This window comes from Carcharodon carcharias, chromosome 3 (assembly GCF_017639515.1).
Source record: "Carcharodon carcharias isolate sCarCar2 chromosome 3, sCarCar2.pri, whole genome shotgun sequence".
In the NCBI taxonomy this organism is placed as follows: domain Eukaryota; kingdom Metazoa; phylum Chordata; class Chondrichthyes; order Lamniformes; family Lamnidae; genus Carcharodon; species Carcharodon carcharias.
In genome coordinates, this window is record NC_054469.1 from 51,735,618 (window position 1) to 51,807,706 (window position 72,089).

Consider the following 72,089-nt stretch of genomic DNA (forward strand, 5'->3'; position numbering starts at 1 on the left):
TTTACATTGAATTAAATATTCAAACTTACACTTCCTGGTTCTGACTTATCTTCAATCTGGTTGAAGAGACCAACTATTACTTGCCATGTCCACAAAGGTCCCAGGTGTCCTGTATCTGACTCCAATACGTTGCTGCTCAAAAGTCCACAAAAGATCTGTGGGCAGCTGTGAGCGAATGAATAGTGAGCGCCATTCGTTTGTCACTGACAGTAAATCCCAGGCAAGTGAATCATCTGGGACCACCCCTGAGTACCCAATCTTCTTGTGCGAATTTACATAGAGAGCCAGCAAGCCATTCAAATATTCCAAAGGAGGTGGGTGATGGGGGTGGTGAAAGGGAATTTACAGCTAAATAGAATCTTGTTTTTGTCCAGAACGATGGAGGAAAGAGCAGGGAGTGGAACAATAACTCACTATCTAATGGCCCAGGTCTTCCAGCCAGCAGTGGCGAGGGTGCACCCACCGCTTACTGCAATTTAAACTGCCCATTTACCAATTATAGCGGGAGCCATTGCACCTTCCAGTACCAGCTCCAAAAAGGATGCAGTGACGAACAGAATCGGGAGGCAAAGTGGTGAGTGTAATTCCAGTGAAGCTAGGGCCCCATTTTTCTCATGAACTGAAAACATGCTGCTTCAATTCTGTCTTCAGTTCATTGATTTACATGGTTTTAAATGGAATTGTCACACTGACAATGGACAGTCTCCTCTCACCAGCAGTGATCACCACTCCCTCAGCCAAAAAAGCTTAATCGCCCCTCCCTCAACATCGGATAATACTCACCTCTCCCTCACCCCCTGATGGCACTCACCCCCCCTTAGTGTTCAACCCCCTCACAACCTCAACAGTGCTCAGCCCCCTCACCTCCCAACAGTGCTCACCACCCTCACCCAACAGTGCTCACACCCCACCCCTAAAATGCACAACGCCCCTCAGCGCCGACAGTGCTCACCACCCTCACCCCCAACATGCTCACCCCCACTGACAATGCTTACCACCCTCACCCCCCAACAATGCTCGCCACCCTCACCACCAACAATCCTCACTTCCCTCAACCCCTAACCCCTGAAAGTGGTCAGCACCCCTCATCATCGATAATGCTCAACCCCCTCACCCTCCAACAGTTTTCACTCCCCTCACCCTCCAACAGTGCTCCACCCCTGACGGTGCTTACCCCACTTACGCTCCAAAAGTGCTCCTCCCCTGAGAGTTCTCACTCCCCTCACCCTCCGACAGTGCTCCTCCCCTGACAGTGCTCACCCCCCTCACCCAACGATAGTGCTCTTCCCCTGACAGTGCTCACCCGCTCACCCTCCGACACTGCTCCTCCTGTGACAGTGCTCACCCCCTCACCTTCCGACAGTGCTCCTCCCCTGACAGTGCTCACCCCCATCACCCTCTGACAATGCTCCTCCCCTGACAGTGCTCACCCTCCTCACCCAATGACAGTGCTCTACCCCTGCCAATTCTCACTCCCCTCAACCTCCGACAGTGCTCCTCCCCTGACAGTACTCAACCCCTCACCCTCCGACGGTGCTCTTCCCCTGACAGTGCTCAACCCCCCTCACCCTCCGACTGTGCTCCTCCCAACAGTGCTCACACCCCTCACCCTCCAACAGTGCTCCTCCACTGACAGAGCTCACCACATTACACTCCGATAGTGCTCCTCCCCGACAGTGCTCGCCCCCCTCACCCAACAACAGTGCTCCTCCCTTGACAGTGCTCATCGCCCTCACCCTCCGACAGTGCTCCTCCACTGACAGTGCTCACACCCCTCAACCTCTGACAGTGCTCTTCTCCTGACAGTACTCAACCCCTCACCCTCCGACGGTGCTCCTCCCCTGACAGTGCTCACCACCTCACCCTCCGACAGTGCTCCTCCCCTGACAGTGCTCACCCCCCTCACCCAACGATAGTGCTCTTCCCCTGACAGTGCTCACCCCCACCACCCTCTGACAATGCTCCTCCCCTGACAGTGCTCACCCCCTCACCCTCCGACAGTGCTCCTCCCCTGACAGTGCTCACCCTCCTCACCCAATGACAGTGCTCTACCAATGCCAATTCTCACTCCCCTCAACCTCCGACAGTGCTCCTCCCCTGACAGTACTCAACCCCTCACCCTCCGACAGTGCTCTTCCCCTGACAGTGCTCACCCGCTCACCCGATGTCAGTGCTCCTCCCCTGACAGTGCTCAACCCCCCTCACCCTCCGACTGTGCTCCTCCCAACAGTGCTCACACCCCCCACCCTCCAACAGTGCTCCTCCACTGACAGAGCTCACCACATTACACTCCGATAGTGCTCCTCCGCGACAGTGCTCGCCCCCCTCACCCAACAACAGTGCTCCTCCCTTGACAGTGCTCATCGCCCTCACCCTCCGACAGTGCTCCTCCCCTGACAGTACTCAACCCCTCACCCTCCGACAGTGCTCTTCCCCTGACAGTGCTCACCCGCTCACCCGATGTCAGTGCTCCTCCCCTGACAGTGCTCAACCCCCCTCACCCTCCGACTGTGCTCCTCCCAACAGTGCTCACACCCCTCACCCTCCAACAGTGCTCCTCCACTGACAGAGCTCACCACATTACACTCCGATAGTGCTCCTCCCCGACAGTGCTCGCCCCCCTCACCCAACAACAGTGCTCCTCCCCTGACAGTACTCAACCCCTCACCCTCCGACGGTGCTCTTCCCCTGACAGTGCTCACCCGCTCACCCGATGTCAGTGCTCCTCCCCTGCCAGTTCTCACCCCCCTCACCCTCCGACAATGCTCTTCCCCTGACAGTTCTCACCTCCTCATCTACCGACAGTGCTCCTCCCGATAGTGCTCATACCCCTCAACCTCCGACAATACTCTTCTCCTGACAGTTCTCACTCCCCTGACCCACCAACAATGCTCCTACCCTGACAATGCTCACCCCCTCACCCTCCGACAGTGCTCCTCCCTTGACAGTGCTCACCGCCCTCACCCTCCGACAGTGCTCCTCCACTGACAGTGCTCACCGCCCTCACCCTCTGACAATGCTCCTCCCCTGACAGTGCTCACACCCCTCAACCTCTGACAGTGCTCTTCTCCTGACAGTGCTCACACCCCTCACCCTCCGACAGCGCTCTTCTCCTGACAGTACTCATGCCTCTCACCCTCCAACAGTGCTCCTCCACTGACAGTGCTCACCCGATCACACTCCGACAGTGCTGCTCCCCTGACAGTGCTCACTCGATCACACTCCGACAGTACTGCTCCCCTGCCAGTGCTCACCCCCCTCACCCTCCGACAGTGCTCCTCCACTGCCAGTGCTCACCCCCCTCACCCTCCGACAGTGCTCCTCCCCTGACAGTGCTCACCCGATCACACTCCAACAGTGCTGCTCCCGACGGTGCTCACACCCCTCACCCTCCAACAGTGCTATTCCCCTGACTGTGTTCACCACTCTCACCCTCCGACAGTGCTATTCCCCTGACTATGCTCACCCCCCTCACCCTCCGACAGTGCTATTCTGCTGACTGTGCTCACCCCCCTCACCCTCCGACAGTGCTCTTCCCCTGACAGTGCTCACCCGCTCACCCGACGACAGTGCTCCTCCCCTGACAGTGCTCAACCCCCCTCACCCTCCGACTGTGCTCCTCCCGACAGTGCTCACACCCCTCACCCTCCAACAGTGCTCCTCCACTGACAGAGCTCACCACATTACACTCCGATAGTGCTCCTCCCCTGACAGTGCTCGCCCCCCCCTCACCCAACGATAGTGCTTCTCCACTGACAGTGCTCACACCCCTCACCCTCCAACAGTGCTCCTCCACTGACAGAGCTCACCACATTACACTCCGACAGTGCTCTTCCCCTGACAGTGCTCACACCCCTCAACCTCCGACAGTGCCCCTCTCCTGAAAGTACTCACGCCTCTCACCCTCTGATAGTGCTCCTCCACTGACAGTGCTCACCCGATCACACTCTGACAGTGCTCCTCCCATGACAGTGCTCACACCCCTCACCCTCCAACAATGCTCTTGCCCTGACAGTGCCCACCCCCTCACCCACCGACAGTGCTCTTCCCCTGACAGTGCTCACACCCCTTAACCTCCGACACTGCTCCTCCCCTGACAATGCTCACCCCCCTCACCCTCCGACTGTGCTCCTCCCCTGACAATGCTCACCCCCCTCACACTCCGACAGTGCTCCTCCCCTGACAGTGCTCACCCCCCTCACACTCCGACAGTGCTGTGGTTGCCGTTATGCTTTGTTGCTCCATTGCAGATTTACTTTGAGTTACGCTGCTCAGCAGGCTTTAGATCTGCTGTCAAAAGCGCTAAGTAAATCCTTGCAGAAACCAGCATTAAGTACAGGGCAAACAGCCCAAATCTGGATGGTTCTGGCCATTTGATCCCACTGGCATAGGGAATCATGTAGCAATCTGAGCAGGCTAAAAACAGCAATTGGTAAACTTCCCTTGTAAGTACTGCTCAAGTGCACTCGCCGGGGCTTCCTTGGGGTCCTGAGGCCCATCAGCGACTTCAGTTGAGTTGTTTTCCATAACAGGAGATTCGGGCTAATGCTTTCAAGAGCTGGCACAGACATGATGAATTGAATGGCCTCCTTCCTTGCTGTTTAATTCCATGATTCTGCATAACTTCCCTTTCAGTGAATGGTGATCAGGAGTGGGAACGCTGGCCTAGAAATCCAAACAGATCCAAGAATGGGAATGCAGGGGACATGGCAGTGACTGCGCACACTTTCTAGTGTTGTCCCAAGCAGCATGGAACATGGCTCCCATTATCACTTACAAAACAAAAACAGAATTATCTGGAAAAACTCAGCAGATCTGGCAGCATCGGCGGAGAAGAAAAGAGTTGACGTTTCGAGTCCTCATGACCCTTCCACAGAACTTGAGTGAGTCCCCAAGCTGGGACTCACTCAAGTTCTGTCAAAGGATCATGAGGACTTGAAACGTCAACTCTTTTCTTCTCCGCCGATGCTGCCAGACCTGCTGAGTTTTTCCAGGTAATTCTGTTTTTGTTTTGGATTTCCAGCATCCGCAGTTTTTTTTGTTTTTATCTCATTATCACTTGTCAGGTGTGCTATTCATCGGCTGCATGTCTGTTTGGGAGTGTCTGATATTGGGCATTGATAATACCAGACAGCAGCACCTCTTGAAGTGGACATGCAGGCAACAGAAAAAGACTGGTAAGAAGAGGAATGCTGTAAGGCCTGCACATTGTACTGTCTGTTTCTCAGGTGCTGTTGTGGAGGCCCTGGTACTGGCAGTGGGCAGAAGGGGCAAAGTCCTTTTTCTCAGGAAACAGGAAGCCCTCCAGGCAACAACTCAGCCACATTGTCATGAACACTTTAATCACAGAAAATGGTTCATTGTCAAGGTCTAAGGACATTCTGGAAGAACTTGTGTTTTAAAAGACACTGTCCCTTAAAGGGTTAATGCAAGTGTCTGATTGCTATTTCTGGAAAAAAAATATCCTTTTACAAGAAAGGGTTATTAAGCAGTTGAAAAAAGAGGCTGAAAATCTCTTGACCCGAGTGGACTGTGTACAAAGGGGGTCACAAGGCTCTGAAAAAAATGCCTAGAAGACTGTACTCTAAAAAGTGGGTTTGGGTTTTGCTTTGTGAAGAGAAGGACCAACTGATTGAGAAGGAAGACAGCACCTTTTTTGCAGTCCAGAGCTTTGGGTGGCATCAGCAACAGTTTGCAGTTTATTAGTTTCCCCCACAGGGGCTGACAAACAGGAAGAAAGGGAATTGGGATTTGGCCACATTGCTGAGTTCCTGCATAGGTTGCTCACACATATAGCCCTGTGAGCTCTCCATTGTCCTTCCTCCTGGACAGGGCTCCCTGCTTCAATGAACACAGTGGCTTGCACTGGATGATGCTTTTAATATCGTAAAACATTCCAGGATACTTTACAGGAGCATTGTCAAACAAAATTTGACTTTAAGCCACATAAAGAGATATTAGCAAAGTTACCAATAACTCGGTCAAAGAGGTAAGTTTTCAAGATGGGAGTGAAGGCGGAATCAGAGCTAGGCAGGTGAAGAGGTTTAGCATGGGAATTATAGAACTTTGAACCTTGGCAGCTGAAGGCATGGCACCAATAGTGGAGAAATTAAAATCAGGGATACACAAGAAGCCTGAATTGAAGAAGAGCAGAAATCTTTGAGTGTTGTAGAGCTGGAGGAGATTATAGAGATAGGGAGAGGCGAGACCATGGAAGAAATGAAGAACAAGATTAATGTTTCAAAGTTGAGGTACTGCTAGGCAAGGAGCCAGTGTAGATCAGTGAGGACATGGACAATGGGTGGACAGGACTTGGGGCAAGTTAAGCAATGCCAGCTTCCTGTTATTGTGTGCACGCTTGGCCTGCAAGAAAGAAGGAGTGTGTCAGCTTAGAGTAGTGAGATGATTTCAGGATGTGTGTGTTAGGGTTGAGTTGTATTGTTGGTGTGTGCAAGATTGAAGCAGTGTGAGGAAGTGCAGGGAGAGACGTAGGGTGCTTCAGCAGGAGCAGAACGAGTTGGGGTGAAGTGTGTTGCAGGTACTAGAGGAGAGGGGTGGCAATAACGAGAGGGTTGTGTACTGTGGCTACGCAGTGTGGGATTAAGTAGAGAGGCATGAGTTAAGGAGCTTACCTAAGCCACCCTTGCGAGCTCCTTCAACTTTTTTCAGTATTTCAGGTATGCCCAGGGGCTAATACTTTTGACGCTCACCCACTCTGCCACATCTGTCTATTTGTTCCGGGCAAATTGACATGTCCCTGCCACCTGAAGAATACAAAATACCTGTCCCTCTGCCGGCCTCCACCCCAAATATCTCCAAAGCAGTATAAGAAAAATGAAGGGTTGCCATGCAGTTTATTCTCTGCGTGTCATTATCAACAACTTTCAGTGACAGTTGTCCGGAGCCAAAGTGCACTACCCCTTTAAGAAGTACGGGCTGCCTTTAAATGGCATCAGTAATGTGTGACGTTGATGGCCACCCCTCCCCCACCCCAAACCCAAACATTAGGCCAGCTGCCTATGAACAACGGGAATGTTGCCAGCTGACGCCTTAAGTTAATCAGGTGGACTAATTTGGGCCTTAGTTCTGTCCATGTGATTGGACTTCACGCTCCAAGCACAGAGTGTATTTTGCCCCTGAAAACTCGGGACGCTCTGCCCTGGCATGTCCTCGTAGTGTGTCACAGGAATCACAGTCCATTCCAAGCATTAGCCCATTTCTAACCCAATGCTTTTCCTTCTCCTGGCTCACCGGTTCCTTGTGGTGAAGCATCTTGGGAACATTTCCAACATTAAAGGCATGATTTAAATATAATTGTTTGTCCTCAAACTTTGAAGTAAGAAGATAAAATGAGCTGAGAAAATGATAATGATGGAAGGAGCCTTTGCTAAGGAAATAGTGTCAAGAAGAATGCTGATTTCAGTGCAGCTGTTTTAGCTGCTCCATGATTTGCGTGGAATACATTTCAAGGCCAAAAGCAAGATTAAGTCAACATGTGCAATGAATTCATTGTGTGGCTAAAAATCACACAGATAACAGATACAGCATTGCGCACAGAAAGGTACAGTCTGCATCTGTGAGTGAAAAAGTCTATATAATTTTAAGGTCAACCTCATGAGGGGAAATTGAAAAAAGAAGTTTTTCAATTAGAAGCTAAGGCATTGAGGATAAACTTTACCAAGGAAGGGTTTTTAACTTTAACTGTGTTTTGTTACCATTTGTGTGGCTCCAGCAGACTTAGCAAGCTGCAGAGAGCACCTCCTTAAGCCGAGGAGTTCTGCCATTATTTGCCCCGTCTCCCTGCTGAGTCTGGCAGCACAGTGGCCCTTGACTATTTTCTTTATTACACATGGAGTTTTACATTCCTAAAAGATGATTGATGTTACAATTTTTTAAAAGGGGAAAATGTCACAAACTGTTGCGATGCCAGCTGTGGAAATCTGATTCACAGAATCACTGAATCACAGAATTGTTACGGTGTAGAAGGAGGCCATTCAGCCCATCGGGTCTGCACCGGCTCTCTGAGCATTTTAACTTAATGCCAATCTCCTGCTTTTTCCCCGTAACACTGCAAGTTGTTTCTATTTAAATAATCATCCAATGCTCTCTTGGATGCCTCAATTAAACCTACCTCCACCACAATTCCAGGCAGTGCATTCCAAACCCTAACTACTCACTGTGTGAAAAAGTTTTTTTCTCACCTCATATTTGCTTCTTTTGCAAAACACTTTAAAACTGTGCCCTCTGATTCTTGATCAGTTTACGAGCGGGAACAGTTTCTACCTATCTACTCTGTCCAGGCTCCTCATGATTTTGAAAACCTCTATCAAATCTCCTCTTAGCCTTCCCCTCTCCAAGGAAAACAGTCCCAACTTCCCCAATCTTTCCTCATAACTGAAGTGTCTCATCCCTGGAACCATTCTCGTAAACCTCTTCTGCACTCTCTCCAATGCGTTAACATCCTATAGTGTGGCGGCCAGAACTGTACACAATACTCCAGATGAAGTTTAACCAGTGTCTTAAATAAGTTCTTCAAAACCTCCCTGTAAAACAAATTCCCTCGCAACCAATCCACATGAGTGCAGGTTTTTAAAAATTCATTCATTGATGGGTGTTGCTGCTAGGCCAGCATTTGTTGCCTATCCCTAATTGTCCTTGAAAAGGAGATGGTGAGCTGCCTTCTTGAATTGCTGCAGTCCATGTGGTGTAGATACACCCACAGTGCTATTAAGGAGGGAGTTCCAGGATTTTGATCCAGTGACAGTGAAGGAATGGCGATATATTTCCAAGTCAGGATGGTGTGCGTCTTGAAGGAGAACTTCCAGATGGTGGTGTTCCCAAGTATCTGCTGCCCTTGTCCTTCTAGATGGTAGTGGTTGTGGGTTTGGAAGGTGCTGTCTAAAGAGTCTTGGTGAGTTCCAGCAATGCACCTTGTAGATGGTACACACTGCTGCTACTGTGCGTCAGTGGTGGAGGGAGTGAATGTTTGTGGATGTGGTGCCAATCAAGTGGGCTGCTTCATCCTGGATGGTGTCAAACTCCTTGAGTGCTTTGGGAGCTGCACCCATCTAGGCACGTGGAGAGTATACAATCACACTCCTGACCTGTACCTTGGAGATTGTGGACAAGTTTTGGGGAGTCAGGAGATGAGGTACTCACTGCAGGATTCCTAGCCTCTGACCTGCTCTTGTAGCCACAGTGTTTCTATAGCTAGTCCAGTTCAGTTTCTGGTCAATGGTAACCCCCAGGATGTTGATAGTGGGGATTCAGTGATGATAATGCAATTGAACATCAAGAGAGAATGGTTGGATTATCTCTTGTTGGAGATGGTCATTGCCTGACACTTATGTAGTGCAAATGTTACTTGCCACTTGTCAGCCCAGCTCTGAATATTGCCCAGGTCTTGCTGCATTTGGACATGGGCTGCTTCAGTATCTGAGGAGTCGTGAATGGTGCTGAACATTGTGCAATCATCAGCGAACATCCCCACTCCTGACTTTATGATGGATGGAAGGTCCATGATGAAGCAGTTGAAGATGGTTCGGCCTAGGACACTAACCTGAGAAACTCCTGCAGTGATGTCCTGGAACTGAATTGATTGACCTCCAACAACCATAAGCATCATCCTTTGTGCTAGGTATGACTCCAACCAGCAGAGAGTTTTCCCCCTGATTCCCATTGACTCCAGTTTTGCTAGGGGTCCTTGATGCCACACTCTGTCAAATGTTGCCCTGATGTCAAGCGCAGTCACTCTCACCTCATCTCAGGAGTTTAGCTCTTTTGTCCATGTTTGTACCAAGGCTGTAATGAGGTCAGGAGCTGAGTGGCAAGTCAGTGAGCAAGTTATTGCTAAGCAAGTGCCGCTTGACACCACTGTTGCTGACCCCTTTCATTACTTTACTGATGATCGAGGGTAGACTGATGGGGTGGTAACTGGCCGGTTGGATTTGTCCTGCTTTTTCTGTGCAGGACATACCTGGGCAATTTTCCATATAGCCGGGTAGATACCAGTGTTGTAGCTATACTGGAATAGATTGGCTAGGGGCGCAGCAAATCCTGGAGCACAAGTCTTCAGTATTATTGCCGGAATATTGTCAGGGCCCATCGCCTTTGCAGTATCCAGTGCCTTCAACTATTTGCTGATACCACGTGGAGAGAATCGAATTGGCTGATGCTGGGGACCTCCGGAGGAGGCCGAGATGCATCATTCACTTGCCACTTCTGGCTGAAGATTGTTGCAAATACTTCAGCCTTATCTTTTGCACCAATGCGTTAGGTTCCCCCATCATTGACGATTGGAATATCTGTGGAGTCTACTCTTCCATTGAGCTGTTTAATTGTTCACCACCATTCCCAACTGGATGTGACAGGACTGCAGAGTTTCTGCTGACTCGGATTCTCCTTGGCACTGATTAATCCTGCCTGCTTTCTGCTATCCCCTCCCATGCCCCTGTACCAAATAATGAATGGCCTTCTTCCCCATGACTCCTTGCTGTGCAGATTCAAATGAGTAAAACCTACTTCTCTCCATTATGTTATGCTGGCCTCCCTAATGTTACTTCAGCTACTTAAATTTCTTCTGGTTATGGGGATAGTTCTAATCTAATCCACTTTGGCGGGAAACTAACAGGATTGGATCAGCCTCTTATTTTGTACCCTGTTCAATTTTGATTTCCATTCACTTTTGAAAGTACTCAGCCTCTTTCACATGCTTACCACATCCTTCTGATTTAAGAGCAAGCATGCTACCAATCAAGTAAATCTTTCAATGGTACTGCTTCCCAGGCTAGCGTGTCGTATAAAATTTCCAATCCAGGGGATTAATAGATTTTTGTGTTAATGACACTGCAGCATCCAGTATAAGTGAGAAATTGGGCTCAGCATCCATTTTCTATAAATTCATTCATGGGACATGGGCATTGCTGGCTAGGCCAGCATTTATTGCTAATGAAGAAGAATCATACGGACTTGAAACGTTAATTCTGTTTTTCTCTCCACAGATGTTGTTAGACCTGTTGAGTTTTTCCAGCATTTTCTGTTTTTGTCTATTGCTAATTGTCCTTTCTCAGAGGGCATTTTTTAAAAAGTCAACCACATCACTGTGGGTCTGGAGTCATAAGTCAGCCAGACAAGGTGAGGACATTTGTGAACAAGATGGATTTTTATGACAATTGGCAATGGTTGGCATCTTCAGACTTTTAATTCCAGATTTTTATTGGATTTTGATTTCAACATCTGCTGTGGTGGGATTTGAACCTGGGTCCCCAGAGCAATACCCTGGGCATCTGGAATACTTGTCCAGTGACAATACTGTGCTATGCCACCAGCCACCAGCCCCCTGGAACTCCAAAAAGGCACCACAGTGTGTACATATACACACTTGTGGGAGAATTGCACCAACCACCATAGATAATGAACAACAAAGAACAAAGAAAAGTACAGCACAGGAACAGGCCCTTCGGCCCTCCAAGCCTGCGGCGATCATATTGCCCGTCAACTAAAATGTTTTGCACTTCCGGGGTCCATATCCCTCTATTCCCATCCTATTCATGTATTTGTCAAGCTGCCTCTTAACCACTATCGTACCTGCTTCCACCACCTCCTCTGGCAGTGAATTCCAGACACTCACTACCCTCTGCATAAAAAACTTGCCCTGCACATCTCCTCTACAGTTTTCTCCTCTCACCTTAAATCTATGTCCCCTAGTAATTGACACTTCCACCCTGGGAAAAAGCTTCTGACTATCTACTCTGTCCCTGCCACTCATAATTTTGTAAATTCTATCAAGTCGCCCCTCAATCTCCGTCGGTCTAGTGAGAACAGTCCAAGTTTCACCAACCTCTCCTCATAGCTTATAACCTCCAGACCAGGCAGCATCCTGGTAAACCTCCTCTGCACCTTCTCCAACACCTCCATATCCTTCTGGTAATGTGGTGACCAGAACTGCACACAATTTGGCCTAACCAAAGTTCTATACAGCTGCAGTATGACTTCCTAGCTTTTATACTCAATACTCCTGCCAATGAGGGGAAGCATGTCATATGCCTTCCTGACTACCTTATCCACTTGCGTTGCCACTTTCAGTGACCTGTGGACCTGTACACCCAGATCCCTCTGCCCGTTGATGCACTTAAGGGCTCTGCCATTTACTGTATAATTCCTGCGTGTATTAGACCTTCCAAAATGCATTACCTCGCATTTGTCCGGATTAAACTCCATCTACCAGTTCTCCACCCAAGTCTCCAACTGAGCTATATCCCATTGTATCCTTTGACAATCCTCTTCACTATCTGCAACTCCTCCAACCTTAGTGTTGTCTGCAAACTTACTAATTAGCCCAGTTACATTTTCCTCCAGATCATTTATGTATACCACAAACAGCAAAGGTCCCAGCACTGATCCCTGTGGAGCTCCACTAGTCACAGCTCTCCATTCAGAAAAGCACCCTTCCTCTGCTACCCTCTGTCTTCTATGACCAAGCCAATTCTGTAACCATCTTGCCAGCTCACCTCTGATCCCATGTGACTTACCTTCTGTACCAGTCTGCCATGAGGGACTTTGTCAAAGGTCTTACTGAAATCCATGTAGATAACATCCACTGCCCTTCCATCGTCGATCATCTTTGTCACTTCCTCGAAAAACTCAATCAAGTCAGTGAGACACGACCTCCCCTTCACAAAACCATGCTGCATCTCACTAATACGCCCATTTGCTTCCAAATGGTAGTAAATCCTGTCACGGAGAATCTTCTCCAATAATTTCCTTACCACTGACGTAAGGTTCACCGGCCTGTAATTTCCTGGATTATCCCTGCTACCCTTCTTAAACAATGGAACAACATTGGCCATTCTCCAGTCCTCTGGGACCTCACCCGTAGCCAGTGAGGATACAAAGATTTCTGTCAAGGCTCCAGCAATCTCCTCCCTTGCCTCCCTCAGTACTCTGGGGTAGATCCCATCTGGCCCTGGGGACTTATCCACCTTAATATTCTTCAATTCGCCTAACACCTCCTCTTTTTTGATCTCAACATGATCCAGGCTATCTACACACTCTTCCCTAGACAAATCGACAGCTAAGCCCTTCTCTTTGGTGAATACTGATGAGAAGTACTCATTTAGTATCTCTTCCATTTCTTCTGGCTCCACGCACAGATTCCCACCACTGTCCCTGAGTGGGCCTACCCTTTCCCTGGCTACCCTCTTGTTTTTTACAAATGTATAAAAGGCCTTGGGATTTTCTTTAATCCTGGTTGCCAGTGACTTTTCATGACCCCTTTTAGCCCTCCTGACTCCTTGTTTAAGTTTCTTCCTACTTTCTTTATATTCTCCACGAGCTTCATCTGTTCCCAGCCTTCTAGCCCTTATGTATGCTTCCCTTTTTTTTTGGACTAATCTCACAATATCCTTCCTTATCCAAGGTTCCTGAAACTTGCCATATTATCCTTCATTCGAGCAGGAACATGCTGGTCCTGAATTCTTATCAACTGATGTTTGAAAGCCCTCCACATGTCAGTTGTTGATTTGCCCTCAAACATCCGCTTCCAGTCTAGATTCCTCAGTTCCTGCCTAACATTGTTATAATTAGCCTTCCCCCAATTAAGCACCTTAACCCGAGGACTCCTGTTATCCTTATCCACCAGTACCTTGAAACTTACTGAATTATGGTTACTTTTCCCGAAATGCTCTCCTACTGAAACTTCGACCACCTGGCCGGGTTCGTTCCCTAATACCAGGTCCAGTATTGCCCCTTCCCTAGTTGGACTATCTACATATTGTCTCAGGAAGCCCTCCTGGATGCACCTTACAAATTCTGCACCATCCAAACCCCTAGCACTAAGTGATTCCCAGTCAATATAGGGAAAGTTAAAATCACCCACCCGATTGCTTTTACATCTTTCCAAAATCTGCCTACATAACTGTTCCTCAATCTCCCGCCGGCAATTGGGAGGCCTATAGTAAACCCCCAACATTGTGACTGCACCCTTCCTATTCCGGAGCTCTACCCATATTGCCTCGCTGCATAGGTCCAACGAGGTGTCCTCCTGTCGTACAACTGTGATATTCCCCTTAACCAGCAGTGCAACTCCCCCACCTCTTCTACATCCCTCTCTATCCTGCCTGAAATATCTAAATCCTGGATGTTGTCAAACAATGTGAAACGCTGATTTGGCATCGGCAGTATCACTTTCTAGCTCAATGCTCCAGGTAACACCCTTTATTAACCTTACACAATGAGACTGCTTAACTTAGCACATATTCAGCAACAGCAAAGGTCCCTCCACCAGCCCCCACCCACGCTATTCCAAGAGATCATCAACTACTTACAGTTTGTTTGCTGGCTTGAGTTCTTCTGGCAGTTGCTACAATTCTACAAGTGTTTGATGCTTTCCATAGTTCTTTCAAGTTGTAGATGTTCACAGGGAGTGCTGTGGCAGGTCCTGAAAGACCTTTTGCCAACGTCAGGGCTTCTGTACAAATTAGTTGCTCCCAAGCATGAGTGCACTAGTAATCATTCCTCTTGGATACAGCACGATTGGGAGAATGAACAGAGACCGCACAGAGCAGAACAAACTGCTGAAGATGGAGGAGGAGGAGGAGGAAAATGGCTCTCAACAGGGGGTCATATCCATCAAAGGTATTCAGAAAGCAAATGGAGAGAAGTAATATAAAATAAAAGGTACTGGCCACAATTTTCAAATCTTCCTTAGACTCAGGGGTGACACCTGAGGATTAGAGAATTGCAAATGTTACATCCTTGTTCAAAAAAGGATGTAAAGATAAGTCCAACAACTACAGCCCAACCAGTTTAACCTTGGTGGTGGGGAAACTTCTAGAAACAAATTCAGAACAAAATTAATAATCACTTGGGCAAATGCAGGTTAATAAAGGAAAGCCAGGATGGATTTCTTTTTAATTCATTCATGGGATATGGGCTTTGCTGGCTGGGCCAACATTTATCACCCATAAGGTGATGGTGGTGAGCTGCCTTCTTGAACCATGTATGCTGTTGAATCCCCTCCACCATGGCACCCCCCTGTACCTTCCCACCATCACTCAGCTGTGGCCTGGGACTCAGCGACGATTCTTGATTGGTGTGGGTGTTGTACAGGCAGCAGCCACCGCCTCCCCGGTCATGCTACTGCTAAATAGAGCTGCCAGCTCTCAGCAGGCAGGACTTCCACCCCCAGGGTCCTGGATCCCTGGGAAAAGTCTCTCGCTGGCCTGTCAAAATGCAGCAGGCCTTTCCGGAAAGAAGCAATGCCGGGCTCTCACCTGCTCTCCAGCTGACCGGCAAGACCCCTATTGCCTCCATAAGCTGTTTTTCTCATGTCACAATTGCTTCTTTTGTCAATTACCTTAAATCTGTGCCCTCTTGTTCTCAATCCTTTCATGAGTGGGAACAATTTCTCCCTGTCTACTCTGTCCAGACCCCTCATGATTTTGAATGCCTCTATCAAATCTCCTCTCAACCTTCTTTTCTCCAAGGAAAACAGTCCAACTTCACCAATCTATCTACACAACTGAAGTTCCTTATCTCTTTCTTGTGAATCTTTTCTGCACCCTCTCTAATACTTTCACATTTTTCTTAAAGTGTGGCACCAAGAACTGAATGCAATACTCTAGCTGAGGCCGAACCAGTGTTTTATACAGGTATAACATAATTTGCTTGCTTTTGTACTCTATGACTCTCTTGATAAAGCCCAGGATGGCATCTGCTTTAGCAGCTTTTGCAATCTGTCCCGGCACCTTTGATGATTTATATAGATATACACCCAGGTTCCTCTGCTCCTGCACCACTTTGCAATCGTAGCCTTCATTTCATATTGTCTCTCTGCGCTCTTCCCACCAAAGTTAATCACTTCCACTTCTCTGTCTTAAATTTTATCTGCTATTTGTCCATCCATTACACCCACCTGTCTTTTGAAGTTCTACACTATTTTTAAAATTCATTGACAGGATGTGGGCGTCACTGGCTAGGGCAGCATTTATTGCCCATCCCTAGTTGCCCTTCAGAAGGAGATGGTGAGCTGCCTTCTTGAACCACTGCAGTCCATGTGGTGTAGGTGCATCCACAGTGCTGTTAGGAAGGGAGTTTCAGGATTTTGACCCAGCGACAGTGAAGGAACGGCGATATATTTCCAAGTCAGGATGATGAGTGACTTGGGAAGGGAACTTGCAGGTGGTGGTGTCCCCATGTGAATGCCCTTGTCCTTCTAGATGTTAGAGGTTACAGGTTTGGGATGTGCTGTCAAAGGAGAGACAAGTATCTATGAGGTACCTTCCTCACTGTTCCCAATACTTCCAACTTTTGTATCATCGTGAATTTTGATATTGTGTTCTGTACACCAAAGCCTAGCTTGTTAACAAATATCAAGAAAAGCATGGATCCCCACACCAACCCCTGGGGAACTCCACAATAAACCTTCCACCAGTTTGAAAAGCATCCATTAACCACTACTCTCTGGGCAGAATCTTCCCAGATTTGCACTAAGTGCTGTAGCGGGCGTGAAAAATGATGTTTTACTCGTCGGCCTCAATGGTAGGTTTTCACACCGTACCGTCTGCTTCCTGCCTCACTAATTATGCAGCCACAGGAAATACGCCATCTTGCTGGCGGGCAGCCTCTGAATGGCCCACCATGCCGTTACCTCACTGTTTCCTCACTCCAGGTGCCATATCTCAACTGTAGCCATGCACACACAGTTTTCAATGCTTGCAGCCCAGTGAAGACATGGTCCTGAAAACCAAGAAGAGTTCAGTGACCTGTCACTGGGATGCTTTTTGGAGGGCCACCATTATGTCCTCCACCCCCACCCTGGCCTCAGGAAGTCCAGCAATCTCACCATTCTGGCTTGGGAGGCGGTGGCAGTGGGGGTCAGTGCCAATGCTGCACGGAAGAGGTTGGCCATTCAGTGCAGAAGGGGGATGAATGATTTCATCCTTCCTGCAGGATATGGCAACCATCTCATCACTCTAAACTCACACGCTCAAGCCCATCACACATTCACTGGCATCTCACTCACTGCCAGCTCAAGGGACATCATCACTCCCTCCCCTCACACACTCTCACACCTCCATCTGGCCTCATCTCCTCTGGAAACTGCCTCCTCAGCCCTCACCATTTGGAGACCACTTGCACAGATCGACATGCGACCCCACACACACTTTGGGATACCCCCCTGCCCCAGTACAGCCCTTGCACTGCAGCCCCTTCCTTTGCCTGAGGGTACCTCTCTCCCTTCCCCAAGCAAGCCCTAACCCTGCAGCCATTGAGAAACCACCCCTGCGTTATGACTGATCTGGTAGGTAAAGACCTGCCCTTGAGCCCCCCTAAAAGTGATGTGGTTCTGTCTGCAAAGCCTGGCACTGAATACTGAGAGTGCTGCCCGAAGCAAGGTAGGCAAACAAACCTTGAAGTCCTGAGTGAAGTGCACCTCACCAGGTGCACATCGCTTATGTACATTTGTGAAACACGTTGGTGTGATTGCCCGGGTGTTCCAGCATGGGAGGATGTTTGCGGAGAGCAATGAGATGCTCAGTTATTGAAATGATGTTCCCAACGTAAGGTGGTGGGAAATGCGGCCCACCATTGGCAGACGGAGTGGAGAATCACCAACTGGTTTCACGATGGCGTATGGCTGCTTTTTGTCATTCTTGCCATATTGTCAGCTCACGCCTGCCATAAAACCTGACACCAATGGGACCAGACGATTCCACCCTCTGTTTCTTGTCACTCTGCCAATTTCATATCCAGACCCCTACCATCCCATTTATTCTGTGAGCTCTAAGTTTGCTCGCAAGTCTGTTATGTGGTACTTTATCAAATGCCTTTAGGAAGTCCATGCACACGACATCAATAGCATTACCCTCATCAGCCCTCTCTGCTACATCATCAAAAAATTCCAGCAAGTTAATTAAAAATGATTTGCCCTTAACATGTCCAAGTGCAGCAAGACCTGGACAATATCCATGCTTGGGCTGACAAGTGGCAAGTAATATTCACCCACACAAGTGTCAGGCAATGACCACCTCCAACAAGAGAGAATCCAACTATCACCCCTTATTGTTTAACAGCATTACCATCACTGAATCCCCCACTATCAACAACCTGGGGGTTACCATTGACCAGAAACTGAACTGGACTAGCTATAGAAATACTGTGGCTACAAGAGCTGGTCAGAGGCTAGGAATCATGCGGCGAGTAACTCTTATTCTGACTCCCCAAAGCCTGTCCACCATCTAGAAGACACAAATCAGGAGTGTGATGGAATACTTCCCGCTTGCCTGGATGATTGCAACTCCCACAACACTCAAGGAGCTTGACAGCATCCAGGACAAAGCAGCCCGCTTGATTGGCACCACATTCACAAACATTCACTGCCTCCACCACCGGCGCACAGTAGCAGCGGTGTGTACCATCTACAAGATGCCCTGCAGGAATTCACCAAGGCTCTTTCAACAGCACCTTCCAAACCCACGACCACTACAATCTAGAAGATCAAGGGAAGCAGATAGATGGGAAATCCACCACCTGGAAATTCCCCTCCAAGCCAGTCACCATCCTGACTTGGAAATGAATTGCCATTCTTTCACTGTCACTGGTTCAAAATACTGGAACTCCCTCCCTAACAGCACTGTGGGTGTACCTACACCACATGGACAGCAGCGGTTCAAGAAGGCAGCTCACCACCATCTTCTGCCAGTACGACACCTACACCAATCAAAAATTGTCACTGAGTCCCAGGCCACAGTTGAGTGATGGTGGGGGGTGTGGTGGGCTGTGCCACAGCAGAGGGGAGTCAACAGCATACGCAGGGCGGTGGCTCTCAGTGATCTGCCACCCCTTTCCAATGTTGGGTCCCTCAATCAGGCATTCAGTGCCTTTGAAGAAGGGAAATCCCCCCATCCTCTTCCCTCCCCCACCAACCCTCCCACCCCTCTCACCTCCGATCTGGCAAGCACCCCAGCAGGGGTTGCTTGTCATGGTCCCCACATGGCAAGCCCTTTCCCATCACTGGGTTAGTACCAACGGCGACAGAATGAGTGCCCTTAAGTGAGAATTAATTGCCCACTTAAGGGCCCCAATTGGTGGTGGGGCAGGAAGGCCATCCATGGGCCTTCCTGCTACAAACTTAACCAGGGTGGAGGCGTTACCCTCCAACCTGATTAAATGCCCCTGCCACCAAATTCACCATGGGGAAGGGCACAAGATTCTGCCTGTTAACTCTTCACGGATGCTGCCAGACCTGCTGAGTATTTCCAGCATTTTCTGTTTTTATGCCACATCATATGTGTTCATTCCAGCAGGGGTCACTCCAGGGGGTTCAGAAGCAGGGATCCTGGCTCACCCAGGAGCCCTGAGGCCAAATTTTGGGTCCCATACTGCTGCCCTGGTTGAAAACAGTGAACACAACACAGTTCAGATGTGAGACGAGGAATCTGATGTCTATGACCTTTTGATCTATGTGGTAAGGCCATGTTATGCCTTTACCAGCTGACCTACTCAGAGGCATCTGTATTCATGTTTTTAATCTTAAATTTGAATCGATTTTCTAAATTTCAATCTTTTCTCTTTTCCATAAAGTGCTGACTAATACTGAGGTACAGTTCAAACTCTCATTGTGCTGTTTTTACTGATGAACAGTGTGGAAGGAATAATTATGCCTTTTTCTTAATTCTTGTGTAAGATTGACTGCCTTTATAAGTTCACTATGCATTGCGTGGGTGTATGGATTTCTGAGCATGTGATTAACATATTTATTGTGACCTCTTGATGACCGTAAAGGACCATAAATTAGCCAACTAATTAAGTGATAAATTGCCTTCAGTTATTACCCAACTGCTAAGAGCACATTTTCCATATATTCAATTGTAGACAAAGGTAAATTAAGTTGCTTAAGATAAACTGTTTTAATGAAATGGGACATTGGGCGGAAACTTGTTGAGGTGTCAGAGGTCATGCCTGCTGGCTGGAGAGCCGGCGAGAAACAACGCTGCCTCTTTTCCAGAAGGCCCATCGGGGATTGGCAAGGCCAGTGACAGTCCTTCCTCTGGAATCAGGTCCCCAGGGGCAGAAGCAAGAGCTGCCAGCCAATCAGAGGCCAGCATCTCTTGCACTTAGCAGCGTCACAGAGGAAGCCGTGGCTGTTGCCGGAAGAACACACCAGGGAGCCCCAGGATCGCGGAGCGACTCAGGATGAAGATAAGTGATGTGAGTGGGGGGTGGGGGCGTGGGTTTCACAGGCGGGGGTTGAAGGGGGAGGGGTGCAGGGGATTCAGAAGCAAAAGCAGTGGAGTGGCTCTCAGCGAGACCACCCCCCCCCCCACTCCCTGATGTCCCATCTCTCAATAGGCACTGGAGTGTCTTTGACTGAGGGACCACCCCACCCTCCCAAGAGGTTACAAGCTGTCTGCAGGATAGCAGCATTTGTGTACGCCACATGGTAACAGTCCCACCTGCAACTGGCAACAGGATGAGGCCCTTAAGTGGTCGTTAACTTGCCATTTCAGAGCCTCATTTGGCAGCAGATTAGGAAGGTTGACCATGGGCCTTCCCACCCGGAACCCAATTCGGGCAGAGAGGGAAAGGCGGCTGGGTTAATTCCCACCCTTAATGGAACATTTCCTTTCCATGAGTTCAATGGAAAAATAATCGGACAGCTTCCGTAATAGATAGACAATCCGATCCATCCACCAATGAACTAAAAAATAACTCCCTCTGTCAAGGTTATGGACCAGAAAATTCCGACAATCCATTTTTGGTGTGCCTGCATTGAGCTGATCTTAGCTAAAATGTCAATATTGGCATTACAATTCTGAAGAGAAAATAATTTGTAGGGGTACAGGGAGAAGGTGGGGAAAGCAGGAGATGGGACTAAGTAAGTTGCTCTTGCAGAAAGCCAGCATGGATACAATGGGTTAAACAGCTGCCTTCTGTTCTACAACAACAACTTATATTTATTCAGCACCTTTAACATAATGAAACGTCCCAAGGCACTTCACAGGAGCATTGTAAATAAAGTATGACACTGCATCACATAATGAGATACTAGATCAGACAATCAAAAGCTTCATCAAAGAAGTAGATTTTAAGTGGCTTAAAGGAGACAAGTGAGAAATACAGAGAACTGTAGGGAGGGAAGTTCAGAGCTTTGGGCCGAGGCAGCACGGCCACAGACGGGTGGAGAAATTCAAATTAGGAACGCACAAGGGGCCAGAATTAGAGGAGCGCAGATATCTTGGGGGGATTGTGGGGTCGGAGGAGATTACAGAGATAGGGAGCGGCAAGGCCATGAAGGATTTTGAGAACAAGGATGGCTTGACCGGGAGCCAGTGTAGATCGGTGAGCACATAGGTGCTGCGAGTTAAGACACGGGTAGCAGAGTTTTGGATGTCCTCATTTATATGGAAGGTAGAAAGTGGGAGACCAGCCAAGAGTTCATTGGAATGGTCAAGGCTAGAGGTAGTGAAGGCACGGATGAAGGTTTCAGCAGCAGATGAGCTGAAACAGGGGTGAAGTCGAGCGGTGTTACAGAGATGGAAATAGGCAGTCTTAGAGATGGCACGAATATGAGGCTGGAGCTCATCTCAGGATCAAATCTCATACCAAGGTTGTGAACAGACTGGCTTAATCTCAGACTATCGCCAGGAAGAGGGATGGAGTCAGTAGGTTAGGAATGGAGTTTGGAGTGGGGACTGAAAACATTGGCTTCAGTCTTCCCAATATCTAATTGGAAGAAATTTCTGCTCATCCATTACTGGATGTTTGAAAAGTCTGATAATTTAACAGGATCTGAGGGAGGTGGTAGTGAGGTGGAGCTGGGTGTCATCAGTGTACATTCCTTCGCCAAGGGGCAGCATATAGATGAGAAATGGTTCTGTAATCATTCCATGATTCTATGATAATTGCGTTTCTGGATCAGCGGCTGAGGTTGAGATTCTGGCTTCCAATTACTGTGGCATGGCTCCTGCTTGAAGTGTCCACAGCACCAGTATCAGCACTGAACTCCCGGCAGTTGAGTTGCCTGCTGAAACTCCTTGGCAAGACGTATTGATAATGGACATTCCACAGAAGCATTCAAAGATGACTGAACAGTGTTTCCAGAACTATTCCCATCAAAAAACCTTTAGGAGGAAAGGAGTGGAAACCTCCTCCTCCTCCTTCAGGTACCATGCCCCAAGGGGGCATTGGTGTCCATGGACTTCAATTGGCTTGGTCCATGATTATGCTTGGCAAAGTGCTGCAGTGTTTTTTCATTGCCTCCTGCAGTATGGCTGACCAGGAAACTCTCCAGAGTGGAAAAAATCCTCTACAAAGTCATTACAATTAGCTACGTTGACTATTCAAGTCTATTATATTGGTCAAAATTCTTGTTGATCAATAGTCTAACATAGAAGTACTTATGTTTTCCCACCACTCTCTACATACAAATTCTTCGGCATACTTTTTCTTAATGGAGCCGTGGACCCGTTGAAAATAAAATATTTCTGACTCTCCAGCTGTTCTGAGTAAGCTTTAGGTTAAATTGTGTAATCTCCAGTTGTTCCTCAAATGAATGTGCTGTGAGAGACGAGTTAGGGGTTAAAACTTTCATTTTGATACTGAACATTGTTTTGTTCTCAGATTAAGCTGCAAAATATTATCCTATTTGCAGTGTTGCCATCATTCTCAGAGTATAAAATGTCACATAATTACCGAGAGCTCTGTGGGAAGACTGTGAGTTTGGAGAATTTTGATTGTATTGAAATGGGCCTGAGAGGACCAACAATTACTGCAGCTTAATGACTGTAAATGTTAACACTTCCTCAGGCTTCAGCTCTTTTATGAAAAAAAACCTCACTGCTTGTTTTTTACTTTTTTATCACAAAGCTGAAGACGATAACTCCCTCCAAATTCATTCTTAATCCCTTGGTACCAGACAGCTGCAACAGTGCAATAGGTTCAGGCGTTCAAGAGAGAACAAAGGGTTTGATGTGCACCATTGTGCACGAATCCAGCACCTATCTACTTCTTTTACATTTGCAACCTGCTGCCATGTGTTATTTATAACGTGGCAGGACAGAAAAAAAAACACTGATGCAACAGAATCTTTCTATTTCATTCATTGGGATAACTCGCAGCTGGAATGCAGAGCTGCTGAGACTCAATCATTTTGAAGTGGAGCTCACTTGGTTCAAGAATGTAACTTGTAACTCAATTCTGATGCACCTCACTCTGAGACACAGCATGAGGTGATTGAACAAGTTTGCAACCTGTTCTGATCCAAAATTTCACTCCTAAATTTTAGCTGATATTAGCAGAGATGGGGAACACATCTCTTGAGCTTTTGCAATATTAAGCAACCTACTGCATCTCCTTTCCCACATCAATTTCTCCACACCTCCTACCCTGAATGTTTTCATCTTTTCCAGGGCATGTCTCCATTGGCAACTTATTGTCCTTTGTCCATTTGCCGAGCTAGTCATCAGTTGTGTGGGAACTTCGACAGGGAGTCTTGGCAGGCTCTTCAACTGCAAGTGGCATCACAGCCAAGGCTGAAACTTGTCGACGCCCAATATCCATATATGGGCACAGCCAGAAGGGATTACTGCACAAGGAGTAAGAACCCAAGCCAATTTTCCCCTCTGTAATCAAAAATTTAATACAATTATCAAACAGAAGTTGTTGTTGATTTCCTGAACATATTATTAAAAGCTACCCTAAATCTCAAAGCAATAATAGGCATTCTCACAGGTGTGGAGCACTGGGGCTCACATTAGGCGTAAGCTAATGTCAGAGGCGAAAATAATCTAGGGTAAAAATGTTAGAAAAGAACCAAACATGTGACAGCCAGCAATGCCAAAAGTGCATTACAGCTTTATATGTACAGGAAGAATCAATATGCAGCATCTTATATATTCAACAGCTTCAACATAATTGAATCCCCCTCCATCAACATCCTGGGGATTACCACTGGCCAGAAACTTAACTGGACAAGTCATATAAATACTTTGGCTACAAGGCCAGGTCAGAGGCTGGGAATCCTGTGGCAAGTGACTCCCTAAGTCTGTCCACCATTACCATCCATAGTTCAGGAGGGTGATGGAATACTCTTCACTTGCTGAGATGAATGCAGCTCCAACAACATCCAAGACATCATTCAGGACAAAGCAGCTCACTCGACTGACATTCCACAAACATTCACTCCCCCCACAAATGGCGCACAGTAGCAACAGTGTGTATTGTCTAGAAGATGCACTGCTCACCAAGAATCCTTCAACAGCACCTTCCAAACCCATGGCTTCTAGCACCTAGAAGGATAAGGGAACAATACCACCTGCATGTTCCCCTTCAAGCAACTTATGATCCTGACCTGGAACTTTGGGCTGGATTTTTATTCTTGAGCCAGATTGTGGTGAAATTAAGGGTAGAAAGCAGGACAAGCAAGGTACAGATAGCCCTAGTCGGGGTGGGGTGGGGGTGAGGGATTGAAATGGGGTAAAGGTAGAGATAAAACAGTGGATGGAAATACATTTAAAAATAATGGAAATAGGTGGGAAAAGAAAAATCTATATAAATTATTGGAAAAAAGGGTGATCAGAAAGGGGGTGGGGATGGAGGAGAGAGTTCATGATCTAAAATTGTTGAACTCAATATTCAGTCCAGAAGGCTGTAAAATGCCTAGTTGGAAGATGAGGTGCTGTTCCTCCAGTTTGTGTTGAGCTTCACTGGAACAATGCAGCAGGCCAAGGACAGACATGTGGGCATGAGAGCAGGGTGGAGTGTTGAAATGGCAAGCGACAGGTCTGGGTCATGCTTGTGGACAGACTGAAGGTGTTCTGCAAAGTGGTCACCCAGTCTGCACTTGGTCTTTCCAATGTAGAGGAATCCACATTGGGAGCAGCGAATGCAATAGACTAAATTGAGGGAAGTGCAAGTGAAATGTTGCTTCACTTGAAAACAGTGTTTGGGCCCTTGATCAGTGAGGAGAGGGGAAGTAAAGGGGCAGGTGTTGCACCTTCGGCGGTTGCATGGGAAGGAGCCGTGGGAGGGGGTTGAGGTGTAGGGGGTGATGAAGGAGTGGACCAGGGTGTCCCAGAGGAAATGATCCCTGTGGAATGCCACCGGGGGTGGGGTGAAGGGGAGATGTGTTTGGTGGTGGCATCATGCTGGAGTTGGCGGAAATGGCAGAGGATGATCCTTTGAATGCGGAGGCTGGTGGGGTGATAAGTGAGGACAAGGGGGACCCTATCATGTTTCTGGGAGAGAGAGGAAGGCGTGAGGGCAGATGCCTGGGAGATGGGCCGGACACGGTTGAGGGCCCTGTCAACCACCGTGGGTGGAAAACCTCAGTTAAGGAAGAAGGAAGACATGTCAGAGGAACTGTTTTTGAAAGTGGCATCATCAGAACAGATGCGACAGAGGCGAAGGAACTGAGAGAATAGGATGGAGTCCTTACAGGAAGCGGAGTGTGAGGAGCTGTAGTCGAGGTAGCTGTGGGAGTCGGTGGGCTTGTAATGGGTATTGGTGGACAGTCTATCACCAGAAATTGATACAGAGAGGTCAAGGAAGGGAAGGAAAGTGTCAAAGATGGACCATGCAAAAATGATGGAGGGATGGAAATTGGAAGCAAAATTAATAAATTTTTCCAGGTTCAGGCGAAAGCGTGAAGCAGCACTGAAGTAATCATCGATGTACCGCAGAAAGAGTTGTTGGAGGGGGCCGGAGTAGGACTGGAACAAGGAATGTTCCACATACCCCATAAAGAGACAGGCATAACTGGGACCCATGTGGGTATCCATAGCCACATCTTTTACTTGGAGGAAGTGAGAGGAGTTTAAGGAGAAATTGTTCAGTGAGAGAACAAGTTCAGCCATGCAACTACAGAAGGTGCAACACTTGCCCCTGTACTTCCCCTCTCCTCACTGTCCAAGGACCCAAGCACTCCTTTCAAGTGAAACAGCATTTCACTTGCACTTCTCTCAATTTGCAGTCTAAGACCACCACATGGTGCTCTTTCTGCTTTCTACCCTTAATGTCACCTATTATCACATTCCATAGATTATATCACCACCTTCAACACCTCTTTGTCCTTTTGTCTATGACATCTTTTGGTTATCTCCACCTATCACTGGCCCTCTATCCAGCTCTACCTGTACCAACCCCCCTTAAACCAGCTTATATTTCACTTCTTTTCTATTTTTCCTTAGTTCTGTTGAAGAGTCATACGGACTTGAAACGTGAACTGTGTTCCTCTCCGCAGATGCTGTCAGATCTGCTGAGTTTTTCCAGGTATTTTTGTTTCTGATTTCTAGCATCCGTGGTTTTTTGCTTTTATCAAAGGGTTTTTATAACAATGGACAATGGTTTCATGGTCATCAGTAGACTTATAATTTTGGATTTTTATTGAATTCAAATTCTACCATCTGCCGTGGCAGGATTCAAACCCAGGTCCCCAGAGCACTCTCTGGATTATTAGTCCAGCGACAATATCTCTACGCCATTGCCTCCCCGCATTCTCCTAACCCACACTGCAAGCCTGCACTGTTGGCTTGAACCATAATGGATACTGGTCCAAACCTTAATAAAGACATTGCAAGGGGCTGTGAGCGCCTCCACCAGTGACTGCGCCATGGCCACCTTTCGCAAGGGGATTGTACAACTTGCCCAGTTGGCCAATTGCCCTGCTGTCCTCTAAAACGCACATTGATTTGCAGTCTGCACCTGAGGGCTCTGGAGCATTTGGTGGCACTTTTATGCTTTTGTGTTGCGTGAGTGGGCAGAATAGCTGCAGAGGCCCGACTCCAAGCATCTCAATGGATCTGCAGCTGAACGCTCTCAGCTATGGAAGAATGCTCACAAGTTTTTTCATGGCCGCTCCCCCCACCCTCCTGGCATATGCTTGAGTATTTCCTTCAGTCTGTCCTGCCTTTCCCCTGCGGACCTGACCTGCACTGGAGCCCTCGCCCTGTCACCGCGCTGAAAGCCAGCCGGGAAAATGCGACTTGCCTGTGCCCCCAGCGAATGCGCTGCACCTCTTCCTTGATGTCGTCTGGATGATATTCGTGAGTGCTGCACAAGGTTGTGTGCACTCACCCCCGAGTCCCCCTCGAAATTCAGGTCACCAGATGCACGCCTTTTAAATGCAGTCGTGAAGCACGGCATTCTGAAATCACACCAGCGTGGGCAGTAAATTCGATGTGGTGGTGGGGGGGGGCATGATTCCGGTGAGCCGGGCTTATAATTAGATGCAAATGTAATAAAATGATGTTCCCCATGTGTGGCAGTGGGAAACGCGGCCTGTCAACCTGACAATCACAAACTGGTTTCACAACGACCTAAAAGTGATATTTGGCCTTCTCGTCTTATTGGCTCCGCCCCCACCCCCGCCCACCATGACGCCTGACACCAACGGGGCTGGAAACTTCCAGCCTTTCTTTCTGATAAGGGAGCCTGTGCCAGGAAAAGCAGAGGGGTGAGAAAGAGAAAGGAAAATTATAGCAAGCCTCCGATTTATTTTTGTGAAAATTATTAGAATGTGTAAGAAAAGTGTTCATTTTATTGACTCTGTGTGGGCAATTCTTCAGAAATCGCTAGGATAATTTGGCTGGAGTGTTATTATGTGCTGCGTTTGAAATGAGATTAACAAGTTCAGGCAGGGTGCCCAAGGTGACATGAAACGGTAATCATTAAAAATAAAAGAAAGGCAGGGATGTTTTGATACAAATTGAGGAGAGGGCCTCAGAGTTTAGTAGCTTCCAGAACCTACTGGGAGACTCATTAATGCTTTTTTTCCATTCCTGTACAACAGGTCCAAGCAGTCACTGTAAATGGGGATAATTTGAGGGAAACTGCCCGGCCCTGTGTAATCTTCTTGCAAAACAAATGTCCAATTGTTCCAGGGAACTGGCGACACAACAAACCTCACACTGTCGATTTGCACCATAATTAGCAAGCAGTTACTGTCATGCATGTCAGATGTTGTTATACAATGAATTGCCTGGAACAACAGGATACACCGATTGAATGGCTCCGCTTTCATTGTCAGGGCAGGGTGGGGGGATTGCGTGGGCTAGAATGAAGCTGAAAGTCATGAGAGAGAGGCACTTTCCTGATTTAGCTGATAATTGTGCTTCTCAGATGGAAGCTGAGGTTACTTCAGACCAACTCTTCAGCACCTGACTGGTTAAGCATTCACAAGCTACAGAGAGAAGCAATCCCAGGGCCCTGATGTTCTTATCTGAAAGGCTACCTTGATGGCATATGCCAAACAGATGCAGTCATTGTCTCTTCGAGGCCTGTGTTCTTGGCAGGAGACATTTTTCCCATGGCCCGATAAATCATTTTAATGACAGAATATTGCAGGATCTTGAGACATTAAATCAATAAGTTCCATTCAGAAAGCCAGGAGAAAGGCAGCCGGGGAAGCAAGTCTCATGAGAACCTGGCTGATGGGAGATGGGTCTTTATGATTATTTTTAAACTACAGAAGAGCCTCTGATCTCCCCAGACCTCAAACGTCGATGATTTTAAAAGAGGAAATTTGAACTCATTCAGGTCGGACCCTATGTCAGTCTTGTGTGCACACGTCTGCTGTGCACTCTCTAATTTTCTCTATCAGAACATTCCAACTTGCTGAAGCAATGTGATCTTTACCTTATTTCTACTTGTAATTCAGATCTGACTTAGGTTCAGTTTAGAATTCCCTTTTTTGTATTAAAAAAGGAGAATCCGCCTTTTAAATGTAACACTTTCAAACTAAAATTAAAAACATATAAAAAGCACCTGCGCTGGCTAAGGCAGAGAATAGCTAACAGAGACAGATAGGAGAGGTCATATGTTCCATTCCTGGTCTGCAGAGTGAGGTTAGCTCAGCTGGGGTGACAATTGACCTCAGGATGGGTATAGAAGGGGAAATTTTCCAGGATTCCCACTATGATTTGCTACCCAGTTAGATTTTCCAAGACATGTGTTGGCATTGGGTGAGAACAGGATTAGGCTGACCTGTGAGGTTTCCTCTGGCTTCACACATAAAGAATTGACATTGGGCTATGCAGCCAGCACAGTGAAATCCCAGCAAAGGTGTTGGTGTTAGGGGTGGAAAAGTAACACAAGACCAGTTGAAGTGAACGCATAATTTTTCTGTTCTTATTTATTCCTACAAGTTTGGGAATCACCCGAGCAACAGATTAATTACAGTTTGCTTTTAATACTGAGAATTGCAATAGCATTTGCACACCAAATTTTATTAATGAGCATCTTTTTTAATTCTCCTCCCTCTTCCACTGACTGGGTCGACTCATGCCAGGATGTGGCTTCGTGGCCGTCAAGGACTTCCCGGCAGCTTGTCCAATTAGGCATTCTTCCACTATGAGTTTACGCAATAAAAACCTGTGAGCTGTTTGCCAAATGGGCATTTTTTTCTTCCTTCAAATTTCCCTTCAAATTTCCCTCCTCATCATTCTTCTGCTGACTGAGTTGTCTTATGCCAGGATGCGGCTTTGTGGGCACCAGCAACGTCCAAGCAACTTGTCCAAATAGGTATTCATCCTCTATTAGTTTGTGCAGTAAAAGTCCGTGGGCTGTTTGAGAGTGAGGGTCAGAATAGAGAGCCCCAGTTGAAGCATTGGTACCTTCACAACCAAGAAGGGCCAAATAGCCTTGTTTTGTGCCATGATCTCTATGAATCTACCCATGCCTTCAGCTAAGGTGACTACATTTAGATCTATTGTACATATCTTCTCCTGGTCAGTGTAATCATTTTTCTCCAAGCATTCTGAGTATCTTACTATTACTGTTGCTGCCTGCTTACTGCATGGATAATAACACATCTCAGGGACATTTAGCGGGAGACGTAGTGGGAGATGGTGGCCCAGTGGTAATTTCATTAAACTGGTAATGCCCCAGGAACATGGGTCCAAATCCCACTATGGCAGCTGGTGGCATTTAAGCTCAAATAATAAAATCTGGAATTGAAAGCTAGGGCAGAATTTTTCACTCAGAGCCCAACACGCTCGAGCATAAAATAATGCATGGCGATGTCAGGTGAGCTTCCCAATCGCGCATTTGCGCGATATTTCGACTGGCGGGTGTGAGTAGGTGCCAGAGAAGCATCTGCCATCAATTAAAGAGCTCACTTAAGGCCATTAAAAAGCCAATTTACACCGATTTTTTGTTGTCTGTGCGATTTTGTGCTCGTCGCACGAGCAAAACTGGCAGGCGGCCAGCCGACAATTTCAAAAACCTCATCCAAGGGCGGGGTAAAAGGGGTGAGCAGCATTACCAGTGTCAGTAATGGGGAGTTTGATACATAGTTTGCTGCTGGTTGCTCATTGATACTTGGCAGCTTCATCTCTGTTCAGGTCATCATTGTTAGCATTTCCAGGCGTCGTTTCAGGGCTCCTCGGTGTCTCCAAGGCCCGCGGAGGGTTCAGACTGTGTGGACCCTTCCAGGTATCAGACAGCCTTCCATTATCCTGGTAACTGAGGTTGTGGTCTCCGTGGTGGCATTTCCTCTGAGGAGGAAGAGAGGGGCAGAACAGAGAGGAGGCCAGGTGTCCCTATGCAGCTTCCAGGGGAGTGACCTGTGGGAGGAGAGGCACAGGCACAAGGGGGGCTGGGCCAGCAGGTAGTCCAAGGTGGAAGGGGCCACAGAAGACACCACTATCCTGCTGTCAGTGTATACACGTGGCGATGCAGCTACCACAATATATCTGAGGTGCAGTGCTGAAGGAGGTTCCACCCTCTCAAGGGAGACAGTGACCTCCATTTGTCAGATGATTGGGCCTGAGATCAGCCCCGACTGTGTGGGTGGACACCCCATGCCAGTGGCTCTGAAGGTCACAGTGGCCCTCAACTTCTATGCCTCCAGCACTTTCCTGGGCTCAGTGAGGGATCTGTGTGGAGTCTCCCAATCAGCTGTCCACAGTTCCGTCAAGCTGGTGACAGAAGCTCTGTTCAGGTGGGTACTGACATTTATTCCTTACCATACAGATGAGGCCAGTCAGACTGAGCGAGCCAGAGGCTTTGCAGTGATTGCTGGGTTCCACCGCATCCAGGATGCAATAGGCTGCACACATGTGGCCATCAAGGCACTAGCGGGTGAGCCCAATGCCTTCATCAACAGGAAGGGCTTCCACTCCAAGAACGTGCAGATAGCGTGTGATCACAGGATGCAGATTCTACAAGTCTGCGCAAGGTACCCTGGCAGCTTCCATGATGCTTACATCCTCAGACACTCCCAGGTGCCGAGGCTCTTCAGTGCTTCAGCCTGATTGGATGGATGGCTGCTGCGTGACAAGGGCTATCCATTGAAAAGGTGGCCCATGATGCCTCTCCACCATCCAAGAACAGAGGCAGGAAAGCATTAAAATAGGAGTCATGCCTCCACAAGGGAGGTGGTAGAGAGGACCATAGGTCTTCTCAAGGTCTGCTTCCGATTCTTGGACTATTCGGGGGGTACACTACAATAGCCTCCAGAACAAGTGCCACTAATAATGGTTGCATGCTGTGCTCTCCACAATCTGGCACTGGCAAGGGGGGCCCACTGGAGGAAGAGGATCTTGATGCAACTGCACAGGCCACAGATGACGAGTCCAGCAGTGAGTCAGAAGAGGACCATGGAGAGGAAAACGCTGAGGGTGTAGATGTAGACCTCTGTATCCTTCAGGGAGGCAGGGACACCAGGGATGCCTTGATCCAGCGCTCCTTCAGATAGGTTACCAAAGATCAGCTTCATCCTCATGCTGGGGCAGTCACCTCCATCCCAGATGTCTGAAATGGCCCTTCCATTTGCACCCAAAGTCCATTCAATGCCTGTGCAATAAAGTATCCAGCCACTCATGTCCGGCATCACATACTGGCGTACCCTGCACCAGAAAGAGAAAAGGTGAAACATGCTCAGGACATTAGAACCAAAGCAAAATTTAATGCAATCGTCACATTGAAATCATAATGACATTACCATTACTGGTGTTGATCTCCACACCAGCAGACGTATAAACCAAACATAAATGAACAGAAAATTACCTGTGACTTGTTCCTCTTGTGCTCATTGTGCCTTAAACTTACATTTGCGGGTGTTATGTTTTGGTGGCCCCCCCCCCCAACCTCACTGGCACCAGCATTGGAGACAGCCTGTGACTCTGCTGTCCTGTTGGCCTTGATGACCTTGGCAATCGTCCTGTGGCTCGTGGAGCCTGTGCTGGCCCCACCTGGGAGGGAGTAGCCAGTGCCAGTGCTGGCATATCCCCAGTGGCTGCAGTCTCATCAGGTGCCATAGACGGGCGGAGGGGCTGCTGCCATCATCCAGAGTGCACTGAGAGGAGCCTGCAGAGATGACAAGCAGGTTGTGCGTCAACGTGAGGTCCCTTTTGATCTCCCTGCTTACCATTGATGGGTGGGCACCTGGCTGGGATACTGGATGCCTCGTCCATCTCCCACACTGGCATTGACCACATAAGGCCATTGCCTGTGTGAGGGCTTGCAGGTCCGAGCGCATCCCCAGGAAACCCTGATTTTGTTCCAGGAGCAGCCTCTCCATGAGATTCGCCACCCTCTCAGTGGAGGAGGTAGTGCCCTCGGCCATGAGGGTCAACGCAGTACACATGAATTCCTCCACAACGGAGACCATGGCACACTTACCCTCATGGATCTCTGTCAGATCCTCCGACACATCCCGCTGGACACCCAGCATGTGCCGCCTAATGGACGACTCCAGAGGTTCAATATCTGCCTTCAACTGAGCATCGTCCTGGTCGCCAGTAGTCCTCCGACTGCCAGCACCCTGGGAGCTCTCTGCACCTCAAGTGAGTGTGAAGTGCCCTCACCAATGTGCTGCTGATCTAATGCCTGCCGAGGTGCTGGTATCTGCACTGGTGCCTGCTTCAGAGAGCAGGTGAGATGCAGGTGCAAGTGAAGCCTGGTGGTCCTCCGACGTCAGGGGTGGCCCTTCGAGGTCCAGAGATTGAGTGCGTGCTGGTGAATCTAAGGGAGAAGAAGGACATGTCATTAGTTTAAGTCACCACACTGTCACTGTGTATGCCAGGCACCCTGGTGAGACAATGGAGATCTGCATCTTGGTGCCATCGTCTTTCAATGATCAATGTGGATTCTAGGTTTGAGGCTCCCATCAGTGAAGAGACTAGAAAGGATGTACGATCGGAACTCTCACCTCTGTGCACTTCACTCTTACCTTTGTATAGCACCCCCGCCTCTCCACGCCCGGTTGCACGGGGACCGTGACAACTCTCAAGCTCTAGGGCGTCCTGCTCGAACCTGCTGAGCAGCAGCCGGTTGGGCGGCCTCCGCTTATATGTGCCCTCTGATTGGTTATGGCTCATCTTCTTCTGAAAGGACAGAGGAGCATTGATTAGTCCACTCTCTACCTGTAGCGCCATTACAGCCTGGCCAACCCCAGCTGAGGAACACCTCGCAGGGCACACTCGAGTCACGGCCCTCGAGCCACAAAGCACTCAGGCCAAGCAGCCAGGGCTCATACCCCCTTGGCCAGCTCCGGCGTCCCTGACAGTTCTCACTCATACTCTAGCGCCCCTGAGGTCCATGGTGGGGGGGGGACAGCCACACCTTAATGCCTCTGCCCATTGATCCATGCCAACACGGTACTCACCCTTCCTGAGTGCAGCAGGTCATTGAACCACTTCCGGCACTGCACCCATGTGCACCACATCATGGCTGCTCACCAGCACTGCCACCGCTTCCCATGCCCTCTTTGTGAGGTGTGGGGGCCTCCTCCTCCCATCTCTGGGGACAAGGATGCCCATCTCCTCCAGCAGGACAGCAAGGTACTCATCAGAAAAGCTGGAGGGGCTGAGTGCCCACCTGACCTGCCTTCCCGCCTGGCACCTCCTGCCGCACTCAACTCCATCAAGACAGTGCAGAACAGACATTGTTCCATGGCAGCCTCTCTGGGGTTGCCTGGGCTGCTTTTAAACCAGGCACAACAGGCACCCACCACCACTCAGCCCTTCCTGGCCAGCGAAGAGTTGCGTTTCACGCTGGATGGGTTTTAACTGGTCCGCCAGTGTGAAAATCCTGGTCAGGGGCCAATCGCAAGTGGCGAGCCGTTTCCCACTGGCTGCGCCCATCCACCGACCTCAAAATTCTGCCCCTAGACTCAGCATTGTTAACCTGACACCATTGTTGATTGCTGTAAAAACCGATCTGGTTCACTAATGCCCTTTAAGGAAGGAAATCTGCTGTCCTTACCTAGTCTGGCCTACATGTGACTCCAGACCCACAGCAATGTGGTTGACTTTTAATGCCCTCTGAAATAGCCCAGCATACCATTCAGCTCAAGGGCAATTATTGATGGGCAACTAATGCTGGCCTTGCCAGCAATGCCCACATCCCATCAAAGAATAAAAAAAAGTAACAAGTGCATCCTCTTGTGATCTAGCCTGGACATGCTTTCGTCTCTTCATAGTGGAAGCAGGGCCTTTTAATATTTTTAAGGCAGAGCCACATCAATTACAAGGTTGGCGAAAGGGATGAAAGATTATCGGGGGTTGGCGGGAGGTTACAATCAGATCAAGCATGACCTTATTGAATGGTGGAGTAGGCTTGGAGGGTCAAGTGGCCTACTCCTGCTCCCATGATCACCTGTTCGTGTGTAATAAGGTAAACGTACAGGACAACAGGTTAGTTAGTTCAAACAGTGCAGCTTAACTTCATATGTAATGATACAAAGTGAAGAAGACTCCACAGGTGGAATTTTACAGTCCCATTCAAAAATACATTGACATCATCAGGATCGTAAAATCCTGCCATTGTAAAATTCCGCCCCATGTTTCCTCATGTTGGTGGGTTGCCTTAGTAGACTACGAACAAGGTGCCTTCTACCCGTTCCTTTAGCAATTCTGACTTCCTAAGTCCTGCTAAATCTCTGCTTAAAAAAATACGTGCACAGTATCTTTTTATGTCATATTTTTCAAAACCAGGCACCAAAGGTTTTCCAACACAATGGTGCGTTTTCCAATTATCTAGACAACTAATGAATCCCTTATTTTCATCTCTGGAGAAAACAACTCCCGTAAAGATGTCCACCACTTTTTGGCTAGGTAACCTTTTATAAAATTCGTGAGAATTGAAAAACTAACATTAAAAGCAGCTATTTTTTTAACTCCTGGTTAGGATTGTAGGAGAACTGAGGCAAATGGCAAACCATTGAGACTTCTGTAGCATGAGGGCAAGGGAATTTTAACTCTCAGGCCTCATCGTCATCGGCCCTATCAGCTTCCCACCCAAACCTGGTGAGATGCAGTGGCTGCCCAGTGAGCAGGAAAAGTGTGTTGGGTGGCAGCCAGTCACTGTGAGACATTCAAAGGAACAGACCCGGGCACCTAGATAAACATTTGGCAGGAGGGATTGGAAGAGCCTCACAGTCAGGGAATGTGGGAGGGCAGCCTGGGGGAGGGGAGGCCCAAGGCTTCTTTGTGGGCCCCAGAGGGGCACTCCTCCATGTCCTGGTCCTTATGAACTAAACAAAAACAAAATACATTTACCTCTTTGGGTCCCTTCAGTCCACAACTCCTCTTGTGGTGTCCTAGTCTGACATCCAGTTAGAATTGTAGTCCAGCCGCAGTGATGTGATCCAAGTCCGACATGATATATTTAAAGAAGGCCTTCAGTGACTTCCTCTGAGCAGGCTATTATCACAATCTGCAGGAAGACAGCTGGATTAGTGTAGGGGAGTAGCACAGAGTTAAAACCAGCCCCAGTGGAAAATTGGTCACAAAATCCTGAAATGTGGCAGTTAGTATAGCTGGGGAATTGGCCTTCAACACTGGCCAATTCCAGTACCCCAACCAGGAAGCCACAATTTTATTAGGCTGCAAAAATTTTTCCCTCCCACTTTCCAGCACTTTTCCTAACCGCTTTTCATGAAAACAGCTGAAATCAGTTAATTATGTAAATGCAGTGTATTGAAAATGGTGCACTGTGCTTTGTGCATTTTGTCCATTTAAGACTACCATATCTATCTACCAATAGAGGGAGCCTAGAAGGAGAATAAAGGAATCCATGTTGAAGTGTGTGCAGCAGTTCTGGTTATGAATGCTTCTTACTGAATCTTACTGTTTTTTTCCCAAGAACTTCAAGTAAATTAGAAGGCTTATATTAATTGACTGGTTCATTTTCACATTGCACATTGCATTCCCCCTTTTTGCCAACCATTGTCCACAGCCATGATGTTGATGATTAAGTTTGAAACCACTGTGAATTCAGGAGTGTAAAATGCAAAAGTAGTTGTTTGGTGAAAATCATGATTTTTTTTTTCTACTTGGATAAGCCCAGGAGTGCTGCATTCTGTTTTACTGAGCTTTCTTTCAAAATTCAGCAATGATGGACATAATGGATGATATGTCTCTTCCTTATCAGCATATGGGTTATGTCCCCATATCCCATCCTAATCAAAGCTTTAGAGTTGCCCCTGATATCACCTAACTTGTGCTTGTGTCTCAAAGCTAAAAGGAATAAAAGAGGATTCAAGGTAATTCAGGAAGTAGTGATTCAATATCATCGAACTGGCATTGCATAAAGACTGTAAGAAAAAAGGAATGGTAGAGAAGTTAGGAATAAGGCTGAAGGTGTAATTGTAATAGCTAGCGGTGCTGGTTAAACTTGTGAGAAATACAATGAAGAGTTATTCCACTAATGGTCATGGAGGAGATTGAGGACAATAATGATTCTACATTGCACTGAGAGTGTACTGGAAACTGTGGGCTTTGAGGGTTTCTGATCGAATGTGGCATGGAATCATCAGCAAATCAGTGGATAGGGTTTTTTTAATGAGTAGAAGAGGTCGATGATATCCATGATAAAAATGAGTGATCAGAGCCCTAGGAAACCATTAAGTTAATAGAACAGAAGGGTCAGAAGAAAAACGATCAGCTATGACTGAGAATTTGCACTGACTTGCTCCCACTCTGTAATTTTGCCAGAAATCGATTGGAAACCCACTTACACACACAAATGGGTTTATGCTACACACCTGACAAAATTTCAGTGGCAACGTTGAAGAAATTCCCAGCTTGTGACATAGGTTAAAGTGATACGAAAGGAAATTGAATATGCATGAGCTTAGCTTTGATGACTATATGATGGTAACTTGCTTAGAATTGCATGCTGCCAAGGACTTGGAGCTATCCAAGGGAAGAACAAACCATACAATGAGCGCTCCAATCCATCAGTGCCTATCATAGTAAGTGGAAGCTGGATAAAATGATTGATATAGCTCCTGTTTGAAACAGCATTGTTCAGAATCAAAACCAGCTTTAAAGCAGATATTGCCAGTGTTAACCTTGTGTAGTAGTGTATATATTTGGTAGGGAAATGGTTAATGAGCACTTAGAGTAGCTTGCCTACTCCAGGTACACTGCACAATCTGCAGTTGAGCTGGTTGTGTGTTACCACGTAACTCAGTAGCCTTTCCCCAACCAGCTGCCATGTAATGGGAAAAGGAAATTGAAGTTCAATAAGTTAATTCCGATCTGAGGAATTTACGCTCAGAGTGTAAATGTAATGAAGTATCTAGACAGTCAAATGACGCACAAGTCTCTGTACATTAGAAACAGAGCAGCAAGTGCCCTATGACATTCATATAAACCATACCATATGTAAACTTGGAAATAAAATAATATTACTTGAAAAACCCGGAAGTTCTAATGCCTACATTAGTTGAGCTGTCTGTCAGCTAGTGCTGAGATTTTTAAAGCTTTATGAATTCTCATCAATCTGTTTTCAAACAGGACTCTATCAAAGTATGGTTTTTTACTTGGCCTTTAAACCACATTTGTTCCACAATTTAAGCTGTTAATGCTATTATTATTTGTGTGCACAGATGTCCAACATGGGACAAGATAATGGTGCCAAAAATTGGCATGTTGCTCTGCATCAATGAGAACTTGAATCTGAAATTAGATTGGGCCAAATTCAGGTGCTAGAGTTTGAATGAATCTGAAAGGACCCAGTTCAGGTCATTTTATGTTATAAATTGATTTCAGTGAAATCACTTTCTGTATCACAGGTTACACAACTTCCATTATTAACTTAGGCTGGGAATTTCCTCACAACTCCTCCCACTCCACTGCTGCAGCTTCACTGGAAGTGCAATGGAATCCTTGTTCCACAATTCCAAAAAAGGTATGACAGCACAGTGGAAACTGCTCCAAGGAAATTCCTGGCAATGTTTTTCCAAGGTGCACAAACTGAGAGAAAGGTCTGTACTTTTGAAAGCCTTTCATTACCGTTGGAAATGTGAGTGAGTATATAAGTGATATTTCACGATAACTTCCTGATAGCAAATAAAACTTTCACTCACAGAAACCTATAGTATTATCCAGATTACAATGGAAAAAAAGGAGAGTACAGTAAAATACAGTGCTTTCCATGTCCACCATTACAGTCAATGAAATACTTTTGAAACAGTCACTGTTGTAATGTATGAGATGCTGCAGCAATTTGCACACAAGCACAAACAGCATTGTAATAATGACCAGATAATCTTTTTTGTGATGTTGATTGAGGGATAAAAAGGAAAATCGTAACTAAAGTGAGTGTTGGTCCTCTTGGGATTGAGTCTGGGAAGTTAATAATGGAAAATAAAGAAATGGTGGATGAATTGAACAGATATTTTGCATCTGTCTTCACAGTAGAGGATCCAAATAACATCCCAGAAATAATTGTGCATCAAGAGGTGAAAGCAAGGGAGGTACTTAAAACAACCACAATCACCAGGGAAAGAGTACTGTTGTGGGCAGGAGTGGGGATTAATTTAAACAGCACTAATTTCTCCTCTCCCCATCTGCCTATAAACAGAAAGGTATTTTGATTTGCTTCCCCTTTTTTAAGTGTTGGCATATTTCTCAACGCCTCAGTTTTGGTGTGATACAATTTTCTGTTAATAACCCCACAGCAAACTCAAGATAGGATAAACTTAAAGGGTTATTTTATTGGCACACACTCAAAATGTAGGAGGAGGGTCACACTGTTGCCTCCTTTGCATTTATACAGTAAAAGAGGGATAGAGAAAAGAAAGATTTACAGTGCAGAGACCACAGAGAAAAGAAATATTGTTTCACGCGGGATCAAAGTCCAGAATTAAAGTCCAATGAGGTATTCCTTCATGGTGGCTGGTGGGTTGAAAACCGATGCTGGTTAATTCACTTTTCCGGTGCTGTTGATTTTGCACGATGAGATAGGCACGCAGAGATTAATCATTCTATAAGGCAATGGGATAGACATTCCAGTGGAAGCAGTGTAGGTGGGGCTATATGTCAAACCTGGGCCAGAGCTGCTATTTGGATGGTAAAACGGCAGACTGCTTTTGCAGTTCCAAAAGGGAATATTACTGGTTCTACAAGCTAGAGGTGCATGTCATATGACTCACACTTCTTTACAGTGTCTTTGACAAAAGGTGTGTATCCCTCATTTGGGTCGCCAAGATTGCTAAATATCTCCATCATTAAGAATTAAAAGAAAGGTTGTGGGCTCTTTACCCTAGAAGGTAAGTAGACTCTGGTTGGCCGGCCTGGGTTATGAAATGCAGATGGCCTTTGTCTAGCTCTCTTCAGGGATAACGAGGTGTAGGTTTTTGCTGATACTGCCAGGTAGATCCTTTTGTCCTGGATCACAGACAGACATAGATTCAGATTTTTAGATAGCAATGAGCAGATCTCATTATATAAAATATTATATATTTTATTTAAAAATTATACAGGTGAGGTCTTAGTCTTCTCACAGAACCAAGAAAATTATAAGAAGTAAAAGCTGACAAGTTCCCAGGTCCTGATGGACTTCATCCGAGGGTCTTAAAAGAACTGGCCGTTGAAACAGTAGGTGCATTGGTTTTCATTTTCCAGAGTTCCCTAGATTCTGGAAAAGTCCCATCAGATTGGAAAATAGTGAATGTGAGACTCCCCTATTCAAGAAAGGAAGGAAACAGAAATCAAGAAACTACAGGGCAGTTAAAACCTGTCAAAGGGAAAATGCTAGAATCTATTACTAAGGAGATTATAGCGAGGCACTTAGAAAATCTCAGCACAATCAGGCAGAGTCAACTTGGTTTTGTAAAAGGGAAATCGCCTTTGACTAACTTATTAGAGTTCTTTGAAGAAGTAACATGGATAAAGGGGAACCTGTGGATGTGATGTACTTAGATTTTGAGGCAGAACTCTGAGGTACAGAGGTTTCTGGGTGTCCTGGTACATGAATCATGAAGTGTCACATTAAAGATTACTATCCAAAATAAGAGCCCATGGTATTGGGGATACCATATTAGCATGAAAAGAGGATTGATTAGTTAACAGGAAGCAGAGATTAGACATAAATGGGTCATTTTTGTGTTGGCAAGATGTAACGAGTGGAGTGCCACAGGGATCAGTGCTGAGGCCTCAACGAATTACAACCTATATCAATGGCTTGGGATGATGGAACCAAATGTATGGTTGCTAAGTTTGCTGATTACAGAAAGATAGGCAGAAAAGTAAGTTGTGGAAAAATCTGCAAAGGGACATAAATAGGTTAAGTGGGTGGGCATAAATTTGGCAGATGGGATATAAATTGGAAAAATGTGAAATTATCCACTTCGGCAGATAGAATAGAAAGCAGCATATTATTTAACTGAAGAGAGATTGCAGAACTCTGAGGTACAGGGGAATATGGGTGTCCTGGTACATGAATCACAAATAATTGGTTTGCAGGTACAGGGAGATAAGGCAATTGGAATGCTGTTGTTTATTGCAAGGGGAATGAAATATAAAAGTAGGGATATTTTGCCACAGTTGTACAGAGCATTGGTGAGACCACATCTAGAGTATTGTGTACAGTTTTGGTCTCCCTATTTAAGAAAGGGCATAATTGCATTAGAAGCAGCTCAGAGAAGGTTCGCTTGACTGATTCCTTGGATGAGGAAAGGTTGGACCGGTTGGGCCTGCATCCATTGGAGTTTAGAAGATTGAGAAGTGATCACATTGAAACATATAAGATCCTGAGGGGGCTTGGCAGGGTGGGTGTTGAAAGGATGTTTCCCCTAGTGGGAGGGGCTGGAACTAGGAGACATAGTTTAAAAATAAAATGTTTCCCAGTTAAGATGGAAATGAGAATTTTTTTCTCTCAGAGAGTTGTGAGTCTGTGGAACTCTTTTCTCTGTAGAGCGATGGAGGCATTGTATATTTTTAAGGTAGAGGTAGATAGATTCTTGACTAACAAGGAAGTCAAAGGATAATGGGGGTTGACTGGAAAGTGGAATTGTGGTCACAAACAGATCAGTTATAATCTTATTGAATGGCACAGCAGGCTTGAGGGGTTGAATGGCCTACTCCTACTCCTAATTTGCTTTTCCATATAAATACTGGCCAGGACACCAGGGATAACTCCCCTTCCCCTTTTTTGAAATACTATCATGGGATCTTTGACATCCACCAAAGCAGGTACATCTGTTTAATGTCTCACCTGAAGAACAGCACCTCCAACAGTACAGTACTCCTTCAGTACTGCATGGATTGGCAGCCTTTATTGGGACTTGAACCCAGAGCTGAGACTCAGAAGGGTAGGACAACTAACTAAGCTATAACTGACATTCAAAGCAATCATAAAGTGAAGGAGCGGTACAACACAGAAACAGGTCATTTGGCCCATCAACATATTAACACTATCATGTTATTACAATGTTACTTCTGGAAACAAAGCATAGAGGGTGTTGCTTCTTGTAGACAGCAGAGAATGGGGATAGACAGCTACAGTGCTGATAGAGAATGGAATGCTCTGTGTGTTATTCAAACTCACTTATTCATTACACCACATGTCTGAATCTGATTAAAGAAACCCACAAAACCCTAGTACTGATTATCACAGAAAGAAAAACAGTCTCGACTATTGAATCAGCACTTTGCATTCAATCCTTAATCCTTTTTCATTTTCAACATTCTTGGGCGGAACAGTTCCAATTTGTACTAAATGTGGTAGCGGGCGGGAAAAAGAACATTTTACCTGTCGGCCGCAATGGTGGCTTTACATGCCGTATCATCCCAAACCCACCTCATTAATCATGCATTTCTGGGAAACACACCGGGCGGAATTGTCCCAGATTTGCACTAAATGCAGCAGTGAGCGGGTGAAATGACATTTGATCCATCGGCTGCAATGATGGCTTTTCACACCGTATTGTCCCAAACCCACTGTATTGGTTATGCATTCCCAGGAAAAATGCCGCTTTGATGGCTGGCGGGCTGGCTCTCATTTGCCCACCATGCCATCAACTCACTGCTGCATCAAGCAGGGCGCCATATTTAAACTCCAGTCATGGGTATACACCTCAGTGCTTCCAGCCCACAACTACTGCAGGGAAGATGTCCACAAAAGGCAAAAAGACTCCAGCCCTTGGGTCCAATGACGCGTCACTGGAATGCCTTTTGGACACCAGGGAGGCCCACCGTGATGTCCCCTACCCTGCTCTGGCCACAGGATGGGCAGCGGCATGACCAACCAGGTTTGTGGGGACAGTGGCCGTAGTGATCAGTGCCAATGCTGCACAGAAGAGGTTGGCCATCCAATGAAGATAGAGGACAAATGACCTCATCCGTGCAGCCAGGGTAAGGCAACCATCTCATGACTCTAAACTCACACACTCAAGCCCATCACACATTCACTGGCATCTCACTCACTGCCAGCTCAAGGGAAATCACCACTCATAATCTCTCGCACACACCTTCACATGCCCATCTGGCCTCATCTCCTCTGGAGTCTATCTCCTCAGCCCTCAGCCTCTTAAGGCCACTTGCACAGATCAACATGTGCCCCCACACACACACTGGGATAGCCCCCTGCCCCAGTAATGCCCTTGTCCTGCAGCCTCTTCCCTTGCCTGAGGCCGTTTCTCACCCTTCCCCAAGCAGGCCCTAGCCCTGGAGTCCTTGAAAAGCCACTCCCACCTTACAGCTGGTCTCGCTAAGTAGAGACCTATCTGTGAGCCCCCTTAAAAGTGATGTGGTGCTGTCTGTGAAGCCTGGTGCTGATGACCACAAGTGCTGCCCGAAGCAAGGTAGGCAAACAAACCTTGTAGCCCAGAGTGAAGTGCAGCTCTCCAGATGCATATCGCTTATGTTCAGTGTGAAACACATCGACGTGCAACCACGCTGACATGCTCATATGATCCAGTGTTGTGGGGGGGGGGAGGGTTGATTCCAGCAATCTGGGATTATAATGATATGCAGGTGTATTACAATGAAGTTCCCGATGTGCGGCAGCAAGAAATGCAGCCCGCCACTGACGGGCAGAGCAGACAATTGCAAACTGGTTTAACAATGTCTTGAAACCGATTTTTGGCCTCCCTGCCATATTGCCCACTCATGGCCACTATAATGCACGATACCAGCGGGCACAGAAAATTCTACCCTTGGCTTCATTATCTTCACTGATGTTGATTGGAACAGCCACATCCCATCCATTGCTAGAGGTTGCTTCAGGAAGCCTGCTTTCATCATCTTTTTTCCCCCTCAGCAATCCTTAAGTGCCAATAAACCAACCATCTGTCCAAAGCTTGAACTTTACTCCCAGGTGCCGTGAAGACAAGGGAAAGCTTAGAATACACCAGCTGATTTCTCTAGAGCTCCCTGGCCTCAGCAACGGTACCTCTCCCTATCACAGCCTTTCTTACTCATCCCACTTATACATGAAAATGGTCAATACTCTCTGAACATTTTCTTCTTGTTCTTACTAAATGGAAATCCTTTCTCTCTCTCTCTTTGGCACAGTTAGCAGTGAGGGACCCAGGGAACTGGTGAGCAAATTCCAATGAAACTGAATGAGGGCAACATGACAGTATATATAGGGTGGTTATACAGGTGTAACTTTTGCTGAACTTGGGTACATGGCTGGTATTCCTCTGTCTAACACCCTGGGTAACATCTTGACAATGTGCTATAGTGTAAAACAAGTAACAGCAAGTCAGAAACCTGGTTCATATCTCTCCCAATTTTTATTTCCATTTGAGTCCATGGAAAAAAAATCCAAAGAGACATAAAACAAGCAGCCAATATGCTATCACCAGTTTTACACAAGTGCATAAAGTCAAGATCTAATCTCCTATATGCAGCTGTGATGTTCAGTTGAGCAGAAAGGAGTCCCCTTAAACTATGTCTCCGCCCTCTTTGCACTTAAATACGTAATTCCTGGAGCTTGCTTTGACGTGGAGCAGAGGATAGCAGCATTTATATTACATAATGATGATATTATTCACCAAGAATCACTGGCAACACCAGCATTTATTGCTCATCCCTAATTGCCCTTGAGAAGGTGGCGGTGAGCTGCCTCTTGAACCGCTGCAGTCCATGCAGTGTAAGTATACCCACAGTGCTGTTCGGAAGGGAGTCCCGGGATTTTGACCCAGCGACAGTGAAGGAACGGTGATATATTTCCAAGTCAGGATGGTGACTGGCTTGGAGGGGAATTTCCAGGTGGTGGTGTTCCCATCTATCTGCTGCCATTGTTCTTCTAGGTTATTAAAGATTGCAGGTTTGGAAGGTGCTGTGAAGGAGCCTTGGTGAGTTGCTGCAATGCATCTTGTAGATGGTACACACCACTGCCACTGTGTGTCCGTTGTAGAAGGAGTTAATGCTTAGAGTGGCAGATGATCAAGTTGGACTTCTTTGGTCTGGATGATAGCAAGCTTCTTGAGTGATTTTGATGCTTCACTCTTCTAAGCAAGTGGAGGATATTCCATCACACTCCTGACTTGTGCCTTGTAGATGGTGGACGTCCTTTCTAGCGTCAGAGATTAATTATCTGCCACAGAACTTCCAGCCTCCAACCTGCTCTTGGAGCCCTAGTATTTACCTAGCTAGTCCAGTTACATTTCTGGTCAATGGTAACCCGCAGGTGTTAATAGTGGGGGATTCAACAATGGTAGTGCCATTGAATGTCATGGTTAGAGGATATGGTTAGGTTGTCTCTTGTTGGAGATGGTCATTGCTTGGCATTTGTGTGGCATGAATGCTACTTGCCACTTATCAGCCCAAGTCTAAATGTTATCCATGTCTTGCTACTTATGGGCAGGGACTGCCTCAGTATGTGAGGAGTTGCAAATAATAAGAACACTATGCAATCATCTGCAAACATCCCCACTCCTGACCTTACAATGGCGGGAAAGTCATTAATGAAGCAGCTGAAGATGGTTGGGCCTAAAACACTACCCTGAGGAACTCCTGCAGTGATGCCCTCAGGCTGAGATGATTGGCCTGCAACAACTACAAGCATCTTGCTTTGTACTAGGTATGGCTCCATCCAGTGGAGAGCTTTCCCTCTGATTCACAATGACTTCAATTTTGCCAGAGTTCCTTGATACCATACTCAGTCAAACGCTGCTTTGATGCCATGGGTAGTCATTCTCACCTCACCTCACCTCTTGAGTTCAGTTCTTTTGTCCATGGTTGGACCAAGCTGTAATGAGGCCAGGAACTGAGTGGCCCTGGCAGAACCAAAACGGAGTGGCAGCGAATAGGTTATTACTGAGTAAGTGCTGCTTGAAAGCACTGTCAACAACAGCTGCCATCATTTTGATGATGATAAAGAATAGGCTGATGAGGTGATAATTGGCTGGATTGGATTTGTCCTGCTTTTTTGTGGCCGGATACGCGGCAACTTTGTAAATTGCTGGGTAGATGCCAGTGTTGTAGCTGAGGGAGCAACATTAAAATATCAGTTCCATCAATTTCATGGACTTTGAACCAGTGGATTCCCAAACAGAAAGAAAATAGATTTCAGGCATTGTGTGCCTGCCCCATCTGATTGGAGGATATGAAAAGATCCTGCTAGCAATCGACTGCCACCTCCATACAAGTCAGATTCATAAGGGAATAAAGACCTAAGAAATAGGAACTCATGTGACCTCTTGAGCCCAGTCCACCATTCAATAATGATCTCCTACTTCAATTCCACTTTCTCAGCCTATCCCCACATCCCCTGTCTCTCTTCAAAAATTCCTTCAAAATTCTTTCCAGCTCAGTCTTGAATATGTAGCTCGCTAAGTCAGAGAATTCCAAAGAATTTAAAGATTCACAGCCCTTTGTATTTTTCTGCACCAGCAAAGTGAAGCGACTGGGTTGAGACAGTCTGGCTGTTGTTTTTGAAGACAACCAGAAAGACCCAAAGATAATGGCCGGGATTTCCCGGCCCCGTTGCTGGCGGGACCTTCCGCGGGTGAGGTGGTGCCCCAGCCAGGAATCCATTGACTTGCGGTGGAAAATCCCGCCCAATGACATTTCTTTTATTCATCCATGGGATGCGGGCATCACTGGCAAGGCCAGCATTTTTCCCCATCTCTAAATTCCTGTGAAACGTGAGCCACCTTCTCAAATCTCTATGTAGGTGCAACCACAACACTTAGTTGACTTTTCTGGGATGTGAGACAACTATTTTTTTGTGGCAGGAGATAGCGGGGTAACTTTCCACACTGCCGGGTAGATGCCAATGTTGTCGCTGAGGGAGCGACACCAAAATATCTGTTGCAGCAATTTCACAGACTTTGAATTGGTAGATTCCCAAACAGAAGATTCCTCTAAGAAAATAGAATTCAGGTGTTGTCCCATCTGATTGGAGGATATGCATGTTAGCCTATTTCAGAGAGCATTTTAGAGACAACTACATTGTTGTGGATCTCGATTCACATGTAGGACAAACTGACTAAAAACAACAGATTTCCTCCCCTGAAGGACATTAGTGAGCCAGATGGATTTTAGTACAGCAGCGGTAGCTAGCAGAGTTTCATTTCTAGTCTGGGTGCCCATCCATCCCCAGGGACATTGTCATGCATTCATCATAGATGAATGCCAGAGCATCCAGGATAGTTGCACCCAGGAACATACCTGGGTTCAACATGTGCTCCATTTGGGTGTAATGAGGCAATGCACCTCCTGGCTCACACCGGAACAGGGAGCTGGGGGAGGGGTCTGGAAGAGGAAAGCCAGCACCCCGCTGTCTGCATGTCAGATGAATAGCTGGTAAAAAGTGCAATCTACAGTCAGCTGGGACAAAAAGAAAAGACAGCAGGGAAGGCTTGAAGAAATGTTTCAAGGATAACCTGATGTAAGTACTAAAGGAATGTGACATTCATCTAGAAACTTGGAAAAGCTTAACAAAGATTGCACAGTCTGGAAATCTGCTGTGAAGCGTGACTCTGCACATTTCAAAGTCAACAGTGCGTTAACAACAGAAAAAGCATTGCCACAGAAAAGTCAACCCAAAATAGTGAGCAAATGGACAACAATGTTCCTATGTCCAGGACGAAGACCAGGGGGACGATGGTTGCTTACGACCATTCATTGACTAATTTCATGCACATATAGAAACCAGTCTTGCCCCCAACCTCTTGCATAGGAGAAGCAAGAAACCAAAGATCTGAAGCAAATTCAGGCACAGTCTTTTAAAAAATACATTCATCTCCAAACCCACATTGGCAATTTGGGCAACCTAAGCATATCACAGATTCCGATGCTACTTCTCAGGATCATTTCTTTCATGCCATCCATCACAATGACCATCTCATTTTTCAGCAATTCATCCAATTCATGAGGGAATTAAAGGAATCAGTCTCCAATCCTTCTTTACAGAGTCCTGCTCCAAAACTTAAAGATCATGTGAAAAAAGTAAAACTCATGCACATCCAGACTCACTCTTGGGTTCCTCAGCCTGTAGAGGTAGCCTCAAGTATGACTCAACCTCATTACCTCAAAGCACACTACCTACTTGCATGACGTGCTTGCCTCTAATAATCTTAATTACCTTGATCATATCCTCTCAAAATCTTTATCTTTCTGGTGAGTACAAGTCAATTCTATCTTCATTGCTGAATTATCTCAGAACAGGGATCTTCCTTCTCTGTATCTTCTTCCGTCAAATATCATTTCGGAGATTGAATGGGAAGGGGGCTGCAGGGGAAATCAAAACTGCACACGGTACTTCAAATGAGGTAGTGGCAAAACCTTGTATAAACCTATGGATATAGAAGACATGGTGCTGTCAATGTACATTGCAGCCTGTCCTATGAAGCCACTTACACAAACACAACTGACTGACCGTTTTCCATGTTTTGTATCGTGGCAGGGGAGAGTGGGGGCTGGGGTTGGGGGGGGCGGTTCATTATGGGGGCGGGAGGGCACCTTCATTCAAAGTCACTTTGTATTATACCAAAATCAATAGCGTAGCATTTAACTTTCACTGCAGTTAATCATAATGTTTCTTATTTAGGTAATTATCACATGTTTAAAATAAATTCACATTACACCAGTTACTGGCCTTGATTAACTCATGCAGAAGGCCATGAATACTACAAGCATAAATGAATTATAAGTTATTTTTCCAGAGTTAAACAAAACCAGTAAAACACAACCACTGATTGAATGGCTCAAGAGGGGGAAATCAGCCAGGCTCCTGCTCCTGATTGCTAGAAAGGTACATTTCACTACGTTAAAGGGAGATGCTGGTGTAGTGGTAGTGCCACTGGGCTAGCAATTGAGAAGCCTAGGCTACCGCTTTGGGAGGTGAGTGTTGGGGGGTGGGGGTGGGAGAGAGGCAGGTGGGTGGCCAGGTTCAAATCCAACCATGGCAGTTGCAGAATTTGAATTTCATTAATAAATCTGTAATATATAGCTATTCTCAGTAATAGCTTGACAGCCATCATTGATTGTCGTAAAAACCCATCTGGTTCACTAATGTGCTGTCCTTACCCAGTCTGGCCTACATGTGACTCCAGACCCAAAGTGTGGTTGACTCTTAACTGCCTTCTGAAATGGCCTAGCAACCGATCCAAAAACAAAAATAGCTGGAAAAACTCAGCAGGTCTGACAGCATCTGTGGAGAGGAATACAGTTAATGTTTCGAGTCCGAATGATTCTTCATCAGAACTGAGGGAATATAGAAATGAGGTGAAATATAAGCTGGTGGGGGGGGGTGGGACAGGTAAAGCTGGATAGAGGGCCAGTGATAGGTGGAGACAAAGGGGAGATTGCTAAAGATGTCATAGAAAAAAGAGCAAAGGGGTGTCAACCGCCATCAACACCCCTTTGCTCTTTTGTCTATGACATCTTTGGCAATTTCCCCTTTGTCTCCACCTATCAGTGGCCCTCTATCCAGCTTTACCTGTCCCACCCCCCTCTACCAGCTTGTATTTCACCTCATTTCTATATTTCTTAGTTCTGATGAAGGGTCATACGGACTCGAAATGTTAACTGTATTCCTCTCCGCAGATGCTGTCAGACCTGCTGAGTTTTTCCAGGTATTTTTGTTTTTGTTCAGATTTCCAGCATCCGCAATATTTTGCTTTTATCTTAGCAACCGAGCCAGTCAGTTCAAGGGCAATTAGGGACAGGCAACAAATACTGGCCTTGTCAGCGACGCCCACATCCCATGAAAGGGTAAAGGGAAAAAAGGCGCCTTATAATTGAAAGTTGTTATTGCTATGTTGTAGAAAGTGCAGAATGGCTGAACTGTGATCTTTTCCTATATAAAAGCCAACTTGCAACTCTGCATCTACCCTCGCACACAAGGGTGGCAATGTGGTCGAGGTACCAGAAAGAAGTCAGATGTGATGGTGCAGTATCCCTGTAAGAAGCAGTGGCTTCTGGAGCAGAGGGCAGGCAGTTTGGGGGAAAAAGAGAAATCTCCTTATGTTTGCTGTTGCAGCTGCTGGGAGTGAACACAAATAATTACTTCCCATGAACGAGACAGAGGAATGAACTTGTTCTGTTGCAGTTCTTTTTGTTTTGCTTTAAATCTTTGCTTGTAAAACAGAGGCTTTCATGAGGAAGAAAGTTAAACTTTGTCAAAGTGCCATGAAGCTGCTAAAAGGCCGGTGGAGATTTGTATCAGTTCTTTCTCAGATTTAAAAGAAGCGAATCGCCTTGTAGATGTAGCCTGTGTTTTCTTTGGACTTTACAGCTCAGTTTTCCAGCCATCATAAACATACGTCACAAAGCCACAGCTATCAGAAACACAGGTACCTCCTTTTTTTTTGCTCACAAAAATGTTCTCACAGACTTAGAGCTGACTTCTTTAAAGATCCTTTCAAGTTGCCTCAGTGAGGACTTTTCTGAAGGTTGACTTTTTACCAAGCAGGAAGTCCTATGTTTGATCCCTTGTCTGGAGCTGCTTTTGTAAGATCCTTTGCTGGCAGCGCCAGTTCCCAAGACACAGGTCTTGCACACTCAGCTATAACCAGAAGGTAGATTCTCTTATGCCAATCATTGGGAAGATCCTGTTTTTACGAAGACTCCCTGGTGGCTGACCTTGACGAATTCAGCAGGTCTATCCTTGAGTCGCCACCAGCTGAATAAAGCTAGCATGTTAGCACTGGTGTCAGCATTGGTCTGACACAGTATAAAAACAACTTCTGCTCAATGAGCTGATCTCGGTCAGGGCAATAATCCAACAGTTGGCCTTTGCGTGCTCAGGTCTCCAGGCCTGTAGTCTGTGGGTTCCTGTTTCTGAATGCTACGTAAAACCAGCCTGGAAAATCTGATCAACAGCTTCAACAAATGGTTAACACCGATCCTGGTATAGATGACAGCACTTAGCTGTAAAATTTCAGGGAGAGCACAAATTTGTCATACTTTAATCTGCAGCATTAACTTTACAGTCAATGGCAGGAATGCATAGGTTGTTAAATCTTGACTTTGCCTGATGGTTTAAAACAAGAAATGGAAAAAATTGGTGAGAGATGTACATTGGATGGCCAATCCATTTTACACTGTCACTAAAAATCGAAATGAGCCCCAATCATGTTAACGACAGGGTGAAAAATCTAGTGTACGAAATGCAGTTTTCTGGATTGTTGAATTTAAAAATGATTGAAGGGGATGTGTGCACTGAAGGCGCAATAGAGACATTAACCTATCCTTTCCCCTCTTAAATACTGATCAACCTATTGCACATGCTAAACATTTTCTGTTTTTCAAACCCTAAAACACATGACTCCAAGTTACTGTTACTAATAATGGAGGGTGAATGCCTAATGCATTCGCATGACATTCCTCTGTCCATGATCTATTCTTTTTATTTGTTCTTGGGGTGGGGAAGGGCTGCATTTTTGCCCATCCCAATTTGCCCTTCTTGAACCCGTTAATTAAGGAGGCATGCACCCATTAAGATGGAAGACAAAGGGATTACATTCAAACATGATTGTACAAACACAATTGCCCACTATTGACACCCACAGTATAGTTTCTAGCCTGTGCAGCTCTTTAAACTTTGAAAAAAGTCTGTTTTCTTATACTGAAAATAAATTACACCAAAAAGTCAGGTCCACAAAAAGATGACTTACTGCAGCATTCATGGGACCTGAATTGTGTATCTCAGGTGTTCCTGACAGACAGCCTTCAGCCTGAAGTTTGCAATCTATTATAGTCTTAACAGTTATTTTCGTTCTTCATATTTTGCTGTGGATGATGATGGCTCTAATATGAACAGTATTCTCTATCTCCACAGTAACAGAGGGACTTCCAGAAAAATAATATAAATTAAGTGAAATCTATTTTCAAAGTCACAGGATGTAACTGAGGATCACATCTCATCCACAAAGGAGGCCAATAGCCTGCGACACAAATCACAGTAGATAAAAACCTAAATATAATCTAAATGGCACCATTTTCAGTGAGAGGGAGGGGTGGGAGCGGGTTGCCAAAGCAGAGAGAGATAGGTGGTGGTTCACATTCACCAATCCTTGAAGATGACAGGGCAAGTTGATAAGGCGGTTAAAAATGTTTGGCTTTGTAAATGAAACAGTTTTTAAAATTCGTTCATGGGATGTGGGTGTCGCTGGCTAGGCCAGCATTTATTGTCCATCCCTAATTGCCCTTGTTCAGAGGGCATTTAAGAGTCAACCACATTGCTGTAGGTCTGGAGTCACATGTAGACCAGACCAGGTAAGGACAGCAGATTTCCCTCCCTAAAGGATATGAATACAAAAACAAGGAAGCCATGCTAAATCACTGGTTAGGCCCCAGCTGGAGTATTATATACAATTCTGGGCACTACACTTCAGGAAGAGTGTCAAGATTTCAGGGTGCAGGGGAAGTTTGCCAGGATGATACCAGGGATGAAGAGAGATCAGAGAAGCTGTGGTTTTTCTCCTGAGAGCAGAGAGATTAAGGGGAGACCTAAAGGTATACAAAATGAGGGCTTTGGATAGAGTAAGTAGGGAGAAATTCTTTCCTCTGACAATCGGGTTGGTAACCCGCAGTCATAGATAATAAAATAATTGGCAAAAGAACTAAGGGGGCAATGAAGAGAAATGCTTTTCACCCAATGTTTAAAGATTTGGAACACACCATCTGAAAGAGTGATGGAAGCAGATTCCATAGGAATTTTCAAAAGGTAATTGCAGTGAACAGGATTATGGGGAAAATGCTGGAGTGGAGGGATAAACTGAACAGCTCTTTCAAGGAAGGCACAATGGATGGAATATCCTCCTCTGTGCTGTAATATTTGATCATATACGTGAATTTCAGATGTGGCAATTTTAACCCTAGGCAGGAATGGAGAAGGAGAACAATCAAAATGGAGCGGCTTCATCTCCTGCTCTGCTCCTATCGATTTCTGATCCTAACACTGTTAACTTTGGTAGCAATGGCACACATCAAACTCTGGGAGTTAAAATACCCCAGGCCACAAATTTCAGCCAGCGAGTGGGTTTTGCTTTCCCACACACATGAAAACTGCTCTGGATTAAAATCAATCCCTCAGTGTCAAGATTAGATAAAACTGACTAAATGCAGTTTGTGTGGATGAAAGTCATGCCCAGCTATTTTGCTCTGTCATGCTGATTGGTTCTGATGGCCTCCAATCCAGCCCTTCAATTGATCTGATTGATTCTAACAGCCATGAGTTCCCACACCCCACACAAAACCAATCTGATTGTCAAATGAAACAACCAATCTGCAGGAAAATGGTGCACAGCAGCCTGAAGTCAAAGTTCATCTAGTGAAAAATGATTTAAAAACAAGCTACCTTTTAGCCAAACAGGCTAAAGCAGGAAGCTAGATATGTCTGAATGTAATGCTACAACTGGCTTCATAATACCAAGTAGGGAAAGGAAAAACCAGTCAGATTTTAAGCACCATCCAGCAAAGCCTAATCAGAGGGCAGTTGTGTAGATGCTGGCCTCTTCTGTGGCACTTACTGTGATTGAATAGTCTACTAACCATCAAACAAGATACCACTTGCATAGGGGATCAAAGGGTGGTTGGAAAAATATTCTACAATGGGTCACAAATAGAGGAGGGAAGTTAAGGAGGGAGGAAATCAAATGTGGCCGAAACATTTTAGCAGCATAAAACAGACACCACTAAGTTCTTTTAATGAAGAGCACATTAGTAATTGTGTTCAGCTATAAAGAGTTTTCATTTATTCTGCCCCAAGATTCTGGGGTCTAATCTAATGAGAACATTGTGACCTGATCTGAATCAGGAGATACTAACGTGGGCCCCATGTCAAGAACAAGTTAAATCAATTTCAGTTTATTGTTGCTCACTCTGCTTCTGCATTTGCTGGCCACCATTTCTGGCTTAGTTCCGAATTCATGCCTGTGTCTTCAGCCCTAGATTGACCTCTCACAACTCCATTAGCCTGTAAGCTGTCAGAAGGTCGAATGAAAGGTCAGTTTTCCCAAACCAGTTATTTTGCAACAAACGCTAACCTACTAATGAAGTCACTCAAATAACACAAGTAGCTTTATTATCAAAGCAGTAAAAACACAACTTACAATGAGTAGAAAATATTCCAAATATTTCACTTCTATTCACTTTGTTTTTGTTTTCATTCCACTTATCTCTATTCCTTTCTTTATTTTAATATTACTTTTACTTTTCCTGTCTGATGTGAACTAACCTATTCCTAAAAACAAAAAACTGCGGATGCTGGAAATCCAAAACAAAAACAGAATTACCTGGAAAAACTCAGCAGGTCTGGCAGCATCGGCGGAGAAGAAAAGAGTTGACGTTTCGAGTCCTTATGACTCTTCAACAGAACAGAACCTATTCCTAAAGCTTTTTTCCCCTCTTTAAAAAAGTCTTGATGCCTTTCTATTTATTTGTTTTATTCTCATGCCAGGGTCTGGCTTTTCTTTTCAGAAGTGGAATGGTATTGAATAATTGTTCAGTTATTGCTGAAAGTAATCCTCTTCAAAGTCTTAATTTCCAGAAATATGGGGTCGGATTTTCCAATCCAGAAGTGGGGCCGCATTGTTCTGCTTGTCCTGGGCTTAAAAGGGCGGGCAGGATCCAGTTCCAGGATTACCACCCCCAATACTGGCACCAGCAATTTGCATCCACATTGGAAAGGGGGCGGGTCGCAAGCCTGTACCCAGTAATTGTCCCGACATTGCAAACTTAATTGTGGAAGTGGACATTTCAGATCTTCCACAATTTTCAAGGAATTGAATTGTTTTGGAAGGTGACATGGTTTGCACCAGCTTAGAGCTGTCGCGATCCAAGAGGAAACCATAGTTTGGAGTTGGGAACCATTTGAAAGGGTGGTTCAAAAGGTGCTGCCAACTTAACATGTCATAATGAAATAATGTACATAAGTCACATATGTGTTTAATACAGATAATAGAGCTTTGTTTTGAAAAGTGAACAATGAAATGAACATTGTGAAAGTGAAGAAGTCTTCAGATGCCTTAGACTGCATTATCCATTGGATAAAGTGTTATTCTGCATTGCACAATAATGAAATTCAATCTGATTGTGTGAATTATCCCCTTTGCTTTTATGTTTTCCTTGAAGTTCTACTCAGCCATCTGCTTAGCTGTTTCAAAGTTTTGACAGATGGCTGACTTTTCAGTATATTTGTAGTTCAGCTAAATAATCTGTTTGACCTTTTCAAAGCTTTGACAGATGGCTGAGTTTCTGGCTGTCTTCAGAGGTTTTAATGCGTTCAGCTCAGAAAGTTGTGTTGATACAGTTGTTCAATGAAATCTCATTATAAATGTTTGGCTGAGTTCTAAGCCTACAAATGGCTTCAGCTCAGCACTGGTTGTTGACACAGCTCTCAAGGAAAGCGTGAGCTTGGTTACCTTGACAGGTTTCTGAGCTGTTAAGAGGATTGTGGTTTTTAAGTGGATTTCTAAGTACTGTTTGTTTATTTTAATAGACTTATGAGCTTCTCAAGATTTCCCAGCTCCTCAAGATTTCCCAATGTCATTACAAAGTTCATGAGTTTTGTTCATAGTAGATAGTGGGTGAGTGGGTTTGTGAGTTATGGAGGGGTGAGTGGTGGTGAGGGAGTAGGAGGTAAGGGTTAGAAGACCTCACAATCATCTCCAGAACTAAGCCAATGTCTCAGCAAATGGAAACAGGCCTGCTGTGAGAGGTGGCGGGACTGATTCCAGCCTGTCCCTGACTTCCTACCAAGAAGATAGCATTGGTTGCTACTGCTGGTCAGGATGCGGATTCACAAAGTTAAGAAATCCCCCAACTCCTGATTTGCCCACACATGTGCTATGCCAGCAATGGGTAGGGGAAGAATATAAACGGATTTTCCGCCAGAGTATGTGAAGCCGATATAGTGCCCAGTCCATTCTATGTGTGATCAGTTAACTCAACGTAGATCAAGGACTGAAAATTGGAGCTTCCTGGTGTCTCTGTTGGAGTACCACACCACAATGTCCATATATACACAGAGGTATCATGAAATGCATTGCGTGTGTTGGGAAACCATAAAGAGAAAACAATGCAGCATTAAAATGTCAAATGAGGCTAAGTAAAATGGCAACTGAACGTGTAGGTTCCCCAATCCATTTTGCCTGCTCTCAACAGTGAGTTCCCAATCTTATTCACTACCAAGAAGCCACTAATGGAAGGTCAGATGCTCTCTCAGAGGTATGAAAAACAGGACCTTTCCTTGGAAACTAAGGGCAGAATTTCACCCTTGCCCGGTGGGCTCGGCAGAAGCGCGTGGGAGCGGTCAGTTCTCCACCATCTCCTGCAATTGAGGCCGGAAGGCAATTTCATGCTGGCAGGTCAATCAAGGCCCACCCAGCGTGAAAGGCAAGCTGCAATGTTCAGTGCTGCCTTTGTGGGCCACGGAGGTGTGGGGGGCAGTGCAAGTGGGGCAAGCACGAACTTTGCGCATGCGCGCGAGTGAGCGCTTGAAAATTTCCCTGAGGTATGGAGCTGCTTCGGGGAGATGAAGAGTTTAAAAAAAATAAAGAAATTAAAAATGTTATAAAACATGTCCCCTCATGTGACTCTGTCACATGAGCAGGGACATGTTATTAATTACATTTTAAATTTTTTATTTTATTTTCATTTGCCTTAGGAAACCTCGTTCTGCCCGTAGATGAGGTTTCCTAAAAAGTACACAGGCCACTTGGCCTTTTCGCCTGCCCACCAACCATAAGGTTGGACGGGCAGTGAAAACTTCTATTTATTTGATCCTTTAATGGCTTTAAGAGGCCTTTTAATTGTCGGTGGGTGCGGTGCTGACTCCAGCACGTGCACACCAAATGAAATATCGCGTGACTGCGCATTGACATTGGGACGCTCGCCCAACATCAACATGTGTCACTTTACCCTCTAGCAGGTCGGGCACACGCCCACCTGCCGAGCTAAAAATTTTGCCCTTAATTTTGGCTCAAGAGCAGCACTGTCAGATGATTATACTTTGCATGGCCTTTTGCAGAATGCAAGTGGTGCTTAATATATGGAGCTACAATGAGATTCTAAAAGACTGATATAAAATAGAACTTTTGTTGCTGGGCCAAAGTCCTGGAATTCTCTATTTAACACCATCATGGGAGAACCATTAGCAAAACAATCTCAGTGGTTCCAGGAGAAGGCCGGCTAACTCATTCTCAGGGCAACTAGTCCCGGGCAATAAATGGCAGTGCTTTAATATCCTCTGATCAGATTAAAAAGATAAAAATTAACATCTCCCCAGTTGAAAAAGGCAGCACCAAGTGTACCAGCAAGCCATATAGACTAGAAGGTTTGATTAAAAGAGTGGACCCAATTGGTTAATCTCAACAGAGCTGCAACAATTGGCCTTAAGGGGTTAGATGAAGAGGAGTAGCAGGAGGCTCATGTGCAACATGAACCAGTTGGGCAGAATGGCTCATTTCTGTGCTGTACATTCTATGTTGCAATTGAATCATCATTTTCTGGTCATCCTTGTTTTCAAATTCCTCCATGGCCTTTCCCCTCCCTATCTCTGTAATTATCTCCAGCTCCACAATCCTCCAAAATATTTCTCTCCCTACCTGCCTCTGTACCTTGCTTTCCTCCCTTTAAGACACTCCTTAAAATCTACCTCTTTGCCCAAGCTCTTGGTCATCCGACCTAATGTCTCTTTAAGTGATTCGGTCTCATACTTTGTCTTATATTGCTCCTGTGAAGTGCTTGGAGTATATTATTCTGTTAAAAGTGCAACATAAATATAAGAAGTTGCTGGTTTTGAGACCAAAATGGCCTATTTTTGACCTTTTGTGATTGAATAGTCTGCTGACTGCCATTGTTAAGACTCACATGAGAAGAATGAGCACTTACCTAAGGTAACAGAGGACTGCAGGTGTCTAGAAGGCTGGACTTCAGCACGAGTTAGCACTTTCAAGAGAGGAAGAGAGGGTATTGACGAGAGGAAAATCAAGTAGGGTGCTTGCTAACAAATATTGCCATAGTGCTGGCATTGTAGAGTTTCACAGATGCGACTTTCAAAGTAATGTTTTAACCTATTGTGGCTGAATTGGGTTAGGCTCAATGGGTTTCAGCCACTACCCAGCTGCAGGATTTAATCAAAGACTTCCATCCATCTGTCTTATCCAATGGGACCTGTGGAGAGTCACATGACAAAAGAAATATTAAATGAGAATCTAGCGAAGAGCTTGTTGTCCAATAGGATTGGGACTGTGTTTGGGGTGAGATTGCATGCAGGTGGGAAGGGTTGATGAAAACAAAAGGAAGTGTTCCCTGGATATTTTTTTTAAATATACATAATGTCATGGAAAATGTTTTCTGTTTTATGGATTTGCTAATGGCTAAATTGTAGATAACCTCTGATACAGTAACTACATGAGAAAAGGCTTATTCACTGGCTCATGAACAGATATTTCCTATATAACATATGCCTATTAACTATGTATTCTTTTCCACAGTGATTGGTGTATTTAGAAAATGCCCATTCCACATCAAGGATTAAACTGAGTAAAATGAGAACTGTGTTCTTCAAATTGGTTGAATTGCATTGACTTACCTAGAAAGTGTAGCACTGAAATGGCCCATTTGACCCAAAAGGCTTATGCTGGTGTTTATGTTGCACACAAACCTCCTGCTGCCTCCCTTCATCTAATCCTGACCCAAATTTTCACCACGATGAAGAGGCTCTCCATCATGGCAAAAATGGCTGAAGTGGCCAAAAATTGAAATTCCTGCCCCTGACCATGGCAATTCCCATTGTTGCAGGGGCAGGAATGGGGGTGGGGTGCATTTTAAGGATGCAGCTAGCCATTTAAATCATCAGCTTCCTCCACTGATGTGGGTGGCTGGTAGCCTTGGGTATGAAATCCGAAGTGTGCAGACTTGACCTGGTATGAGCAGGTCTGAACTTTGTTGGTTCATTTGGATAGCCAGGGTACCCCTTTGGAAAGGTAAGGTGCCCCTTTGGTTCTGGTCCCGGGACACCTTTGGGTATGTCAGGTGCCCTTTGGGGGAGATAAGATGCCTTTTGGAATTGTTAAAAGTAAGCATAAATGTGTTTAAAAAGCACATGAACTCATTACTGTCAAGCTCATTGGAACTGTCTACAGGCCTGTCAAAATTAACTGTCAAAACTGTCGGAAGCAAAAGACCTTTCAAAGGGGACCTGTCAAAAATGCCAAGAGGAGATGTCACAGGAACCAGTCAAAAGCACCTGCCAAAGGGAACTGTCAAGCTGTCAAGACATTTAAAAGTCCTGCCCTTTAAATCTTTTTGGGGGGCGGGGTGGAAAGCCTGAAGTGTTTAAAAAAAATGATTGCTTGCTAGTTCACCCTGTCTGTTGACATAAGCCCGAGGGTTTCCATAACTGAATTACTGTGGCATGACTGATTTCACAGTCAACCATTATTACAGTAGGGTGCTGGCTATTTCAGTTTGATTGACAGCTACAAGTGGTTATAGACTCTTTGAAGTGGTACTACCAATTTCAATGCATGTTGTTACAAGGAATTGCGCACTTGAATTAAATGTTTGTTGTTATAAGCTTTATTTAGTTAAATTGATGTAAAAGTAGTAAAAGTGTTTTTATGAATGAGTGTTTTTTCAATGTAGTGAACTCTGTAATAAACACTTAGAACTTTATTTTATCTCATCTCTGTGTGGGTCCTGAGGTCTGCACATGGTGGATGTTGGGTGAGTTGGCATGGTGGGGGTAAGGGCAAAAGGTGGTGGGTTGGGCATGGGCTGGCATGATTTGGCATGAAGTTGGAATAGAAACTATAAAAGGTCATGTGAGTGGCAGAGGGGCATAATTTTGCATGGAGGCCAAGAGAGGTTATGGGGGTGGGTGCAGGTGCATTGGTTGGCATGGAGGGTATAAAGGGTTTTGGAGGCATGAGGTGGCACATATGGCATATTGGGGCAATGGGATTGTGTGAGCAGGTGAGGTTATGATTCATGTTTTATTCTTCATTTTTAAAATTTGGATACAGTGCCAGATCCCCAAGGCAGGCCTTCAGCTCAGCCTGCCTCCACACCCGGCAGCCTCCTCAGTTCTTCCGGGGTCACCCGCTCTGACATCTAATCCAGAAGATTTCTAAACTGGACTGAAAATATCCAATGTCCGGGCAGTTGTTTTTAGAGGTCGGGTTTGCAGATGTGGGAATTCTTCCGACTCTGCGCACCTGACCCGGGAGTGAAAATCCAGGCCCCTATCCGCATATCCTTCAATTCCTTTCCCCATCTTGTGCTTATCTGGCTTCCCCATAAATGCATCTTTGCTATCCGCCTCAACTATCCCATATGGTAGTGAGCTCCCCATCCTCACCACTCTCTGGGTAAAGAAATTGCTGCTGAATTCCCGATTTGATTTACGAGTTCAAAATCTTCTATCTGTAAAGCTGGAACGATGTTGTTTCAAGCGGAGCTGATGGATCCGAGCCCGGTGGCAGGCAGCGGTGGACAGTTACTGAAGGGGCGGAAAAACTGAGGCAGCTTAGATTAGGATCACGGTGAACTTCCTTCCTTGGTACATGAAAATCTATTCATCCTGGGAAAAGAAGCCTGAAGAAAAGGTTATGCCCTAGTCTTTATGAAGGAACCATTATTTCCATCCCCTCTAACTGGAGTGCTGCCCTCAATAATTTCCCTTGAGCTGGCTTGTGCTGAGTAATATACTAGGGGGTCCAGTCACAACTTAGTGAAGACAGATGTTAATGCTGAACAAGCAGAAGCTAATGGACCTACACAGCACTCTTGGCAGATTGCCCTACTTTCTATCTTACTGTGAACATAAAGGTTTTCCTTCTTGCCTTGAGTGGAGCTGTAGTGTTAGTAGAACTTTAGAATCTTTTCCCCTCATGCCTTCAATACTCCTTACACACACCATATAAATGGTTTAGCTATAAGGTCAAGTTACTGGCAACGTGCAGCAAGACTCTTTATTGCCATAATTCAAAAAACGTTGATTATTATCCTCCAATAGTGTGCTTAACAGCCATCATCTCCCGAGGGAAAAGAAATTCCACCAGTTTTCACCTCTGCTTGAATGCCTACAACTCAGCTCTGTCCCAGTGAGGTGTCAGCCAACAATGTTAAACATTTATTTTGAGTCACTGGTGCTCAAAATGAAGGATTTGATGCGTCAGCTCAGAATGCTGATTTCCTTCAAATTTGAAGGGGTGCAATGGTCATGTAAATAAAGGCAAGTTTTTATTTGGTTTGTCTATAGACCCACTATGCAGGAAAATAAATTATATCCAAATGCTTCATCAAGTGCTTCTGTGCAATTATCACCGTGATAAAATACAACTCACATCCTATCTGGAATCTGCTTCCCACTGAAATATGATTTGTTAGGCACTTGTTCCCGAAGCAAAAAAAAAACCCTTTAAAATCAATTAGTTGGAATTCTCAATGGAGTCACAAATGCAGGCTAATTTTGTTTTTAAAAGGAATGAGTGCAAAAAACCATGTGGATCTCTAGTTAGCTGAGGTTTAATTTATGATATCACTGGCTCCAGTGGGAAGTATATCGCTCAGGTTGAAACTGAGCTGTGCAGTTCTGTAGATGAAGGTCCGAGGGTTGACTGTTGACCTATTCTGAGTTTACTGTTCTCATTTCAGGTTGTGATAGGACCTCCACAATATACTTCAGCATCCCTGGGCTACAGGGAAGGGGAGATATCATCCAAACCAAGTTCTCGATTATAATCTGGTGACTCCCACAAAAGATGCACGTGTTTGGTTAGCATCTGAGGACTGCATTCAGAGATATGAATAATAATGGACAAGCAAAGGCCCCCTGGCTCATATTTTTTACAATACCTTCTGTGTCACAATAAATATACTACCCAGGCGTGGGTGAGATGAAAAGCTGTGCAAAAATCCAGGCCCAAATTGGAGAAAGAAAATCTGGGAAATTTCTTTTGGACCAACCAAGGTGATCGAAACTCGCCCTGAGTTCCCCAAAGTACCTACTTTCTGTAAGAGGTCATTTCCACCCCAACCTGAAACTGGAGGTCCAACTTTCCTTCAAAGGAATTCAGTGAGTTGGCATTACCCACATAGGATGGCAGCCTCGAAATGCCAACTTGCTGGATCTAGTGCATAGAATCTGAAAAGTGGACAAAAATTTTGAGGTGAGACCTATAGTTTTATTCTTGCTGCAGCCTCAATTCTTGTTCCCTGTGCCTCCTCATCACTGCTACAAGTAAATAATTGCAGGAAAGTAGGGTAAGCCACTCCTGCTTACTGTTACTGTTTCCAGCAACTGAGGGAACAACAGCAGGGAAAAGATAGTGGTAGACCGTAGAGCAGCAGCAGTAAGCAGCAAAAGGTGCTACTGAAGGCAAAGATGTAATAATGATCTCTTCTTCCTTCTTCTGGACTGCAGACACTCATTCTTTGGCTCAACTGAGACTTAAAAAAGCAAATTGTTGCTTTACCTTGTGAGACTCATCTGCCCCCTTAAAAAGGTACCACACCTTTGGGTTCTGACACGGTGTGAACCCATCCCTTCAGGTGATAATTTGGTGGCCCTGCCCCTTTGGGTGCTGACATGGTGACCCCGCCCCTTTGGATGCTGACATGATGGCCCCACCTCATTGGGTGCTGACATGGTGACCCCGCCCCTTTGGGTGCTGACATGATGACTCCACCCCTTCGGGTGCTAACATGATGACCCCACCCCTTTGGGTTTTGACATGGTGATCCCACCCCTTCGGGTACTGATATTGTGGCCGCACCCCTTCGGGTGCTGCCATGGTGACCCTACCCCTTTGGGTGCTGACATGGTGACCCCGTCCCTTTGAATGCTGACATGGTGACCCCACCCCTTCAGGTGCTAACCTGGTGACCCCACCCCTTTGGATGCTGACGTGGTGACCCTGCCCATTTGGGTGCTGACAAAGCGGCTGGAATTTATGCTGTTGCTGTGGCCCTATCCACCAACTGGAAAGTCGGGGTGAAAACCAGCCTTGGCCAGTCATGGGAGCCCTGATGCAATTTTATGTGCAGCAGGTAATGAACTGCCTGCAGTCGGCACTCCCTTTCCTTTAAAAGATGTGGTCCCACCCACAAGAGCCGCTGACCCATCGGAGGGCCAGCAGCTCTTCAGTCCCAGCAGTGCCAGCTGGAGCATCAGCAACTGCTGGGACTGCAACCAAATAGCAGTAGAAGCAGCATTGATAGTGGAGGCCCAGAACTCACGTAAGTGGAGTTGGACTTGCCAGGCCCAATCACGTTGGCCCGAGGTGGTGGTGTGAGTAGGGGAGGGGTCATTGGTGAGAGAAGGGGCGTGCTGCCAACTGGGCCATTCTTGGTGCCAGGGGTTATCTTGTGGGGCCTGATCAGGAGGGCCCTCAATGAGCCCACGAGAAGGCTGCCAGTATACACTTTGCAGTCTTCCCAGGTGGCAAAATGCCAGTGATGGTAGAAAGAGGCCCTGAAAATGGCTCTTAATTGGCCACATCAGGGCTTCAATTGACCTAAGGACAGGAGGGTCATCCGCCACCTATCTTACCGTTGATAAAATGTCAGTGGAGGCATTAAGGTAGTAAGATGCCATCCCACCCTCTACGCTGCCAAATTTTCCCACTTCCAATCTCCCAGCACACTTATAGGAAACATAGGATTTAAGAGCTGGAGTAGGCCATTCAGCACTTCAAATCTGGTCCCCCATTCATTAAGATGATGGCTGATCTGTTGTGGTCTGAACTCCCACTTTCTCATAAAGTCCTGGTGCTGACACAGTGTCGATGCTCCTTGGGGAGATGACAGGTTCTTCCCACCCCTAGGATGCTGACACAATGTTTCTGCACCTTGGGGTGCTCACATGATGTTTCTGCTCCTTGGGGCACTCACACGATGTTTCTGCACCTTGGGGCACTCACACGATGTTCCTGCCTCTTTGGGTGCTGACATGTGTTCCTGCACCTTCGGGTGTTGATAGGGTGTTCTTCTCAGGGTGTTCCTTTTTTGTTGGCTAAATGTATCAAAGGATTTGGATCCAAGGCAGGTAAATGGAGCTGGGATGCTGATCTGGCATGAGCTAATTGAATGGTGGATCAGGCTTGAAGGGCTGAATGGCCTACTCCTATTCCTGTTTTTATGTTTCTGCAAGAGGAGGATCCAGACCTCGGTGTTTTCCCACAAAATTCAGCTCTCGCAATTTTTTCCACAGTTGCAGGAAGACCTGGGTGAGTGGGAATCTTTGGGATACCCCTCCACTCCCGCAGTCAAATAATCTGTTGACACTCGATGCCTAAACTCACATTGGAGCAATAGTCTGGCTGAAATACAGGAAGGTACAAGACACCCAGGAACCCAAACTCTAGGATGTGCCAACACTTTCAGGTTGAGGAAGGGATAAAATCCATACGAAAAAGAAAAATAACGGACATTGCGCCTTTTAAATAAAGTAGCAAAAGTAAAAACCCATGGGCGTTGCGACTTTATCCGCTCCATATATCTGACCTCTCCTCAGTGCTCGCTCCTCTCACAGCCCTCACCAGAACAAGTCCTTAAGCATTAAGCGGTGGGTTTTGTGGGATTGACTGAGAAAAAAAGAAACTGCCTCAGTCCGTTAGCAAAGCAGGAAGCTTGTAGTGGAAATAAAACATCCCATTAGCTCTCCAGGCTCAGCCAAGTGAAATAACAAGCAGCTGGCGTTTGTGGCACTGAAATGGAAAACTGTTTGCCGCTTAACAGAAGACTTCCTCAGAGGCAACATAGCACGGAGGGCAGTTAACAAACCCAGTTATTCATGGCCTGGTGTCGTGCCGAGGTCAAGGGAAGGACCTCACTCAGACCATCAGATTTTCTGCACAGGAAATACCAGCCGACTGATGCAGTTACAAACAGGAGCTGTACCTTGACACCTAGACAAGTAAATCAGTCAGGCCCGGAGCAGGCTGTCTGACCCAAAGCACTAGGCCCTGCCAGCAGAATTATGGAAGTATTTACAGAATAAGGAGCAACATTCAGAGGTCAATTTCACATCTGACTGGCACTTCTCATTTAATGAGACCAACTGTCACATTAGCTTAAAGCATTCAAAGGAAAACGTGCCTGAATGAATAATAGTATAACAGTATTTTTAAAAGGGATCTTTTTTCAAAGGGATAAAATGTACTAAATGCAAGGAATATATTACACTACCTCAAAGTATTGCTCTTTTATGCCTACAGTGTGCAATATTGCAGAAATATAGCAGTTGGAAAGATCCATTCTGCTGTACTTGGACTGGTATCTGGACTGAATTGGTCTACCATTACACATTGAATGTGTTACATTCATTTCAAAGGTCACTAGATATACTGAGTTCACCCTGCAGAGCTTCCACTGTAATTGTTTCCTACTTGACCTACACTGCCCAAAAACTACCTCAAAGTAATAGGGCTCTATGGTGATTGAGTAATAAACTGTTAAGTAACATCTGGCAGCATCACTTGATGCTTGTAAATTATTTAGGCTATTTAAGAAATAGATTGGTTTGCATGATGTCCTCCTACTCTGCCCATATTCCTTTCACTTCGCTATTTTTTATTTACAGTCTTGCCATTACCTCACTCCCTCATGAGCAAGTATCAGTCATTTATTGGAGTAATAATTCCATATGCATTCTTCCCTTTTACTCAAGTGACCTAATTGGGGGAGATGGTGACGTCATGTCATGTAGTCATGTCACTGGGTGAGTAATCTAGAGGCCCAGGCTAATGCTTTGGGGATGCAGGTTCAAATACCCCCATGGCAGCTGGTGGAATTAAAATTCAGTTAATAAATCTGGAATATAAAACTAGTCTCAGTGATGGCGACCATAGAAGTATCATTGATTGGCATAAAAACCCACCCTTAGGCAAGGAAATCTGCCGTCCTTACCTAGTCTGGTCTACATGTGACTCCAGACCCACAACAATGTGATTGACTCCAAACTGCCCTCTGAAATGGCCTAGCAAGCCACTCAGTTCCAAGGGCAGTTAGGGATGGGCAACAAATACTGGCCTTGCCAATGACGCCCACATCCCATGGAAAAATCAAGGGAAAAAAAACAGACATTCCCATGTAGCAGTCTTTCCCTTTGTGTCTTAGATCCCCACCCAAACCCAACTCAGGTCTCTCATAATCTAAAATTAAATTTACTCTTTCATTAACTCTGATTCTTTATAATTAGTAATGCTTCCCCACTTCTATTCTTCTAAATATTTTAAATCTGACTAGTCTTAACCAGCCTTCCTTAGACCAATTAAATCTTCCATATTCACACAAACATATTATGTCTTATGTCCCTTACTTTAGGGTAAAACCAGTTTGCATATTATAGCAATCCCTACCAAATATTTGTTTATTTATGTTTGTTTTTAAATAGAGTATCCTGCTCTTTATTTAAAATATTTTATTCCTTTCTTCTGTAGTGGCCTGGCACTTGCAGTGGAGATCACTGGCACTGCTCTCCAGCTGCAGTAAATGCCCACTATAACCAGCCACTAGAAGCATGAGGCACAGTTCTTTAAACTGGTTACTTGTCTGGACATTGGATTCAGTGCCTCTCCTGCTTCCTGCCTCATTCCCATTTCCCTTTTCACTCTGCATTTCTTCCTGCTGCATGTATTTCAAGGTCGATTGAATTGGCAAAGTCCATTTTATTTGTAAGCATTCCTCAACTATTCCCTACGATTGATTAATCATGAGGTAGTTGACATCTAATCCCTTTGTCACTAGCCAGGACTTTCCGCTTCTGTTTGCAGCAGGCATTAGCGCGGAAAATACTGGGGGATCGCAAAAATCGGTTTCCAATCGTCTGCTCCATCTGTCAATGGCAGGCAGCATTTCCTGATGCCACACGTCGGGAAGCTAATTTCAATAGCATCTCGTTATAAACCCAGCTAACCGGAATCACCCCCCACAACGCTGGACCACCTAGGCATGCCAGCATGATTATATTTGGCTTGAGACTTCAAGGTTTATTTGCCTACCTTGCTTTGGGCAGCACTTGCGGTCATAAGTGCCAGGCTTCACAGGCAGCACCATGTCATTTTTAGTGGGGCTAAATGGTAGGTCTCTATTCACCAGACCAGCCGTAAGGTGGGGATGGCTTTTCAATGGCTGCAGGGTAGGGTTTGCTTGGGGATGAGGGAGAAGTGGCCTCAGGCAAGGGAAAAGGCTGCAGAGCGAGGGCTGTACTGGGGCAGTGAGGCACCCCAGGGTGTGTGTAGGGGCACATGCTGATCTGTGCAAGTGGCCTCAAGATGGTGAGGTCTGAGATGGCAGTCTCCAGAGGAGATGAGGCCAGATGGAGATGTGAGGGCATGTGTGAGAGAGGGAGTGGTGATGTCCCTTGAGCTGGCAGTGAGCGAGATGCCAGTGAATGTGTGATGGCCTTGTGAGATTTTTTAAAAATTATTCATGGCATTTGCGTGTCGCTGGCTTGGCCAGCATTTGTTGCCCATCCCTAATTGCCCTTGAGAAGGTGATAGTGAACTGCCTTCTTGAACCGCTTTAGTCCATGTGGTATAGATACACCTACAGTGCTGTTAGGGAGGGAATTCCAGGATTTTGGCCCTAAGACAGTGAGGGAACGGCGATATATTTTGAAGTCAGGATGGTGTGTGGCTTGGAGGAGAACCTCCAGTTGGTGGTGTTCCCAAGTGTCTGCTGCCCTTGTCCTTCTAGATGGTAATGGTCGTGAGTTTGGAAGGTGTTGTCGAAGGAGGCTTGGTGTGTTCCAGCAGTGCATCTTGTAGACAATATACACTGCCACTGTGCGTCGGTGGTGGAGGGAGCGAATGTTTGTAGATGTGGTGCCAATCAACTGGATTGCTTTGTCCTGGATGGTGTCAAGCTTCTTGAGTGTTGTTGGAGCTGCACTCATCCAGGCAAGTGCAGTGTATTCCATCACACTCCTGTCTTGAGCCTTATAGATGGTGTACAGGCTTTGGGGAGTTAGGAAGTGAGTTACTCATCACAAGGTTCCTAGCCTCTGACCTGCTCTTGCAGCCACAGTATTTATAAGGCTGGTCCAGTTCAGTTTCTGGTCAATGGTAACCCCCAGGATGTTGATAGTGGCGATTCAGCGATGGTAATGCCGTTGAATGTCAAGAGGCAAAGGTTAGCTTCTCTCTTGTTGGAGATGGCCATTGCCTGGCACTTCTGTGGCATTATATGTTACTTGCCATTGTCAGCTTAAGCTTGGATTTTGTCCAGGTCTTGCTGCATTTGGACATGGACTGCTTCAATCTCTGAGTCGAATGGTGCTGGACACTGCAATCATCAGCGAACATCCCCACTTCTGACCTTAGGATAGAAGGAAGGTCCCTGATGAACCAGCTGAAGATGGTTGGACATGGACACTACCCTGAGGAACTCCCGCAGTGATCTCCTGGAGCTCAGATAACTGACCGCTAACAACCACAACCAACTCCCTTTGTGCTAGGCATGACTTCAACCAGTGGACAGCTTTCCCCCTGATTCCCATTGACTCTGGTTTTGCTTGGGCTCCTTGATGCCACATTGAGTCAAATGCTGCCTTGATGTCAAGGGCAGTCACTCTCACCTCACCTCTGGAGTTCAGCTCTTTTGCCCATGTTTGAACCAAACCTGTAATGAGGTCAGGAGCTGAGTGGCCCTGGTGGAACCCACACTGAATATCAGTGAGCAGGCTATTGCTAAGCAAGCACTGCTTGATAGTATTGTTGATGATCCTTTCTGTCACTTTACTAAGTATGAAAGTTTAGATTGATGAAACGGTTTCCTTACTCTGGCAACATGGATGAGATCATTCATCTCTTTCTGCACTAGATTGTCAACCTCTTCTGTGCAGCGTTGGCACTGACCACCACTGCCACCACCTCCCAAGCCAGAGTGGTGAGATTGCTGGACCTCCTGAGGCCAGAGTGTGTGTGGAGGACATCACGGCGGGCCCCTAAAAAGCATCCCAGAGACAGGGCACTGAAGTCTTCTTGGCTTTTGGGGCCATGTCTTCACTGGAGCAGCCCTGGGCTGCAAGCATTGAGTATTGTGTGCATGGTTGCAGTTTGGATATGGCGCCTGGGGTGAGGAAACGATGAGGTAACGGTATGGCGGGTGATTCAGAGGCTGCCCGCCAGCGAAACGGCGTGTTTTCCGTGGCTGCCTAATTAATGAGGTGGGAAGTGAACGATACAGCACAAAAACCTGCCCTTGCAGCTGGCAGGAAAAACATCATTTTTCATGCCCACCACTCAGGGAAAATTCTGCCCACTGACTCAATGTCATGATTTTCTATCAACTGTAAAAACAAAGCAAAATGGACACCTAAGCATTCAAAATGGTGGGGGCAGCTTGCAGACTCTATACAAGCCGGCATATGCCAGCAGCTATTTTGGACTGGGCTACCAGGATTATCTGATTTTCTGATTTAAATATTTAAATAAGGGGCTACACTTGGTGAAGGGCTCTTGTGTATGGACCTTAACAGTACCTGATTTGTCCCTTCATGATACATTTACCCAACAACTCCAGGCAGCAAGGACCCTTTGGCAATGCCACTCACACGCTAGTTGTTGGTTTGTCCATTGGGGCCACTGGTTAACTTCTGGGCAGTTTCGTCCTGTTTTTTGACATTGTAAAATGAGTCCTGATGATGCACTGAAAAGAAGTTTTTACTGAAGCTTCACCACACTTGCCTCCTGCTGACAGGAGCAGCAAAGAATACAGGAAAGGGCAGGAGCAGCTCACAGAAGAGGGTTGAGGAGGAGGAGCAACATGCAAAGGAAGGAGAAGATGTGCTACATTGACCATCAGCATCTCGAGCTGCCAGAGTCTCAGGGCACAACCTATCCAAGAGGACATCACCTGACCCATCCCTCTCATCCCCGAAAAACCACTCTCCTTACTACCTCCATCAGGTTGAATACCTTCAGTCCAGCCTCATGGGTTTTACTCTCACTCCATTACAAACATAAAAATCAACATGAAACCCACAACAAAAATGTTAATATGTCAAACAAATTATTTCAATCCCTGTTATTATTATTAGAGCCCATTATGAATCATTATTAAACAAACCATTTTTTTCAGTCTTCTGTTCTTTACCCATCCCAGTCCTTGTTAAAAAATGTGTTTGCCCTGTAGATACAATTTGGGATATGGAAGGTTGTTTCCATTGACAACAATTCAGACAACTGTGCTGGGTGACTCCAAACAATTGTGGGCCTTGAGGGCTCAGCTGCAGACTACACTTTCTCAGTGTGGGCTGGATCAGTGCTGTGTTTCATTAACCAGCTCACTGGTCAAGTGGGTGGCAAGGGTGCAGGCATGCTGTCATCTTTGGAGAGGACAATAGGTGCCTGTTCCATGGACCAGACAACAAGGCAACTAATAAAAAAAACAAAAATAGCTGGAAAAACTCAGTAGGTCTGACAGCATCTGCGGAGAGGAACACAGTTAACGTTTTGAGTCCGTATGACTTTTCGAATCCTGTCGGAGAGTAGAGCAGTACTTCTTCAAGGTAGGCATTCCTGGAAGAGAAGTGGCTCTCCAACAGGATTCTACCTGTCCCACCCCCCTCAACCAGCTTATATTTCATCTCATTTCTATTTTTCCTTAGTTCTGATGAAGAGTCATATGGACTCGAAGCATTAACTGTATTCGTCTCCACAGATGCTGTCAGACCTGCTGAGTTTTTCCAGCTATTTTTGTTTTTGTTCCAGATTTCCAGCATCCGCAGCATTTTGCTTTTATCTTAAGGCAACTAATAAGCTTGGGCTGATAAATGGTAAATAATGTCGTGTTACACAATTGCCAGGCAATGACCATCTCCAATAAAAGAGAGTCTAACCATTTCTCCTTGACATTCAAAGGCACTATCAATATCCTGGGGGTTACCATTAACCAGAAACTAAACTGAACTAGCCATATAAATAAAAATAAAAATATCTGGAAAAAATACCTGGTTCTGTTGAAGAGTCATATGGACTCGAAACGTTAATTGTATTCCTCTCCACAGATGCTGTCAGACCTGCTGAGTTTTTCCAGGTATTTTTATTTTTGTTGTGGATTTCCAGCATCCGCAGTTTTTTGCTTTTATCTTAGCCATATAAATACTGTGGCTACAAGTGCAGATCAGAGGTGGGGAAATTCTGTGGTGAGTAACTCACTTCCCGATTCTCCAAAGCTTGTCACCATCTACAAGTCAGAAGTCCGGAGTGTATTGGAATACTCTCCATTTGCCTGAATGAAGTGCTGTTCCAACAACACTCAAGAAGCTTGAGACCACCCAGGACAAAGCAGCCCGCTTGATTGGCACCCCATCCACCACATTGAACATTCATTCCCTCCACCACCAATGCAGCAGTATGTACCCTCTACAAGATGTACAGCAAAAGCTTGCCAAGGCTTCTTCCACAGCACCTATCAAACCCACAACCTCTACCACTTAGGACAAGAGCAACAGATAGATGGGAACACCACCTGGAAGTTCCCCTCCAAGCCTCACGCCATCCTGACTTGGAAATATATCGTTCCTTCACTGTCACTGGGTCAAAATCCTGCAGCTCCCTCCTTAACAGCACTGTGGGTGTACCTACACCACATAGACTGCAGCAGTTCATGAAAGTGGCTCACCACCATCTTCTCCAGGGCAATTAGGGATGGGCAATAAATGCTGGCCCAGCCAGCCACGTCCACATCCTGTGAAAGAGTAAAAGAAAACTGAGACTGCTCTGCGCGTGAAAGAGAACAAGGTTTAGATGACATTGTGGATGAACCTTTGAAAATTGGCCACCAAAGTCAAGATGGCAGCCATCTGACCTTCCAGCCAGCAGTGTTAGCTGCTATAGAAGCTCCAGTGAGCATGTACATGATGGACATCACAAAAAGTTCATCATGCCCTGAGTAAAACCTTGCCACAAACTTGCTGGCAGGCCGCCCAGTGCACTTAGCATTTCTGAATGAATGCCCATCTGCTTTCTTTGGTAGCCTGAGCCCTTGAAGTCTGGAGCTGTGTACTCTGCAACAGATCCAGCATGCGATTTCACCCATCAGCGATCTGTCACATCTAGCCTAACCTCTAAAGTACATGGGGCACCATTCTCTAAGCAGTACCTTTCTAGGGTTAGGTGGAGTAAAGGCGAATCTTTAGGAAGGTTGGCCTCCTCTTCCTGCAGGAGAATGGAGATGGGGACGGGGGAGTCAGGAGGGAGAGAAGTAGATGTGAATGGGCTTGGGGATTGGAGGCGGAGATGGGAGTTGGTAAAGAGGGAAACCAGTTGTCAGATTGAGGCTTTAGTTGGGGAAAGGGTGAGGGGGGTGGTGTACGGTGCAGAGAAAACTGGGATGGGGTGGGCAAGGAGCCCAGCATTTCCTGCAGGGTCGGGAGGAGAAGCAGGATGTGAGCAGACAGCTGAATCCCAGTAAAAAAACCTCTGAAGAAAGCAACTG